The 68061-nt window shown below is 61.2% G+C and overlaps 1 protein-coding gene across 4 annotated transcripts; it reads left to right on the forward strand.

Annotated features, from left to right (window-relative positions):
• Nucleotides 1-8675: 8675 nt before the first annotated feature.
• KCNQ2 (potassium voltage-gated channel subfamily Q member 2) lies at nt 8676-57538 on the forward strand. 4 transcript variants are annotated; one of them, XM_081290827.1, is made up of 18 exons: nt 8676-9192; nt 23789-23879; nt 24791-24917; nt 27704-27879; nt 28848-28973; nt 30943-31053; nt 31645-31740; nt 34701-34795; nt 35833-35862; nt 38427-38495; nt 41701-41730; nt 46257-46310; nt 49898-50121; nt 50670-50778; nt 51090-51221; nt 52884-52991; nt 55886-56009; nt 56610-57538. In XM_081290827.1, the coding sequence occupies exons 1-18, from the start codon at nt 8897-8899 to the stop codon at nt 57321-57323; spliced, it is 2712 nt and encodes a 903-aa protein (XP_081146953.1). In that variant the 5' UTR covers nt 8676-8896; the 3' UTR covers nt 57324-57538. The 4 variants fall into 4 exon arrangements, with proteins under 4 accessions (XP_081146953.1, XP_081146951.1, XP_081146952.1 ...); XM_081290825.1 differs by lacking the exon at nt 52884-52991; XM_081290826.1 differs by lacking the exons at nt 46257-46310; nt 52884-52991 and having other exon boundaries at nt 49934-50121; nt 50673-50778.
• Nucleotides 57539-68061: the final 10523 nt, after the last annotated feature.

Genomic DNA, 68061 nt, shown 5'->3' on the forward strand with positions numbered 1-68061 from the left:
TCTAAGCCCTGGGCCCCCTTTTGGGGTGGGTGATGGAGGCAGACCCAGGAAGGGCCTAGAAGGCTCTGGGCCTTTCTGCAGTCCTGGTGCCAGGTCAGAAGGGATCTCCGAGGTGGGGGTGGGCAGAGCTGAAGGAAACAGAAGTCTGGGCTGAGCTCCTGGCATCTCTCAGGTGCCAAGCCCATTATCAACTCTGCGGAGGGCAGGGACTTGGCCTGCACTGGGCAGGAGCCCTGGCCTTCTGGGGAGTTGCTGGAACTGCCACGCTTCAGCAGAAGTGCTTCTGAGAGGGCAGGGGACACTGGCCACATATCAGGTCTGAGAGGCAAGATGGCTGAGATGTGCTTGCCGGTTACAGGGAAGGCATGGTGCTGGCATGAAGTGACCACACAGTGACCAGCACCCTTCTGATGCCTCTGCTGCTGCCTAAGCTGGGGCTGAGATGGAGGCAAATTGGGGTGGGACCTAGGAGGCAGGCACCTCATTGAGCCAGTGGGGGGGAGCAGGGAGAGGAGAGAGCCCACAGGGGCTCAGACGGCCCCCTGGACATCATTTTGGGGAGCCTAATGGGCAGCCAGGTAGGTGGTGGTGAGGTGAGGCAGAGCTCAGTGTCCTGGGTTGCAGTTTGGCTGAGGGACCCCCAAGCCAGAGGAGGCCCAGCTGGCAGCCACTGGGGTCCTGCCTCAAATCTAAGGCAGCTGACCTCAGAGTAGCACCTAAGGTCAGGGATTGGGGTGGAACAGAGGCCAGAGGGACTCCACCTTGTGCTAGGTTAGTGGAGACAAGGACTTACTCTGGCCACCTGCACTTTGGACACTTCTGAAAACCCTCACAGTGGTGGCCAGCAGTCCTGCAGGATCTGTCTCCTGGCCTGTCCCCTGGGGCCTTCCAGCTGCCTTCTGGAATCTGGGCAGGAGAGGCCTCCCTGTCTTCCCCAGGCTCCTGGGGTACCCCTGGCAGTGACAGTGCTGTGCCCAAACACAGCTTCTGGGCCCCCTCCAAGGGACTGAGCCTCATGGCCGCTGTGACCCCAGCCTTGGGACCTGGGTTTCTCATGTGCTGAGACTATGGGAATGACTGTCCTCCCGATGGTTGTGTCCCCTGGCCTTGTAGTGGCTCTCAGAGAGGGACTATAGGCATGTAGGATTAGCGCCTGACCCACGTGTGTTGTGTGGACCTGGGTGTCTGTGTGAGAGTGGCCAGGTGAAGAACAGTGCACACCTGTGAGGACTGGGGGGCTAGGGGAGTACTGGGGGGGGGGTTGTCTCAGAGCCCTTGGAAGCCAGGACAGGGCCTCTGTGCACATGTGTATATGCATGCGTGTGTGTCCCTGTGCACATGTGTCTCTGTGTGCTCTAGCTCTGCTGAAGTCAGACTGATTCGCTGGGTGGCTGGACCTGGGCAGCACTGGGCAGTTCCTATCCTGTAGCCATGCAGGGAGAACTAGCAGGGTAGTGGGTGGGACTGGTAGGCACACGAGCCTCAAAGCTGCTCCCAACTCTGGTGGTTGGGTGTCCTCTTGTGAGATGGTCAGTGAGGGACCAGGACTGGCTCCTGGGAGCTGTGAGGTGTTGCTCACTTCTGGCTTCATTTGCCAGTCCTGCCCTCTCACTCTGGGGGTCAGGTGGGGAGGAGAAAGGAGAGGGCCATGGTATCAGTGAGGCCAGATGTGGCATGTGACTGACAGCCACTGGTGTGGAGTCAGCCAGTGTGGCAGCTCAGCATCCCTGCTTGGGCCAGGGTTGGCCCATGGGGACCCTACGGCATGGAAACCAGAAGGAAATAGGAGGGGGTCACTTTCTCCTTGTCCCCTGTCCACTGCCCCCCAAGTCGAGCAGCAGGAGGAAGGAAAAAGAAGGAGCCCTTTGCTCCTGGCTGCAGTTATGGAGAAGGCCGACATGGTGCCAGGAGTCAGGCTCCTCTCCCCGCTCTGGGCCCTGGACTCAGCTCACTGGTACCGAGGACTGAGGAGGGCAGCAGCTCCCAAGGTCTGCATCTCCTACAGGGTATGGGCTGGAGCCAGAACTGGGGTGCAGTGGGGCAGAGCTCTGGGGATGGAGGTGGAGGGGCCGGTGGGTCAGGGAGCAGCCTTGGGCTGGGCTTGTGCCAATTTTGAGCTGATGGACAAGGATTCCTGTCCCAGATGCCCCCTGCCCCCGGCTCTGGTTGAGGTTCACCGCCACCTGCTTTTTGAAGTTGGGCCAAGCCAGTCAGCTGGGTTCAGGGTTCAGTGGTCTAGAAGGTGGGGGTGCTGCATGTAGCACAGGAGGGAGTCTAGAAGGTGGGGGTGGTGTGCATGGCACTGGGTGGGGCTGTGAAGTTTCTCTTCCATCTCCTGGTCCTGAGTACACCTTTTACTCTTGGGGCTGAGGAAAGGCCGAATGGGGTTCCACAGGCCTTCAGGGCTGGGCCCTGGGTTTGGTGGCTCTCTCCTGTGGCCCTGCCACTAGGGTGCCTCCACCTGACACCATGGCTGCCCTGGGACCTCTTGCCTCTCCTCTTTGCCCCGTGTGTCCCCCAAAGCCCAGGGTCTGCATTTCGAGGAGGAGGCAGGTGGAGCACGGTGGCAGCGGCAGTGGGTTCGTTTATTTTTACTTCCAGGCTTATGTAATGCCTCTTCCTGCAAGGCCCGCTCTAGTGCTGCATGAGCCCTACCCCACGCCTCCATCACAGTGATCCATTTCTCAGGTAAAGGAACTGAGGTACAGAGAAATCCGCCTCAGCCAAGGTCATGTGTGAATTAAACTCAACATTATGAAACAGAGGAACAGCTCCACTGCCCTGAGGTGGCCCGAGGCGCACCCCCATGAGGCCAACAACTCGGGAGCCACACTCTCTAGGCTGACCTCTCACTCGGCCCTCCTCACACTGGTGGCAGATGCCTGCCTGCCCTACGCCCCTCCTGGGCACCTTACCCGTCTGCCTCCAGCTTCTTTCCCATGAAGAGTCCTACCCCTTGGCTTGGGTGTTCTCAGGAGTTATGGGAGAAAATCTGTTTACTTATGCCATTTACTACTAAGCTGTGAATGCTACGACAGGTGTGTGCATCTTAAGAAAGGGCATGGTTAGCTTACACATCTTGACATCTCAGCTGGATAACTCTGTAGGGTGGGGAGGGCGTCCTGTCACGCAGGATGTTGAGCAGCACCCCTGTCCGCTACCCACTGGATGCCCACAGGACCTACCCCCCAAGTCTTGACAACCAGGTATATTTCTAGCCATTGCCAGATGTCCCCTGGAGTAGAACTGGCCTGGTATGGACGACTAGCCTACATGGACATCATCTCCAGGGGGTCGGCAGCAGGAGTGATTAGGTGGAGACTAGTAGGGGTCGAGGCAGGCCATCGGGCATAGGGATAGGCACAGTTCTCTCTTCAAGTGGGACCTTGGGAAGGCCTAAGAGGAGGAGGGTGTGTGGCCGCAGGGAGGGAGGTCTGCTGTGTCCTGCTTCCTGCTGCTGAGAGCTGGATGTGGCTGGGCTACTTCCCCAGCTGATCTGGGAGGCATGTGGTGAATCCGCTGCTCAGAGGGGTACCGTGAGGTTCCCTCAGAGGTGCCGAGGAGGAACCCTGGGATGTATCCCTCACAGTTCTGGAGGCACAAGTCTGAGGGCGAGGTCCCGAGGCTGGATGGGGTGAGGTTGGCCTCCAGGCTTGCCAACCCTTCTTGTGGCCTTGAGTGGCAGACAGCAGAGAGAGAGAGAGAGGGCGCAGACCCCTTCCTGGGGCCCTACCTCATGAGCCACTCCCCCACAGGGGCCCACCTCCTGCCATCACTTGGGTCAGGACTTCAACAGATGAGTTTTGGGGACCCAAACATGGAGTCCAGTGCAGGATCTGGACAGTGACCCAGACAAGCCCGTGGCATCTGCCCCCAGGCTGTACTTTGTGACCCGGAAGACAAGCTGCTGGAGGCTGGAACGGAATCCTGGAGTTGGCTGGCGAAGCTGCCCAGCAAGGCCCTGGGCTCCTGACATGTCCCTGTCTTGCTGGTCAGCCTATCTGAATTATTTGCTTGTTGTGGCATGTGGTGACCTTGTCCAGGGTGAGGGCCTGGGTGGGGCAGGAACTCTGACAGCCCCTGGGCCCTGCCTCAGGCTGGCTGGCTTTCTGCCCAAGGCCTGCAGGACGTTTGGCCAAGCAACGAGCTCCAGTGAACTGGGCGGGCAGGCAGGGCATAGGTGCCCACAGCCTGTGCGTGGGCAGGCAGCTGACCACTCTGCCAGCAGGAGACTGTCTCCACGGCCCTGAGTTCTAGCTGCCCACATCCTCCCAGGGTCTACCCAGCAGCCCCTGAGCCACACCAGTGCTGGGCCTCTCATCATCCATGGTGACAGAGGCTCTGGGTGACATCAGCCCAGGTCAAAGTGGCAGTTCATGTGAGTTGCCTGCTGAGCCCCTCTTGTGGGCTGGGCTGCACTTCAAGGGCTCCTCTGTGGCGGAGGCTAGCTCTACACAACCCCATACCCGGAAGATGGAGCTGGGTGGGGGGTGCCCACGCTGTCCACCCCAGACCAGGAGAGGCAGCAGCATTCTGGGCAGAGGGATGCGTCCATGAAAGCTTGCCCACTGGCGAGGGGGGCACCAGGTGAGTGGGAGCCAGGGGCAGAGGTCGGAAGGGTCCAGAGCCGTGCTGGTTGCATCTTGCAGGCAAGTGGGTGTGGTCTGGAAAGCGTTCAGGTAGTGTCAGAGTGCCAGGGAACTGCACAAGGGTCTGGGTCACGCCTGCAGAGCCACAGGCTCTATGCCCTCACATTTTATCTGCAGCAAAACGGGGACAGTTTTACAGCTGCTTCTGTCTGGAGGTGTGGTAAAGGCAGGCACATGGGTGCCAGGTGCGAAACTCTGGATCACCACCAACAAGATGGGTTTCAGGATGAGAGCCACTGTGGGGAGTGCCCTGTGGGAAGCTCCATCCCAGGACACTCCCAGGGCCATCCTAACCCTATGCCGTCTCCAGCTGCCACTGACAATAGGTCTCTGACAGTCAGGCATTGGCAGGTCCATTCCCTTGCTCTACCACATTAGCTGGTTTGCCGGGGGCTGCGGAGCTTGTTTAGAGCTCTAGTCCTTTTAAAAAAACTATAAATTAAATTTCTATTGATTTTAGTCAATAAGCATTAGTGTGAGATGTTTACCCCCCCTGCCCCGCCCGTCCCCAGACACACAACTCTTCCTCCTCCTTGGAGGAAAACTCTTGTCCGGGTGGGGAGCTGGCCCTCTCTGCCCAGGAGGGCACTTCCTGTGGTCCAAGCTGTAGGATTACAACAATAGCAGCCCTGGCAGGCTCAGCCGTGAGAACCTGTCCCTTCTCGTTCTTCAGAGTTGGTCTTGTTTCTGGGCTGGTGAGTCTGCTCCAGCTGCTCCTCTGACACCCAGGGCCGTGGCTCTCCTTGTCTTCTGGGAGGAGACAGAGTGGGGACTGAAGTGAAGTGGGAGACTACTTCTCACTGTTGAGTGTGCTGTTGTCTGTGCAGGTCACTGGCCCACAGGACTCAGGTGGGCGGACACCTGGTGTGGCTGCCATCCCTGTGACAGTGAGGGCTTCCTTGTGGGGTGGTGCTCAGGCACTTTCTCCTGCACACAGTCTACGGAAACTCCCTGGGTTCTCTCCCTTGCTGTGCTGCAGCTAGGCTACGGGGACAGCTGACCCACCGACTTCCTCTGTGCTCCGTGTCTGCCAGGCCAGAGTCCTGACTTCCAGGGTTGCATATCAGCCTGAGCAGCAGCAGAGCAGTGGGTTTAGGGGAGGTAGCAGGCCTGTCCCTACCTGCACCATGAGGAGAGGGAGGCTCACCACGCAGCCTCTCCAAGGAGGAATGATCCAGATGGGCTTCAATTTGACTTCCACCATAAGCAGCCACAATATCAACCCATCACAGGTCCCTGTCTGTGCCAGGCTGTGGGGGACACTGGGCAAGACAGGCACAAGCCAGGGATAGCTCGGCTGGGTGGCAGGTGGTCATAGCCTCTACTGGTACATTTTATGATGGGGAAAGAATGTACAGGAAGGATCTATGGCAGCAGCCATGTCCATGGTTCACCTTCTCTGGCTGCTGAGGGCAGTTCAGTGAGGTGAGGACAGGAGGAGTCCCACCGCTGCCTGCCCAGAGGAGAAGGCACGAGGCATGGGCTGGGCTTGGAAGGTTCTGGGAGACTGGGTAGCATCCGAGGTGCTGAAAGGACAGCGCCTGGCGTGGCTGCAGGGCCTTCCGCCTGCTGCTGGCAAGCGCTCTCTCCCAGCGGGAGTGGGGCGTCCTGAATTGGAATCTCTGAACTCTTCTGCTCTGGAATTCTGTCGATGCAGTCTTGGCAAAGATGGCTTGAGCCTGAAAGCTTTTCCCATCTTTTTTTTTTAAATTTAAGTTTCATCATAAGATAAAACACCTTATTATTATTTTTTAAAAAACCTGTGTTTTATTATTTTTATGTGGTGCTGAGGATAAAATCCAGTGCCTCACACGTGCCAGGCAGGCGCTCTACCTCTGAGCCATAACCCAGCCCTCCATCTATTCTTAAATGAAGTGGAATTCCTGTTGCATGCATGAAATTTTCCCTAACTGGGAGCTTCTGTGACCCTGTTCACTGGGTACAGGTTGGGGGGCATGGTGGTGGGCACTGCCAAGAATGTAAGGCACAGCATTGAAGACATAAATGATCAATGAGCCAGTGTGTTGAAGGACATCCTAAATTGAGGAGACAAAGGATTCCAAGTCTTGCTACAGGGTTCACTTTCTGGAACCTTCTGAGATGCAGCAAAGCTGTTGGAGCAGACACCATTGGTGGAGAAGACCACAGACGGCTGTGGAGGCAAAGATATGTTGCACGCTGAGAAGGTCCCTCCAGCCTCCCTGTGAGAGGAACCCCACTTTCAGCCCCCCATAAGACTGGGGGGCAGTTGATGTCTCCTTAACTTCAAGGTTGTGTTCTCCCTTTCTGCTAAAGCTGAGATGAGCAGGTGTCCCTTCCAATGTCCTGGGACCCCAGAGAGCCTTTAGGTTTGCTCTCATCTAAGGGCTATGCATCTGCTAAAATGACACCTGAGACGCCTCTCTCCTCTGTGAAGCAGTCCCACTTTGGTCTGACTTCAAGCCTGAGAGTTGCTCCCAGGAGAATCAAGCATGGGGCTTCCCCCAGAAGGAGGGGGCATCCCAGGCCTCCCTTGGTTTTCACATTTGTTTGGTCTTTTGCAGAGGGAGAATGAGGGTGACCCAAGGGCAAATGGCAAGGCCAGCTAGCATGTGCAGGGGGATGGGGTGGCACCTGCTTCATCTGGGACTCGAAGTCCCTTCCTTACCCTGAGCCAACTGGGCTGGGCCTCTTCCCTTAACCTTTCCTGAGTGGCTTTGTAGGCTTGGAGGGGGGCAAGCCACTTACTGATCATGGCTGATGCTTGGGCCTGGAGGCAGGGAGGCAGGGCTTGTGCCCTGGCTTGTCCTAGGCACGGTATGCACATCTGCCTGCAGAAGCTCCAGTCCAACATTCTAGATAATTGACAAGTTAGCGCTGTGCCCACCATGTATTTTCAACCTAATTGAAAACAAACAAACAACAACAACAACAACAATAACAACAACAACAACAACAACAACAAAAAAAAACCAGGCTCTATAGCCATGAGCTCTGGAAACTAAAGGACTGACTCAGTATGGGGTCTATTGCCATTTTATAAGCAAGGTACTTAAGTACTGCTACTCAAGAGGAGCTTTCTCTGGCCACAACACGTGGTGCTGGGGTGGGATGGAGATGGGAAGAGGCTTGGTGGAGCCAGACCCCCAGGTGCAGAGGAAAGCTCCAGTGGGCACTTGGTGAGGAGCTGGCACGATGCGCAGGAGCTTCAGGGTCTGAGAAATGGGTCCCTTGGCATCCCTGCTGCAGGTTCCAGAGGGCCCTCTCCTGGGACACCCCCTGACCTGTGGAAAGGGAAGCTACTTCTGCCCACTCCTCCCTGAAAGGGGGCATCCTCCTGCCTCTGACCAGAGCCTACCCTCTTTTGTCCTGCACTAGACACTAGTGTCCCCCACTGGCCTGTGTTGGCTTGGGCCTCAAGGCACCAGCTCCCTGCCCTGTGGCAGGACCCTCTGAGTCTGCAAAGTCCAGGTCCCCTGGGGATTTCCAGGCCCTCCAGGGGTGATTCTCTAAGGCCTGGATACTCTGACTGCTCCTCCCACTCCTTTTCCTAGAGGGCCTCCCTTCCAGGACCCTTCTCCAGGTCCCACCCAGGCGACCTCTCAGGAAGAGTCCCCCCATTCTCCTTGCACATCCCAGTGAGGAGTTGGCTTCCAAGTGCCCCATCCACCCTGAAGCCGGCTGAGACCGATTCAGCCCAGGGAGCAGATCAAATCAGAATTTGGCAAGAGCCAGTACCCTCCTCCACCGGAGGTGTCCACCCTGGAACCCAGCTGGCAGGAGTCCAACCAGGGTCAGGCGCTTGGCACCACTTTGGGATCCCAGGGAGAGCTCAGGCCTGGTCAGATGGCCAGCTTACATGGCCCCGTTTGCCTCAAGAGTGACCGCGGGGCTGGAATCCCTATCAATGCGCACATGGCGGGTTGATAGGGAGAGAAGAGTCCTTGAGACCCAGAGTGGCCCTTCCCTTCCTTTCTTCCCTTCCAGGGCGCTGCCGCGCGGTGTCGCAGGAGTTAACGGGGGGCGGGGCGAGGCAGCAGGCGGAGCCGGCGCGGCCGCGGGCCGGGCACCGAGGCGCGCGCGGAGCGAGGTGGCCGCAGCGTCCCCGCGCGCGGCCGGGACCGGCAGGAGCGCGAGCCGCTGCCGCCGCTTCTGCCGCCTGGGCCATGCGGCTCCAAGGCCGAGGGCCTGGCCTGGGGCCTGCGCCTCCCCCAGCACGTCGCCCCCGCTGAGCCCACGCCCGGCCGGCCGGGGCGCCACCCGGCACCATGGTGCAGAAGTCGCGCAACGGTGGCGTGTACCCCGGCCCTAGCGGGGAGAAAAAGCTCAAAGTGGGCTTCGTGGGGCTGGACCCCGGCGCGCCCGACTCCACTAGGGACGGCGCTCTGCTCATCGCCGGCTCCGAGGCCCCCAAGCGCGGCAGCATTCTTAGTAAGCCGCGCGCGGGCGGCGCAGGTGCCGGGAAGCCCCCCAAGCGCAACGCCTTCTACCGCAAGCTGCAGAATTTCCTCTACAACGTGCTGGAGCGGCCCCGTGGCTGGGCATTCATCTACCACGCCTACGTGTGAGTGTCCGGCGGGGCGCTGCGCACAGCAGGCTGGGGGCGACCCCGGCTCGGCCGCGGGCGGACTGCGGGCGTGGAGCTGCCGTGGATGGAGAGTCCCCTGTGTGTGTGTCCGCATGCCCACACGAGTCTCGCGTGTGCCAGGGGTCTGGGTCAGGGCACTGCGTCCCTTGGTTAAGCGAAGGGCAGAGATCAGAGAGTGATTTTGGAAAGCAGTCTGGAAGAAATTCGGGGTCAGGGCGGTTCAGGTGGGGCGGAGGCGCCCAGCTGAATTGCACCAGCCCCTCCCCCGCAGGACGAGCTGCGCTGGCGCCCCAGCCCCCCTTAGCGGGAGGCCCCTCCCCACAGCCCGGCTCGCTCACGGAACAAAGGGCCGGCGGGGAAGGAGGGCTGCGTGGTCCTGGGTCCAGAAGACTCTGGGGGGGCTCTGCAGCTGGGCCCCCACGCAACCAAGCGGTGCGGCGGGGCTGGCCTCTCCTTGGCCATCCTTCCAACTTCTCACTCTCCATGGGAGCTTCTGGGTTGTTGAAATGGGGAGGGGTCTAACTTCACCAGCCCAAGCCCTGGGCCAGTGCCCCACTGGTGCCAGCCCTCATCCCTGATCCTCACACTGAGCACAGTCTTTGCACAGCAGCCGGTGCCCCCCTGCACATTCAGAGCCTGGGAGGAGGCCCACCCAGGACCTGGCTATGCCCCTCTTGTGGGGCCTGGCGCAGGCTGGGGGGGGGCTGCCTGTTCTGAGTGTGGTATTGTGGGAGTTGCTGGGTGTGCAAGTGCGTGTGGGAGTGTGTGTAGGTAGTGAGCAGAGCCTCCAGTGTGAGGGTGCTTGCTCTCCCCTTCCAGCCAAGCCAGGGACAGGAAAGAGCCCGAGACTCGGCCATTTTGTGTGGAAGAAGCATTTTGGGTCTGGAGTGAGGAGCGGATTCTGGGAAGTCTTGGGCCAGCTGCCTGCTTGGGCTGCGAAGGGTGTGCTGCCTGTGTGGGTGCTAGAATGTGGTTCTGGGACAGGAGGAAGACCCCTAGAGGGAACCCCGCTGCCTTCAGGCCCCCAGCAGGCAGTGCTGGTGCTGCTCAGTGAGAGGGATCTGCTTCTTCAGTCTAGAGTCCAGGCAGGGTCCAGGCAGGGTCCAGCGCCTGTCCTTATGAGTCCAGCAGCACCCTGCTCCCTGCCTGTCTGGGGTTCAAAGGCTTCTGTGGGACCGGCTCTGGCCATCCAGGTCGTGGCCAGAGAAGACTTCTGGGGTGTGGACGGGACAGAGTCCCCCATGCAGTATCAGCATTTCCTCAGGGTCCCCTTTGGGTCAGGAGCCCTGTGTGGGTCCCATCCCTGGGTCCTTCCTTAGAGCTGCAGCATCCTGGGTGAGTGGCAGGCTGTGGGGTCTGTGGGTCGTCTCCTCTGGAAAGCCCCGAGTCAGGACCATCCCCTTCAGAGAGCAGCTTCTGCCATGCAGCTGGGGGCGCTGGGGGTGAGACCTTCCCCAGGCAGCCGCTCTAGCCTGCTTCAGGCCTCTGCTGGGCTCCCTCACTGAGGCATGGGGCTTCCGGGGCTCCCTGGCAGGGGAGGCTGATGGGAAGCGGTGCCTTTCTGGCAGGGAGATTTCCTCTGGCAGGGGGTAGGCAGGAGGGAGAGTGTCTAAGAACAGGGCCTCTGGGAGGTGCCAGGCCACACACTAGGGTCTGCTTTCAACCTCTGCAGGCTTCCATCTTCTTGTTGGTAAAGGGGGTGCCTCCTCTCCCTGTCTCTTGGGCCTTGTGAAGACCCACTGAGAGGGGTTGTCCACCCTCTGCAGGTGCCTTCAGACCCATTGTGCCAGGTGGGACATCTGGTATGGCTGTTGCCCAGGTCTCCAGGGTGGGACCCTCCATGCCCAGCATGCCCCTTCCCGACTCAGGAGGACTGGTGGTCTGAGCTTCCTGACCAGGTGGCCAGTCCTCATGTCCCCTGCTGGCCTCGCACGACTGGCCCGTGTTATGTATCAGACGCCATTCGGTTTGTCCATTAACTCATAATGAAGATCGAGTCCTTCCTTGGCCCTGGATGGCCCGTGGAGGACAGGGCTGTGGCTCACAGTGGAAGCTAGTCCCACATCTGGCAGTGTCGGGCCCCCTTGGGCCAACTTCCTTCTGCCTTCAGCCACCAAAGCCTGGTTTCTAAGGGGTGGAGCTCTGTCAGTCTCTTGGCCATCCTTGCTGGGCCCCTGAAGGACAGCTGCTGTCCAGGGTGGGAAGAGGCAGCTGCTCTCTGGCCCCAGGGCTTGGTGGGCAAGGTCAGTCAGGCTCATCAGCCATAGGACTCTGACAGGCCTCTGGCAGACGCATCGCACGCCACCTGTGTGTCTCCAGAGCCACTTCCAAGCTGGTGGACACCTGCCCCCAGCCCTTTCCCGAAGGGCTCCAGTCTGCGCAGCACTGTAGGGCCTCTTGGAGCCTGAGTGCAAAGGGTAGTCCTTCCTGGGCTGCCTGCCAGGCATGCTGCTCCTGAGGGGCAGTCACTGGTCCCCAGCCAGCCCCCCAGAGGGGTGTGTGGGAAACAGGCTGAGAGAGCCTGTCCTGCCCAAGGCCTCCACCTCAGAGACGAGGACACCTGTACCACGGGTGGCCTGGGAGAGTGGCACTCAGAACAGGCCAGATGGAGCATCTGGAGTTGGGAGGTACTGTGCCTGGGGGCTGGACCCAATGCACCAGCTCAGCGCTTGGGCTGGTCACGAATTCCTCCATCCCCCGTGTCCCGATTCCCTGTGGAGGCCTCTGGGGTCCCAGGCCTGTGGCTGTGGACGCCCCACCAGCTTCATCTCCCATTCACAACAGCAAGAGCAGATCCCAGGGTCAGGGCTTTGCTTGACGCTTCTTGGGCACCCAGCTGGGGCTCCTTCCTCTGCCTGGCCCAGGATAACAGTGGGGCTGAGTCCAGGCTGCCCTTGGGCCCCCTCCCTCAGCCCCGCTTGCCTTTAGCTCTGAGGCCTGTGGCGGTGGGCAAGCCCCGCACAGCAGGAGGTACAGCCTCAGCCCCACATGCAGGCCCTCATGTCTGCATGTCCTCTATCTGGCTGCCTGCGAGGGGCAACCGCAGGCCAGGCCGCACGCAGCACACGCAGGAGAGGTGGCCGCTTATAGGAGCAGGATCTCTGGTCTCTGCTGACCCAGCACCCGGTGTGCTGGGAAGAGACCAGAGTCACTGAATGGCGTGTTGTCAACTTCTCCAGGCCCCAGGCCTTGCTGCGGCTCTCCTGGGAGGAAGTGTCTATCGACTGAGGAGTTGAGAATCTTATGGAAATTTCCCCAAAGGCAAAAATGCCTCAGAGTTGTGGTTTCCAGGGAACCTGCATTTCTGGGGGGCCTGAGCTTGTCCGACTGCGTGGCCTCTGCACAGGATTTCCAATCCTCGCCAGTTCTTTCAAGTGGAATTACTCCGGAACGGTGGGATATGTTTAACCTCTCTGCTTACTTGTGGAGGGAACCTCTGAATGTTCTTGAGTTTGCACAGGATTGGAACACACAGTTGACTGCAGGTAGGAAGCTCTCTGGCAGGTTCATAAGTTAGAGTGGGGAGAACATGTGTGTGGGGGTCAGGGTGGGTCAGACTTTCCAGCCAGCTTCTAGAGACTCAGGAGGTCACACAGCACAGCCAGCACACCTGGAGGCCTTTGATGTGGACCCTGCATGGCCCCCGTGAGGCCCCCGTATGCCGGCCACGTGGACGGGGGGCCTGTCTCTACTTCTGAATGTTCTCGAACCCAGGATGGTCCTGAAGCGCCCATGATCCTGGGCAGAGTTCCACAGTGGACACAGCGTCTTCAGTGTTTTCCCGCCAAGAATGAAACAGTGGACCTCTGCTGGCCTGAGTGCTCCTGGCTGACCACTGTCTGGGATGAGAGTGTCCATTTGATGAGAGACCCCAAGCACCTGCTGGTGGGAGTGCTGGGCTGGCCCCCAGCAGAATGAGGACCTTGTCCTGGTTGGGATGTGGAGGGCCAGGAGGGATGATGGCTGGCCCTGTTCTGAGCAGCCTCCCACAGCCTTCCACCCCTCAGCCTGATCTTTGGAGAGTTCTGGTCCCACTGGGTGATGGTGAGCATTGAGGGGTTGGTTGGTTTGGGCTGCTGTTTGCTCAGAGACACATTTGGACCTGACCCAGCTGCTTGTTTGTCCAGCAGGGCTGGCCTCAGGTTCTGGCCATTTCCCTAGGATGGGTGTTGGGATACGTCTTCCTGCTGGGCTCCAAGTTCCTGCATCCTCTGGGTTGGGGCATGGAGAAGCATGTTTTGGCCTGAAAAGTGCCATTGTGGGTAGGTTTTGCCAGGGAGCCCCTCTGACCTCGCAGGACCAGCCTGTGGACTTTTGGTTCCTGTGCAGACTGTGTCCCCACAGCCCTGTAGCTGGCTGGCAGGGCTGAGCCACCACCTTAGGACGAGCCTGCCCCCAGGTGCAGGCGCCTGCCAAGCAGGGCTGCTTCCTGCGTGGCGGGAGCTCAGCTGTGGTGACAATGCTTTGCTGACAGCTCCGGGAGCTTCTTAAGACAGCGTTGGCTTGTGGTGACGTGTGGCACCGGGTGGAGGAGGAGGCCTGCCCGACGGCAGCTGAAGCAGTTGGCTGGACCTGGGGAAGGGGTGGAAGGCCAGGGCTGCAGGAGACTTATGCTCCGCGTGCTGCGGCCTGCCCTTTGCCAGCCAGGCCCTCCTGCTGTCCCTGTTGTGTCCATGAGCCCTGCTTCTCTGAGTACCGGGACATGTGCTCCTGTCAAGAGTAGGCAGGTGGGGGCTGGCGTGGTGACTCAGTGTAGAGCACTTGCCTTGCATTGTGAGGCCCTGGGTTTAATTCTCAGCACTGCATATAAGTAAAGTAATAAAATAAAGGTCCATCAACAACTAAAATATAAATAAAATAATCAAAATAAAAAAGAGTGGGCAGGTGTGAGCATCGCCAGTGGGGCCCGGGGCCAGGACATGCCAGCGTCCAAGGTTGTGGCCTTGTGGAGTATGTCCTCTGGGAGATTTGCATTCCCTTCATCATCCCATCCCCAGGTGCCTCTTGCTGCGAGGGAACCAGGGTGCCCAAGGCGAAGGAGTGGGCCCCCTGGGGCAGCAGGCCCTCCTCAGCCGGGGTGGAGAGACCTGCCCACTAGGGGGCGCTCTGAGCCTCCCCATCCTCCAGCAGAGCTGCAGCTTCTTGCAGAAGAGTGAGGCCTGAGGACAGCAGCTGCCAAACAGGAGGGGGATGTGCTGCTGGTTACCCCACTGGAACAAAACCAGGTCTTCCGTCTCTTGTAGGATGACTGGGAATTTTTGAATGTCCAAAAGAGCAGTTGTTCCAGAATATTCTAACAGGAGTTGCTTAGAAACAGCGTCTGCAGAGATGCTTCGACTGCCTCATGCGTGGTCTGCTGCATGAGCTCTGAGCTGCCCGGGATACAGGCAGGGTCCTTTCTGGGTGCCCTGCTGTCTGTGGAGGGGCTGTGTTCTCTCCTGGCCCACCCTGGCCCAGGGCCTGCTGGTTCGTCCCACCCCTGAGCCCTTACCCTGAATCTTCACAGCTGCTTTTCTATTTAGGAAGAAAATGTATGGGGTGAGTAGGAGGAAAAGACCCAGTTCCTCCTGGGGCCCCAGGTTTGGGGAGGAAAAGCCCAGGAGCAAGGTCAGGACTGAGAACTGCAGAGAACTACTCAAAGGGGCTGTGGAATGGAGGGCTTCCACTTGCAGCCCTGCTCCTGCTGGTGGCTCTGAGCCTGGCTGCAGACACCCCGAGCTGGGCGGTGAGAGGGACATGCTGGAGACTGGGCAGCCCATCCACCCACCGTGAGCAGCAGACCAGGGCGGGGGCAGGACTAAGCCTGCCTGTGCTTGTGTCCCTGGAGGAGACTGACCAGGGCAGTGGGGCTTTTGCCGCTGAGCCTCCAGGGTGGGGTGGGAGGCAGTCTGGGGTTCTCTTTGTAGACCAGGTGGGTTATTAGGGCCAGTAGTAGGGGGAGGCTATCCTCTTCTTGTCCCCTCCTTTCAGAGTACATCAAATTCTCATGAACCCCACACCACACACACACCACACAGGGAAAACTCTGGAGTACGTAAAACGATCTCCAGTGAGCCCAATACCCCTCCTGTCTTCTGCCCAGGTCCACTGTGGCTCCTGGTTTCTTCTTTCTTCCAGAGAAGTTCTTTGCCTCTGGTCTGCGGTGCATTGTGCTGGTCCTCATGCTGCACACAGCTCTGTGCTTGCCACAGCCTCTTGTCTGTCCTTCCCTGAGCTTGGGGAGCCACCTGCGCCCCTCCAAGGTCCCTGCACCCCTGTTCCAGGGTATATCCAGAGTCCCCTGTTGGCAGACAAAGAGGCTGTCTCTGGGATTCCGTCAGTGAAGAAAGTGCTGCCATGAGACCCCCACAGACCTCTTCACGCGTGTCCAGGCCTGGGGCCCGTTCCTAGGAGCTGCCAGCCTACTGCAGAATGTTCTTGTCCCAAAATGTTTTTCTGGGTCCAGATGTGGAGAGTTGCAGATGCCTATTGTGTGTTTGTGGAGAAGTGTCCGAGGGGAGACGGCTCTGGACCGTCCGAGGGCTCTGGACCCCGCCGCCTCTCCTCCTGCTCAGGTGGCTGGTATGGGCAGGCCTGCCAGGTAGGAGGTAGGGCTGGGCGTAGTGGAGGAGGGCGCCCTCCGTGGTCCTCGTCCCGAGCCCAGGTGGCCCTCCTTGTGGGTGGAAGGCCCCACTCCAACCCCAGTGTGTGTGGCTCACCTGCCTGGTGGAGGTCCTGGGGACCTTGGGGGCCATGACAGGGGCCTTGGTGGGGGCAGCCCTCTGACGAGTGCTGAGTGGGTCGGAGCTGCTGGTGGGCACCACTGGGGGCAGGCGGCACTGCGTTCCCCGGGGCCAGCCTTGCTTCGTTTCTCCCAGCAGCTCCTGGCTGTGGCTGTTTTTTCTGGTTACAGAAGTCACGCTGGCCCCTTGCAGGAGACAGGAAATGCTGGGGAGTCTGGAAGGAGCACTTGGGCCTCCCTGACGGGTTTCCTGGCCGCAGCCCTCTGCACATCTGGACAAGGAGGCGTCAGGCCCTTACTTTTTCCCGTGCTCAGGGCACATCATAGGCTTTCCTCCTGGACTGGCTGTGCCATGGCTTGGCCTGAGACACTGGGGTCAGGTGGGGTGTGAGTCAGGGTGCCGTGCCAGGACCCTGCGTGTGTGCCTGTCCTCGGGCGTCCTGTTCAGTTAGGGCGCCATTCCTACACCCCCCAGTGACACCTGTAGTGGGTGTTGCCTGGGCACAGAGCATCCAGAGCCGCTGGCACGCGGGCAGTGGCCCAGCTGTGGGTGGCGTTTATGGCCTTGACTGTTTTTAAAAATGGAGGAGAAAGTCTCCTGACAGCCTTTGGGAAGTGAATGGCTCCATAGCCTGGGGCCACCCGCTCATCCCTCAGGGAACTTTGTCATTGCCCCATCCAGACACCTGTCCCCACCGGTGATCACTGCGCAGCTCCTACCTGGCCCCAGCACTGTGCTCTCCTTCCTGCCTCCTGGATGGGCCTGGACTGGACGTTCCGACCAGTCGGTCCTGTGTGTCGTGCTCATCTCCCTCTGTGGGGCCCCTGCAGAGTGTCCCCACTGTGGTTGTGTTGGAGCCTGGCTCCCCTGTGCCCGGGGACATGGGTTGTCCCTGTCCTGGGCTGCGGTGGGCAGCGCTGCCGTGGGTGGTGTGCTGGTACTCTGGTTGTACGCTGCTTCTCTGGGGACGTGCCCTGTTTTCAGTGAGAAGCTTCTGCCCATTGCAGGCTTGGGCTGGCCAGGCTCCCGGGCCCTGTCCCACCTCCCTCCACTTCCTGTTCACGGGGCCTGGCTGCAGCTGGGCTTGGGCTGCACCTTGTAGTCACCTGGGCAGGGCAGGGTCTTGCTGCTCAGGTGCTCAGGTGGGGAGGCAGAGGGCTGAGGCCCTGCCCACGGTGAGTGAGCACATACCTGCACTGGGCAGTGCTGGGTGGGATCAGTCTGGAAGGAAGGCGGCAGCCAGGAGGAGGCCTTCCTGTGCCCACGTAGAGGGGCACTCCAGGCAGCAGCCAGAGGCAAGGAAAGGCCCTGGGCGGGGAGTCGGCTTGGTGAGGCTCAGAGCAGGAGGGGAGTGAGGGGCAGAGGTGGGCATGTGGGGAGGCCAGGCCAGGGCAAGGGTGTGAGCAGGGCTGCCTGCTTGTGCTTCTGGGATTGAAGTGTGGTCCAGTGGCGGATGCAGGTGGCCTGACGGGGCCGTGGAGCAGACACAGGAACAGCATGTTGAAGGCAAGAGCCCGAGAAACTCTGGGAGGGTCCAGACCACCTGTGTTGGGTGGAGAGGGTGGTGGACCTGGGGAGAGCATCCAGGCCAGCCCTGCCCTGTGCACCCTGGTCTTCATCCAGCACCTGTGGTGAATAAGGAGCAGGTTAAGTGCATGGAGCTGCTGTCTCCAGGGACCCAGGCGCCAAACCTGGAGGCCGTCCCTACCTGCTGAGCTGGTGCGTGTCCTGCTAGCCCCGGCCCCGCCTGCACCAGATACCCACCCTGTCTGGGGAGGGCACAGGTTGCTGTAGCAGCACAGTGGCCCCTGTGAGCCTTGAGTTTCTGCTAGGATGCGTAGTTAGGGAGCCGAGGCCCAGGGGAAGTACCTCTGAACCCCTCTCCTGGAGAGGCCACTGGGAGGAGGGCTGGATGGGGGGCTGGTGGGCCAGGGGTGTTTGTGGGGCCTGAGGGTTCCTGAGCTGCACCTGCGGGGCCCAGGCACTCACTGAGCACCTCTGTGTGAGGTGTGCCCCAGGCCTCAGGCCCACGCAGCCTGTGGGCAGGACAGCTGCATTGTGTGCTTGGGAAAGGCCACAGCGGAGTGTGGCTGCTGCCCCTCCCTGGCCACAGACCCAGCAGCCATTCTTCATGTCCGGTTTGTGCCCGGAGCGGCCGTCAGCACTCCGCCCTCCCCACTCCTGAGGCCAGAGAGGCAGAGGTCCTGCAAGCCGGGCAGTTTATTAGGGGAAATTAGATTCCAGGCGGCAGTGCCGGCTGCGACTTAGTGGACAAGGCGGGAGGATGTCCCTGGGGAGCCTCCCTGAGTGTGGGCCAGAGGAAGGGACTTTGGCTGCTCACCCCCACCTCGCCCGGCAGTGCTCCCAGCCCCCAGCCCAGGGGGTACAACTTTATTGGAATGAGCCCTGTTCTGAGGGGCAATTTCTGCAGGGGACCCCGTGAGAACACAGCATCTGTTGGAAGAGGGGTGCCAGAACAGGGCCATGCCATTGGCTCAGACCCTCCATTTCCTTCTGAAAAGTGGGGATGGAGCACCTTCCTCCTGTGAGCACACTGTGTGCCCTGCGGAGTGGACAGTGCTGAGGATCTTAGCCCTCCGGCCAGCCCCTCCCACCCATCCCACAGCAGCCTGAGGGCACTCCCTGGGCTGGGGAGTAGAGCAGGGTGCTGGATTGGGCCTGTCCTGCTGTTCCTGTGGTCAGTCTTACTACATTACATGTGTCAGATGGGAGTGGAGCCCCGCCATCTGGAGCTGGTCTTTGGGAAGGTGCCTGGCGGGAGCCCAGTTTTCACAGTGGGGGTCTGGGCCGTGTCTGCGGGCCACTGGAACAGCCTCGGGCTCTGTCCCCCAGCCAAGCCCTGCCAAGGAGAGGGGTCGGAATGAGGCGGCAGCGGTTTTGTTGGGTTTTCCAGAAACATCAGCTGCAGCAGACCAGTGGGGGGAGGTGAGGGGACAAAAGAGGGGCTGTCCCTCACCAGGTGGGGCCCACTTGCCCTCACGCCTGAGTCCTGCACTGTTGGTCCCTGCTGCAAGCTGCCCACATGGCTGTCATCTGGCTGGGGTGGGCGTCTCCTGCTCTGTGCTGGGGCCTCCTTGCACTCAGGCCATGTCAAGAGGGGACCCCCACCCTGAGCTCGGACTGTGTCCGGAGCCCTCCGTCTCCTCTGGGAACGATGGTCCATGTGCTCTGGAGCTCTGGATCCCAAAGGGCTGTGGCCAAGCCTCCCTCGTGGCCTCTTGTGCCTGGTTTTGGGGGTCCTGGGTGGCCTGATCCCCAGGGGTCAGTGGGGCTGCCCAGGGCCATCTGAGGCCCGGGAGGCTGGGGCCAGGGACCAGTTGCTTGTAGTGCTGGTCTCCTTGGGACTGCGACCAGGGAGGCATTGAGTTGGACCTATTGACCATAACGGGTTGGGAAGCCCCTGGTGCTTCCGGTCTGGGCTCGGGAACCCCACCATTCTCTGTTGGAGGCGGCTCCTTTCTGTCCCCTCAGGCTTGGCTGGACTGTGGGCCTTGCTGGCTCCTGTCCTGCTGCCTGGCCACACCTGGGTGAGCAGAGCACCAACTCCCAAGTCTGATGTCCCCTCAGAGGTGGCTACTGTGGGGTTCTGGAAGGCTCTGAGCACAGAGGCGCCCACGCTGGTCCCTGTACCTCCTGAGGTCTCTGTGCCCTCCCCGGGGAAGGGAAGGGTGCTGCACTGACAGCAGCCCTGCACGTGAGCCAGCACGGGCCTTGTCCCCTGGCTGTCCTTGTGCTGTGGGGCTGGGTCTCAGGGTGGTCACCCCACCCTGTCCTGCTGGGCCAGTCCTCCCCAACCGGGGGGCTCCAGGGATGGACCCTGTCAGGTCCCGTATCCCTGAGGCCTCTGTCCCAGGGACCTAGGGCCATAGGACACGGAGCCCATTCTTATCCTTCCCGGGGACAGAGGCAGGAGGTGGCAGAGTCCGGCACCTCAGAGCTTCAGCCTCCATCTCTGAAAAGCAGGGGAGTGTGGGGCGAGGCCTCTGCTGGCTGGCACTGGTCACCCAGGCACCTTTAGGTGGGAAGGGGCCAGGAGAGCTTCTCCCACGTTCAGCTGGACATGGGGCTGGATGTGGGGTGGGACGAGCCGGAGTCTAGGGAAGGGCCCTGGCTGCACCTGGGATGATCTCCCCACTATCTGGGCCTGGAGCCCCGGGCAGCCAGGGCCTCTCCTGGGGAGCCCCAAGCTGGGGAGGAGGCCCTGCAAGCACAGTGGATGTCCTTCCTCTTCCGGGCCTCCAGGAGTGCGTGGGAGCACTTCCCTGTGTGCCCGCCGCCAGCCACCCCTGCACCAGCTCCCCCGCGGAGCCATCTGTGCCGTCTGTTCAGAAAACGTAAAAACAAAGCGTGAAGCACGGTGAGAACTTCTGGGCAGGCTGCTCGAGGCTCCCAGCACCGCCTCCGTGGGGTGGCCAGGTGCTCCCTGCTCTCCTCCTGGGCGACTGGAACAGGGGCCTTCCAGGGGCTGAGCTGCTGCGCCCCGGCTCTGTGCTGGCTCCATGCTGGCTCCATGTGTCCCAGGCTGCTTGGAAGGGCTCTGATCCACAAGTCACGGCAGTGTCAAAGGTGTCCCATGTCTCTGGGGTCTCCTGAAGGTTCTGAGATGCCCAGCCAGAGCCCCCTAAGAGCAGGCCCGAGGCCTCCCCTGTGCTTTAACTTAGAGGAATCTTTCCGTGTGAGGAGCTGGACTCTGTGATGCAGTTCTGAGACACTGTGGACTCAGGATCCAGTCTGTGTGCTGTCCTGGGCCCTGTCCTGTTTCCAGGCCTGGCCAGATCCCCCTCTGCTGGATGCTGGACATACCTGTCCTCCCCATCCTCTGGGTATTGCTCTTCTCTCTGCCGGGACACCCTTCTTCCTCCTCCCCTGCTGCTTCTGGCCCAGGGCACATGTCTCCCTGGGTTCCCTGTGCTGTCTGCAGGGCTGAGATGGTCCCAGAGCCCTTTCTGTGATGGGGTGAGTGCCTTCAGGGCCCCAGCCTTGGGGACCTGGCTCAGGCCCAGGAGCCCCTGTCCTCCCTCAGGAGATCACACCATCAGGCGGGCACAGTGGCCAGAGAAGGCACACGAGATGTCTGCACTTTTTTTTTTCAGGGCTCAGTTAATTGAATCAATTGACTAATGAGCAGAGGAAATTAATTGCAGTTTTGAAATGTGCCATTTCTTTGCGTGTGTTGTCTGTGCCAGAGGGCCCCGCCTGTGCTTCTGCTGCCCACTGCCCGCTCCTCTGCCAGGAGCTGTCCTTGGGGCCACGCCCTGGGGGAGGGGACTGCTCCGGTGGCTGTGCTTCAGGGCCAGTGCATGTGACAGGGTTAGCCCAGGGGACAGGTGCTGGCAGGATGGTGCACCTTTCCTTGGGGCTTCAGGAGCAGGCTGGTCTCAGAGTGCTTGGTGATAGTGTGCTCCCCCTGCCCTGGAACCAGCGGGCAGGGCTGGACCCGGGCCGAAGCCCATGTCCCTGTGGCCAAGCTCAGGCCGGGCCATATGGGGGGTCCTCAGCGGCCCACTGGGAGACTAGTGGCTCCCACTCTGAGCGGGCAGTGGAGCTGGCAAGGGGCAGTTCCCCTGTGGCCCTCAGGGCCCCTCCAGCTTCTCCATGCGGCTCTGGAGCTTGGCGCGTCCTGTGCAGCCCTGGCCCCTCGGCCTGGGCTGCAGGGACTCTGCCTGAGTGCCCCATCCCCACTGTTCACCTTGGGTACACGCACTGCTGGCCTGGCAGAGGCTCCTGCCCCCCAGTCAGCTGTGCTGTTCCTCTGGGGAGCATGTGCCGGTGGGTGTTGGTGAAGGCCGGTGTGCCTGGAGACCTGGGCTGGACGCTCCTGGCAAGAGGCCTCCGTGCCCGCAACTGTCCTAGAGCATGACTGGGGTGTTCCCTCCTGAGCTGCTGAGTCAGCGGCAGGCCCAGGCCCTGGCTGCGGCCGTGTCCTCTCATGGTGGCTGGGGTGTCGTTCAACATGGCCTAGGAGTCGCTGTACTTTCCAGTGTGATTGACACTTCAGCTGTGACTGAGCAGAGCTGAGGACCCTCCGCATGGTGCAGGCCCTGGGGTGAGGGAACGGCGAGGGACCAGCATGGGCAACCAGCCTGGACACGGTGGGCTTGCACAGAGGGCAGTGGGCTTGTGAGAGCCAGTGGGCAGAGGGCCCCAGGGCTGCCTGCTGGGTTGCGGGCAGTCAGGTGGCACAGTGCAGGAGGGTGGGCTCGGACACCTACTGTGTGTAGCACTGTCCAGTGGCCTCCTTGAGTTGCCTTCCCTGTGGACCAGGCTGGGGGTGCAGAGGCTGGGCTGGGGGTGCAGAGGCTGGGCTGGGGGTGCAGAGGCTGGGCTGGGGGTGCAGAGGCTGGGCTGGGGGCCGGGCTGGGTGGCTGACACCCCTGGGTCTGTACTGCCTGTCCACCTCTGCTGCACCAGGCCTCAGCAGTCTCCTGGGCAGGGAGCCCAGCTTTGGGGTTTGGGCTGACACCAGGTCTCCCGAGATGCCCATGGGCAGCTCCCGTGGTGCTTCAAGGGCTTTCTTTTCTTTATTGGTGGTCCTGGGATGAAGCCAGGGCCCCTCGTGTGCTCGGTGAGCATGGCACTGGGCTGAGATCAGCCCCCAGGGCACCTTCTTCCCAGAGAAGGAAAAGAGCAGGTCAGGTCAGGTAACCAAACACTGGCCTTCAGCCTGTGTGCCCAAAGGCTCCACACACCCAGGACTTGTTCCCACTGACCCAAGGCTGCTGGGCCGCCTGCAGCGTGGCTTTCCTACAGGGATGAAGAGAGCTCAGCAGCACGGTGGCGTGGGATGAGGTCAGCAGGACCCTCCATGCCTCGGCCTTCACAGCCCGGAGAGCTCTGGTCTTCTGTCTGCAAGGGGCAGAAACCATGTCCAAGGGCATGAAGTTGCAGGCTTCCCTAGTCTGAAGTCCAGGCTTAGGCACAGCTGGATGCTGTCTAAAGGCAGGAGTGTTGAGGCCCTTCTCTGTCCTCCACTGCTACCTCCCTGTGGCTTCATCCTCCGGGAGGCCTGTGCCTGGGGCCTTGCACCAGGCCCCAGGCTGCAACCTAGGGTCATGGGGCCTCTTTTCATGTGGCTTGACTTGAGCAGAGGTCCTGGGGCTGATGATGCCAGTGCTGGCTGGCAGCCTTGGTACCAGGAGCACCCTGCACCCTGGCTGGAGAGGCTGGTTGAGGGGCTGGTGGTGGGTGCTGCACAGGGTGATGTCTAGTGGCATGTTCCGCCTCTCTGGCACCAGTGGCTTGAATGATGGGGTGTGTGGGGCTGGGAGAGACTCCCTGCAGCCCAGGGAGCTTATGGCCAGCTCCCGGATCCACAGGTGGAGGGTGCCAGAGGTTTCTTCTGTCCAGTGGGCAGAGGAGTGTGGCCAGAGCTTCAGGCAGGCCTGGGAAAGGGACGCTGTGTGGAGGGAATCCGACCCAGACACGCTGACATGCAGCTGTGAGTGCAGCTCTGTGCCCTGGGCTCTGGTCCCTCCACGTCACTGTTAGCAAGGGTCACTGTGGCCAAGGGGAGCCTGAAGAGCCTCTCTCTGCTGTGTGACCAGAGCACGTTCATGGTGAGGATATCCCCCTGGATGTGGACACGTCCCTTTCCGGTTGCGAGTGGCCACCTCAGCGGCCTCAGGGCAGCAGGAGCTGCCTCCTTGGGAGGAGCTTCTGACGGTGCCTCTGGTTAGCTGCCTGTGCCCCAGCGGAGCAGCCTGTGGCTCCCAGGAAGAGGAGCCGGTGTGGCGGCCTCCGGCAGGGGCCCAGGAGGCAGAGGGGGTCGTGGGTCACGTCCCTCACTCTTCCCGCTGCGGGCTCTGACTGCGGCTCTCCGTGTCCTCCAGGTTCTTGCTGGTCTTCTCCTGCCTGGTGCTGTCCGTCTTCTCCACCATCAAGGAGTATGAGAAGAGCTCGGAGGGCGCCCTCTACATCCTGGTGAGCCAGCACCTGGGGCCAAGGGGAACAGGGTGGGGCTGAGCCCAGAAGACAAGGCCCCCTGGGCTGGAGAACCTACCGGGCACTCTGGCCTCAGCCCTGCTGCCCGTGTGCGCCTGGCCTCCCTGGTCCAGGGGGCACCCAAATATGTGGCCTTGCTCCTTCCAGGTGGGTTCTATGAGGCAGCCCTGGAGGCCCTTCCCAGGCTCTCAGTCCCCAGCACTGGTGACGCCACCTTGGATGACAGCACCCCCTCCACCACCCACCTCTCCTCTCTACCCTCTTGGCTGTGCTGGAGGTGTGGGGTGCTCCACTGGAGGTGTGGGGTGCTCCACTGGAGGTGTGGGGTGCTCCACTGGAGGTGTGGGGTGCTCCACTGGAGGTGTGGGGTGCTCCCCAGCAGATGTGGCGTGATGCTCACAGCAGCCCTGTGCCAGGGCAGGGTGGGCACCAAGGCAACGGGAGTGTGATTCCTGTTGCCGTTGGTAACGGGGGTGGCTCTCAAGGAAAGGGGGCCCACCAGGAGGCCCCCTCCCACACCCACCCACTGTCCCAGGGCTGCCTGAGTTTCGCGGAAGCTGTTTCCTCACTGTCACCTGGGACCCTCCCTCAGCCCTGCCATCACCCCACATTGTCACCAGCTTTGACCAGGCAGAGCCTAGTCCAGCCCAGACAGGGAGGACCCCCGCAGCTCAGACAGGAGGATCCCCCAGCCCAGACAGGGCAGATGAAGACCTCTGTGGTTTTCAGGCCCCCACGTGCTCATGGCTATGGCCCCATGGGGCCCTGTGTCCTGTCCAGGGGTAGACCTTGCTGCTGGGCCCTGGGGGCCTCCTGCCTAGGCTCCTCCCTAGGCACAGCTGCCTGTGGGTGTCCATCAGGCTGGGGCCTCAACTGTGGGCTCCCTGCAGGAAATTGTGACCATCGTGGTGTTTGGAGTGGAGTACTTCGTGCGCATCTGGGCCGCAGGCTGCTGCTGCCGGTACCGCGGCTGGCGGGGGCGACTCAAGTTCGCCCGGAAGCCTTTCTGTGTGATCGGTGAGACTCATGGGGTGGGGTCGGTGGGGTGGGGCACAGGGGCTGGCCTGGAAGGAGCTGGTGTCTGTGCTGGCTGCAGCAGGCTGGCCAGATGCCAGGACCAGCCTCTTCTGGAAGTCTCTTCTCCCCATGGGTAGAGCCCATGATTGACGTGGGCAGGGTGTCAGGGGAGGGACGGAGCCAGGCAGCCTGCCCCAGACCCCACAGGCAGGGTGCACAGTGGTAACTGCCCATCCTAGGCCTGGCGCTTCCCAGATTCTTGCGAGGCTCAGCATGCACCTCCATGTCCACCTGTCCCTTCGGGGTAGGGGGCGGTGGCTCTGGGGGAGGGAGGCCGTGTCCACCTGTCCCTTCAGGGTGGGAGGCGGTGGCTCTGAGGGGGGGAGGCCATGTCCACCTGTCCCTTCAGGGTGGGAGGCGGTGGCTCTGGGGGACGGAGGCCATGTCCACCTGTCCCTTCAGGGTGGGGGGCGGTGGCTCTGGGGGAGGGAGGCCATGTCCACCTGTCCCTTCAGGGTAGGAGGCGGTGGCTCTGAGGGAGGGAGGCCATGTCCACCTGTCCCTTCAGGGTGGGGGGCGGTGGCTCTGAGGGAGGGGAGGGCCATGTCCACCTGTCCCTTCAGGGTGGGGGGCGGTGGCTCTGAGGGGGGGGGGCATGTCCACCTGTCCCTTCAGGGTGGGAGGCGGTGGCTCTGAGGGAGGGGAGGGCCATGTCCACCTGTCCCTTCAGGGTGGGAGGCGGTGGCTCTGAGGGAGGGGAGGGCCATGTCCACCTGTCCCTTCAGGGTGGGGGGCGGTGGCTCTGAGGGAGGGGAGGGCCATGTCCACCTGTCCCTTCAGGGTGGGAGGCGGTGGCTCTGAGGGGGGGGAGGGCCATGTCCACCTGTCCCTTCAGGGTGGGGGGCGGTGGCTCTGAGGGAGGGGAGGGCCATGTCCACCCGTCCCTTCAGGGTGGGGGGCGGTGGCTCTGAGGGAGGGGAGGGCCATGTCCACCCGTCCCTTCAGGGTGGGGGGCGGTGGCTCTGAGGGAGGGGAGGGCCATGTCCACCTGTCCCTTCAGGGTGGGGGGCGGTGGCTCTGAGGGAGGGGAGGGCCATGTCCACCTGTCCCTTCAGGGTGGGAGGCGGTGGCTCTGAGGGGGGGGAGGGCCATGTCCACCTGTCCCTTCAGGGTGGGGGGCGGTGGCTCTGAGGGAGGGAGGCCATGTCCACCTGTCCCTTCAGGGTGGGGGGCGGTGGCTCTGAGGGGGGGAGGCCATGTCCACCTGTCCCTTCACGGTGGGAGGCGGTGGCTCTGAGGGGGGGAGGCCATGTCCACCTGTCCCTTCAGGGTGGGGGGCGGTGGCTCTGAGGGAGGGGAGGGCCATGTCCACCTGTCCCTTCAGGGTGGGGGGCGGTGGCTCTGAGGGAGGGGAGGGCCATGTCCACCCGTCCCTTCAGGGTGGGGGGCGGTGGCTCTGAGGGAGGGGAGGGCCATGTCCACCCGTCCCTTCAGGGTGGGGGGCGGTGGCTCTGAGGGAGGGGAGGGCCATGTCCACCTGTCCCTTCAGGGTAGGGGGCGGTGGCTCTGAGGGAGGGGAGGGCCATGTCCACCTGTCCCTTCAGGGTAGGGGGTGGTGGCTCTGAGGGAGGAGGCCATGTCCACCTGTCCCTTCAGGGTGGGGGGCGGTGGCTCTGAGGGAGGGGAGGGCCATGTTCACCTGTCCCTTCAGGGTAGGGGGCGGTGGCTCTGAGGGAGGAGGCCATGTCCCCTGTCCCTTCAGGGTGGGGGGCGGTGGCTCTGAGGGAGGGGAGGGCCATGTCCACCTGTCCCTTCAGGGTGGGGGGCGGTGGCTCTGGGGGAGGGAGGCCATGTCCACCTGTCCCTTCATGGTGGGGGGCGGTGGCTCTGAGGGAGGAGGCCGTGTCCACCTGTCCCTTCAGGGTGGGGGGTGGTGGCTCTGAGGGAGGAGGCCGTGTCCACCTGTCCCTTCGGGGTGGGGGACGGTGGCTCTGAGGGAGGAGGCCATGTCCACCTGTCCCTTCATGGTGGGGGGCGGTGGCTCTGAGGGAGGAGGCCGTGTCCACCTGTCCCTTCAGGGTGGGAGGCCGTGGCTCTGAGGGAGGAGGCCATGTCCACCTGTCCCTTCATGGTGGGGCACGGTGGCTCTGAGGGAGGAGGCCGTGTCCACCTGTCCCTTCAGGGTGGGGGGCGGTGGCTCTGAGGGAGGAGGCCATGTCCACCTGTCCCTTCGGGGTGGGGGACGGTGGCTCTGAGGGAGGAGGCCATGTCCACCTGTCCCTTCATGGTGGGGGGCGGTGGCTCTGAGGGAGGAGGCCGTGTCCACCTGTCCCTTCAGGGTGGGAGGCCGTGGCTCTGAGGGAGGAGGCCATGTCCACCTGTCCCTTCATGGTGGGGCACGGTGGCTCTGAGGGAGGAGGCCGTGTCCACCTGTCCCTTCAGGGTGGGGGGCGGTGGCTCTGAGGGAGGAGGCCATGTCCACCTGTCCCTTCGGGGTGGGGGACGGTGGCTCTGAGGGAGGAGGCCATGTCCACCTGTCCCTTCATGGTGGGGGGCGGTGGCTCTGAGGGAGGAGGCCGTGTCCACCTGTCCCTTCAGGGTGGGGGGCGGTGGCTCTGAGGGAGGAGGCCGTGTCCACCTGTCCCTTCGGGGTGGGGGACGGTGGCTCTGGGGGAGGGAGGCCGTGTCCACCTGTCCCTTCAGGGTGGGGGCGGTGGCTCTAAGGGAGGCCGTGTCCACCTGCCCCTTCGGGGTCGGGCGAGGCCGTGACCCTGCCGTCTCTGCAGACATCATGGTGCTCATCGCCTCCATTGCCGTCCTGGCCGCGGGCTCGCAGGGCAATGTCTTCGCCACGTCTGCGCTCCGGAGCCTGCGCTTCCTGCAGATCCTGCGCATGATCCGCATGGACCGGAGGGGGGGCACCTGGAAACTGCTGGGCTCTGTGGTCTACGCCCACAGCAAGGTGAGTGACCCAGGCTGCAGGGCCCAGCCAGCCCCAAGGCCGCTGCCACCTGAGTCCTTCCTGGGTCCCTCTGCCCTGGGAGGAAGGGCCAAGGGCTGGGCCGCTCAGGTGTGGAGCAGCCCCCTCCCCTTCCGTCTTGGGGTTTCTCTCTGTGAATCGACCTAATTTTGTCATCTGCCCCCGGAATGCTGCTTTCCTGCATGGCCAGTCGGCTGGGCCCCTCCTGGAGCCGCTGGCTCTGTGGTTGGTGTCTCATTTCCTGGTTTTGAGCACCTGGATCGATACACGGCTGGAGTCACCTGCCAGCTGGCTGTTTAAGCTGTGGCTTGCGTGGCTGCTGTCTTGGGGACCTGTGGGGTGGCTGCAGCCACGTGCCTGTGTTTCTGGGGCCTGAGGCCCCTAGTGGCCAAGACCCCGTCCTGCCAGATTGTGCTGTAACATAAACTTGTGTGGCTGGGTTATCTGCCTAAGTGGTCCCTTCCTGTCTTCCTACCTGCCAGAGCCCTGCGTGGCTGGCAGCTTAGGGGCAGGAGTCAATCCCTGGGGGAGGTGGGCTCCCTATTGCCTGGCCCTGGTTCCTCCCTGAGTGTTGGGGTGGTGGGATGCAGCTGGGTGGGCCAGCCTCCCCTGTGGAGCTGTCCGGAGGGCTTTCTCCAGGTGGGCAGTGTCCCCCTGGCCCACCTGTGTTGGCAGACACCCCAAGACCTGGGTGAGTGCTAGCCCACTGGCCAGGGCTGCTGTTCTTCCAGGTCTCCATGTGCAGATGGAGGGCCCAGCTCAACAGCATGGCACAACCATGTCCCCTCCCATCTGGGTTGTAACCCTCCGGCCAACCCCTGCAGGGGCAGTGCCGGTCTGCCTTGGGGGTCAACCCCGATCTCTGGAGATGCAGAGACTAGTAGGCTCCTGGGCTGGACGCTGGCCAGTCTAGCTGAGCACTGCAGTGATGTGGCCCGTCTTCCCTGCAGGAGCTGGTCACTGCCTGGTACATTGGCTTTCTCTGCCTCATCCTGGCCTCATTCCTGGTATACCTGGCAGAGAAGGGTGAGAATGACCACTTCGACACCTACGCAGACGCACTCTGGTGGGGCCTGGTGAGTCCCAGCCTGTGGACCTTGGGTCAGTGTTGCTTCCCTGAGGGCTCACAACCACCTCCTCACATCCTCCTGCCCAGTCCAGAGGCTGCGCCTACCCTCAGGGTCTGCAGGGGAGACCCACCTGCCCTTGAAGAGTAGGTTGGCCACATCTCTTGGGGGCCACCTGCTGGCTGCCCATGGACAGCCTGTGGAGGTGGTGGCAGAGGTTGGGGGTGGCTGTGGATGTGCTGGCATGTGCGCTTACACACACGTATGTGTGCATATGTGCACATGTGTATGCACATGTGCATATGTGCACATGTGTATGCACATGTGCACATATGTGTGTGGTGTGTATGTATGTGTGTGTGTGCGGGTGCACGTGTCTATGTACATTCATATGTGAGCATGTGCATGTGTATAACATACATGCTTACACTGTGTGTGCACAGGTGTATAATGAGTGTGTAATGAGTGTGTTTGTATGTGTGCATGTGCAGTGTGTGTTGTGTGTGTGCAGATATACATGTGCACATATGTGTGCAGCATATGTGTGCAGCATATATGTAAGTGATGTGTATGTTTCCACGTATATGAGTGTAATGTGTGTCTGTGTGCAGTGTGTATGTGTTTGTGTGTGTGTATACATGTGCATGCGTTCACCTGTGTAATGTGTGTGCATGTGTGTGCTTGTGTATGCACATGTGCTTGTGTAATGTGTGTGTATGTATGTGCATGAGTCGTGTGTGTGTGTGTGTGTGTGCATGCACCAGCACTGGGAAGAGCTGGGCTCTCTGCCCACTGACAGCTCACCTGCTCTTTACCTGTGTGCCGGGGTGTGTGGGAGGAGAGAGGATGGGGGTTCTGAGAGCCCTGGACAGGTGGGGCTGTCTTGAGGCTCCCAGATCAGGGGCCAAACCCATGACCTTTCATCCATTTGGGGTAGGGCTGGAGGCTTGCCTCCCAGGGTCAGGTGCACTGTCCCAGGACACCCCTTTCTGGACTCCCAACCTGGCCCTGCCCCCCATGGTGAAAGGGACACTGCTCTCTGTGGCCTCCCTGGCTCAGCCTTCCAGGCTGCCCTGTGCAGGGTGGTGTGGACCCTGGGGATGGTGGTCCTGCTTGCATGGCCACCCCTCCCAGGGCCACCCTCCTGGTCCCACTGCTGCCCTGGTGCCCAGCTGCTGTTCTGCACTGTCCACAGCCCCCGGCCTCTCTCCGTCTGTCTCTCGTGCTTTTCTGCCACCTTTCACTGCCACGTAGCCACGTTTTTGGGGAGTGGCAATAAATTAGTGTTTTGTGTCTCCCAAAATAAGTCTTGGGATGTTAAAAAGCTGCACGCGAGGCCCAAGTCTGTGGCAAAGCCTCCACTGGGCGGGTTTGTGGTGGGCAGTGTCCCCCTGGCCCACCTGTTCCCTGCACCAGCTTCCCAGTGCCCTTGGTGTCCAGAACCTTCTCTGCAGGTCCTACAGCTGGCTGTGAGGTGTGCTTGCTCTCACTGCTCTGCACCCTCACCAGGGCCACAGCTTCCTTGGCCACCTGGGCTGCTGTCCCTGACCTCAGACTGCCCAGTTTGCTCTTTTGCCTGGGGCAGATGCCTGGAGCCTGGGCCCCTGGGCCCCGTGAAGGCGCCACCCTCTCAGGGTGGGAGGGGCCCACCCCTGGTTCCAGATAGGGATGTCCTCTGTTGGCCCCTGTGGTCCTGGTGGTGGGGTTGTCAGGTTACCTGCAAGCACCTCCTGCCTTGGCCCCCGGTCACCAGGCTTCCCTCAGGGTGCTGTCATGAGGGGCCACTCCCGCTGCCCGGGCCTTGCTGGGTGGGTGCCGAGGCAGCAAAGGCCCCTTGTTGGTCCAGCTGGTTCTGAGTAGTCCCCCAGGGGTGTAAAGGAGCCTTTGGGTGAGTCCCCAAGTGCTCAGTAGCCCAGGGTGGGGGGCCTCCATGGCAGCCACTGCCTGCCTGGCGAACTGACCCAGCCCCTGCCGACAGATCACCCTGACCACCATTGGCTACGGGGACAAGTACCCCCAGACCTGGAACGGGAGGCTCCTGGCAGCAACCTTTACCCTCATCGGTGTCTCCTTCTTCGCCCTTCCTGCGGTAAACCTCCCCGTCTTCCTGTGGGGAGGGGCCAGGCTCCCCAGGACCCTTGACAACAGGCCACCCTTGTGGGGACCTCACCCCGGGCTGCAGTGGAGGCTGCCCTGGCTAGGACCCCGTGACCCTGAGCTGGCAGCCTCCCTGTCGTGCGCTCCGGGGTCCCATGCTGTGACTTTGAGCAGCTCTTATGGTCACTGTGACTTCTGTCCAAACACCTGGATAGAGAGGTCCTTGGGACCCACAGCACTGCAGCATGGTGACAGCTCCCCTGTCAGGGCTCCCTGGGCTCCAGGCCCACCCCAGGCAGAGGGATGGGGGCTCTGCTGAGCCTTCACAGCACCAGGGTGGGCAGTGGCCAGTGGCATGGGCTGTCCTTTGGCTTTGGTGTGGGCATGCTGTGCCTCCTGTCGGCCAGCGTGTTCCTTGGCCCCAAATCAGAAGGCTAGCCCGGCCTGGTCTCCAGCTGGTTTGGGGTTGGGAGATGGAGGGTGGGACTCTGTGGGCAGGCGGGAGCAGCAGGGTTCCCCTGGGTGGCGGCCGTGGGTTGGGGGTGTAGGCCCACAGGCCTGTTCTGACCCTGGTGACTTGCAGGGCATTCTGGGGTCTGGCTTTGCCCTGAAAGTGCAAGAACAGCATCGGCAGAAGCACTTTGAGAAGAGGCGGAACCCGGCCGCGGGCCTGATCCAGGTGGGTCTCGGCCTCCCACCTTGGGGACTAGGGACAGCCCCTGTTCTGGCCCTACTGGTGCCGAGTGGAGCCTGCTCAGGGCGAGCCTGGGGGTGGCTGTCCCCAGGACAGGACCACAGTCCCTGTCTCTGCAGGAACATGTGGGGCAACAAGGTTGCCTGGGCCAGTGTGAAACGGGTCAGTGCCTGAGGCTGCGCAGCCCAAGGCCCTTGTCCTGGGGGTGCTCTGCCAGGCCAGGCTGTCCCAGGCACTGTTCTGCAGCTGTGGGGCCCATGCTTGGTGGGTCGTCACTCAGGTGGCAGGTGGTGTCCCGGCGGTGTCTGTGCACCTCTGAGCCTGAGCTGTGCGCGGCGTGTCCTGAGTGCGGCCAGCCCGTCCCACCACGCAGGGGCAGGTGGGTGTGGCGGCCACCTGGATGTGTGGGCAGAAGGGCAGAGGTTCCTGCTGGACCCTTGGGGTGACGGGAGCTTATGGCCGGCCAGGCGTGGCCTGCCTCTGCTGCTTCCTTCTGTTGATGTGGCTCTCTCGGTCCAGCCTGCTTTTACGTGTGTGTGTGTGTGTGCGCGCGCGCGCGTGCCCAACTTTTACCTTGAAAACTCCTCAAGGCCATTTTGTTTGTAATTGCAAAAGAAGAACAGACACCCGGAGTCAGCCGCTGCCTGTGACACTTGGCACAGCGGATGTGCACAGGGGCTCAGAGGTCACTCAGGGCAGAGTAAGCAGCCCCCACCTGCTGCTCCTGGAGGTCACTTTAGCAGCCAGAGAACCCTGTGCCAGCAGAGGGCAGCGCCACGCACTGTGCCCCCTGGGTGTGAGAGGTGAGAGGTCACTCACCTCTCAGGCTTGGCTATCAGGGCTCCCCACGACGCCGGGCTGTTCCCAGGGTCTGATGAGTGGGCACAGGATGGAGGCCCTGGCAGAGCAGCGGGTCAGAGGGTTCTTCTCTGGGGGAGGCTGACCAGTTGTGGGGACAGGGAGCACAGCCCTCTGAGAGGTGCGTGACCTGGTGACTCCAGCTCCCAGGGAGGAGACGCCCTGGGGAAGCTCTGGAGAAGACCAGGCACTTTGTGCCCGAGGCACAGGGGCTGCTCCTCTGGAAGCCAGCCCGCCGGGCCGCCGTCCCACTGTCTTCACCCACGGTGCTGGTTTGCTGGGCAGTGTCAAGTGCTAAGTGAAGGGCGCGCCACGTCTGTGGCTGGAGACAGTCCCAGGGGTTGGTCTTGGTGAGACTGGTCACGGACTCGGTGGCATCCCTGCCCCGAGCCCAGGGCCCTGTCTGGAGCTGGAGAGGCTGGTCGTGAGGCTCAGGTGGAATTGCTGTGGACGCCAGCCCCATCAGGCTGGAAGCAGGACAGCCAGACTCGCTGCTGTGGCTGGAAGCACTCTGCCCTGGTGGGGACGCACGGGTCAGCGGAGCAGACCGTCGCCGACCCTCTGTCTGAGGGGCTGATCTCCAGCCAGAGCCCCATGTCCACCTGGGCAGGAAGAGTCCTGGCACATGCTACCAGGACAGCTGGTGTTCTGGGGCTGGGCCTTGCTTTTGCAGTGCTGGGCTTGAGCCTGGGCCTTGCATGTGCTGGCCGAGTGCTCCGCCACTCAGCTGTATCCCCTGCTGATTTTTCAAAAATCCATTTTAAAAGAATGGAACTTGTCACTTGCCTCACACCATGTACAAAGATCAGTGGAACGGTCATCAGAAACCTGAACGCAGGAGCCAAGGCCACCGCAAGTCTGTGGGACAGTCACGCCCCCTGGCCTGTGCTTCCTGCGACACAGCGGCAAAGCAGGGAAGGGCCAGAGGCCCCTGGAAGCTGTGTGCTGGGTGGGGAGGGCGGGAGACCGCAGCCCAGGGCCCAGCATCCACTGGACACAGCAGGTTCGAAGCCCAAAGGGTCACGAGCAGAGGATTTCCAAGAGGATGAGTGGACTGCCAGCAAGCCAGGTGGCTGGTGGCCAGGAAGGTGCAGGCCTTGCCCGTACGGGGCCACTCCCCGCCCACAGGGGAGGCTGAGTGTGGGTGGGAGGAGGTGGCCCTTGCCCTCTGCTGGTGGGATGCACAGAGCCACTCCAGGGCTGCCTGGAAGCTTGGCAGAAAGCTGTGGCTCACCCTGCAAGCTACTTCTAGCCACTGGCCAGGAGAACTGAGTCAGCAGGTGGCGTGCCCAAAGCAAGTGCACAGATGTGCACAGAAGCAGTTTACAGTAGCCCCGTGGGGCAGACAAACCTGTCAGTGGACAAGCGGGTGGTCAGGAAGTGGTGCTTCCACACAGTAGAATACTGTTCAACCATCAAAAAGGAACAGTACCCAGGGGCTGGGGCTGGGGCTCAGCGGTAGAGCACTCGCCTGGCACGTGTGAGGCCCTGGGTTCGAACCTCAGCACCACATAAAAATAAATAAATAAAATAAAGGTATTGTGTCCAACTACAACTAAAAAATAAATATTAAAGAATAAAGAAAGAAAGAAAAGGAGCAGAGCCTGGGCCTCAACAGGGGCCACCTGAGGACGTTTCGCTCAGCAACCAAAACCATACGGGGAAGGCCAGAGTGTGGTTCTCACACTAGGCAATGTCCAGAAGGAGTGGGAATCGGTGGCTGTGGGTCCTGGGGAGGGGACACGAGCAGGCATGTACTGTGGCCCCTGGAAGGTGAAGCAGCTGCGGGGACCTGCAGGTCACACTTGGGTGCCACCATAGGAGGAAGTGCAGGGAGCACACCCCTAGGCAGAGGTCAACCTGGAGGACAGGCCCACAGCCTAGCGCTCAGTGCGCCTTACTGGTCCCTGTGGTGGCCTGTTATCGCTGGGGTGGGCCGTGAGACACTGTAGGTCACGCCCATCGGCTCAGGAGGGCAGGACAGCCTGGGCCCGCACCGTCCCCCTGTCTAGGAGGGCGAACGGAGGCGGGTGGGGCGGGCGGCCTGGGCGGAGCGGAGCCGCTGAGCTGGCCTTTCCCCCCCGCAGTCGGCTTGGAGGTTCTACGCCACCAACCTGTCCCGCACGGACCTGCACTCCACCTGGCAGTACTACGAGCGCACCGTCACTGTGCCCATGTACAGGTAACCGCGCCAGCCCCGCCCCGCGTGCCAGGCGTGGTTTTGATTTCTGTCTGTTCTTAAGCCCCATTTTCTGTTGTTCATTATTTTGACGGATTTTTATTTCTCTTTTTCTTTAAAATGTATGCATTTTTCAAAAAAGAACCGTGTGTGGTTTATTTCAAAGCATTTATTTGGTTCCTTGTTTCCGTGTCTCGACTTTTGTTTTGCACCTCACCTGCCCCTTTGCTTTCTGTCCTCTGCTATGTGTCCTCAGTACCACCAGCTGAGTGTTGACCACAGTGCTGGGTGCAGAGTCTTCCATGGCCTGTGGGCCCCAGCTGCAAGATCTGGAGGGTGATGGTGACCCCCAGCAAGGAGCAGGGGTCCTGTGTGGGGGAGGGGAGAGACCCCCAGACCACAGGAGGGCACTTGGGCTAGGAGACCACACTCTCCAGGGGTCCCAGGTGTCCCCAACAGGACAGAGAACAGGACACCCAGGCCTGGGAAGGAGGCAGATGGGCCCGTTGGCCTGCTGGTCAGCTGTCAGGGTAGGATCTGTCTGTGCTGGGCTCTTGCTTGGGTTGAGGTCTGGGTGAGAGGTTCTGGGAGCGTAGAGCGTCTGTGCCTCTGGGTGCTGTTGGCTAAGTCGCTCTGCCCCGAGGGCCATCCGGCGGGATGGGGTCCTTCCAGCTTTCTCACCTGCTCCGGGGTGTTTCTGCCCACCCTGCCCACCGGGGTGGGTGCCTGGTGGGGATCTGAGGCGGGGCTCACCTGAGGGCCCTGCTGCCATGGGTGGCCCGGCCCGGCCCTGCCCTCACATCCACCCGCTGGTGCTTCTGGAGCTGAGCCCGGGAGCCTGCGCCCTGGACCACACGCATGCAGCGACCGTGCGCCGTGCCCGGGCCGGGCAGCGGCGGGGCTGGGCCTTGTGCTAATTCTCTCTGTTCTGTTGTCCCCCCTCTTCCCCGACTATTTTTTTTTGTTTTCGTTTTCTTTTTCTTACCCCGTTCTCTCCCATGTTTCGGTTCCTTTCCCCTGTGTGTGTGGAAACTTGAAAGCTCACAAACTCAAACCTACGGGGCCTCCAGGTAGGAACTGCATGGCGGAGCTGTGTGTGTGACGCCTCCCTCCATTCTGCCGGGCCAGCCCCGGGCGGGGTCCTCACGCAGACACCCTCAGGTCTTGCTCCCTGTGGCCCTCCCTGCCTGGAGCCCAGCCCACCCTTCACCCCTCGCCCTGCCCCCTTGGAGCTGCTTCCTGTTGCTGGCCCCTGTGTCCCTGGCCATCTTTCGTTCTTGTTCTGCTTTGTGCCTTGTCTCAGAGCTGTGGTCCCCCGTCCCTGCCCCCACCTGCACCCCACGGCCCTGCTTGTGAACAGAGTTGTGGATGTGGGGCCACCGTGTGGCTTGGGGACTGTGTCAGGGCCCAGAGCGTATCCCAGACAGAACCCCAGGCAGGGGAGGCCACGCGCACCAGGGCACCTGCCCTGGCAGCCTGCCTCTGGGCTCTCCCCGCCTCCTGGAGCCTCTCAGTTGCAGGGTGGAGTCCAAGGCCTGGGAGCCTCCCTACTGGATCGGTGTGCCCACACCTGATGACCCTGGCTGAGTCTTGGCCCCTGTGGGGTGCTGTGGAGTGACCACAGGAAGCTCCTCCTCACATACGGTGCCAGTGCAAGGGCCCTCCCCTGACGAGTGTGTGGGCCTGGGCTGGATGAAACCACGTCCCTGTCCAGCCCCTCTCCAGAGGGCAGCAGGGGCCTGGTCAGTGGGCCCAGATCCCCTCTGTGGAAAGAGGCCTGCCCAGGCGTGGGGTTGGGTGAGGAGGTCAAGCTTAAAGAGTGGGGCTGCTGTGCCGGGCAGAGGTGGGTCAGGCCCCATGGGCATTACCCCCAGTGTCCTCTTCCTGGACCCCTGGGCTCCTTGCTCCCTGGAGTGACGATGTCATGTCTCCCTTGGCCCTTGTCTAGCCAGAACTGCACCCAGAAGTAAAATGCACCAGTGTCTGCAGAGCCCTGGCCTGGCTGGATGGGGTGTCCCCTAAGGCTGGCAGGCCCTTGGCCAGCCCATGTTCTCTCCGGGGCACCCCCACCCCTCCCTAGCACGCAGTGCCCTCATCCTTCATGACTGCTCCCAGCCGCCCTGGGCTCTGCCTGGCTCTACCTGCCTACCTGGTGCCCTGCCCCTGGTGTCCCAGGCAAGACACCTTCTCTGGCTCCAAGGATGGTGTCTCCTTTCTTATCTGAGCCTGCATGTGTGGGGGCCCAGGGCACAGTGGTCCCCGGCTCCCTGCTCCAGGCATCAGTGGGGTAGTCAGGGAGGGGTGGGGAGGCCAGATGGGTCCCTGTGGACAGACTCTGCACCCTGCTGCCTCACCTGGTTGGTGGCCCCAGCTTTGGGCTGAGCCACTGGACATTGGTAGCCTGGGGGGGGGCAGGCAGGGGGAGAGCTCGCAGGACCACCCCTCCAGGGCCTGGCTCTGTTGGGGGTACAGGGGCAGCCAGGCCAGGAGCCGAGGGGTTGTAGGGATGGCAGTGTCTGTTGAAGGTTGAGCGGGGGAGGATCTCTGCGTGGAGGAGCCGGGCAGATGTGAAATGAGGGGGTGACTGGTTGGGCCAGTAGGATCAATTGTCCTTTGGCTTTGGGGCCAGGGGAGTCACTTAGTGAGAGAGGCAAGGATGTGGGCCCATCTGGAGGACACACTCGGGTGGGGCTGGGCAGAGCAGGTGGCAGTGGTGGGAGGGTCTGGGTGGGGGTTGGCAGAGCCACCAGGAGGTACTAGAAGGGTGTCCCCAGCAGACACTGAGGCCAGGTGGGTGTCAGAGTGGGTGAGGGCTGGGCAGGGAGGTTAGTCCTGCTCTGCCACTGAGGACCGGGAGGACAGAGGTGAGAAGGGGGTGAGGGTTCGGGGCCGGGGTCTCGGAGCTTTGTCAGGGCTCCACGGAGCTGGGGGCTGAGGGGGCAGCGAAGGCTCTGCAGAGTGAGGGTGTCAAGATCAGGGTGGAGCTGAGTCAGGCCAGGAGTGAGGGGTGTCAGAGGCCAAGAGCCAGGCAGCTGAGGTGGGTGCAGAGGGAGAGGGTCACCCAGATGCGGGGAGGAGCCTCGCCTCCCAGGCCTGAGTGCATTTTCCCCGGTCAGTCTGCAGGACCTGTCCCTGGTTGTTCCAGGGCTCAGGAGTGGCTGGATGTAGGGCTGGCGCGAGGCTGTTGGGCTGTGTGTGGCCAGATCTGGGGAGAAGGGAGCAGAACTGGGTCACTTGCAAAAGTTCCCAGGGCTTGTCCCCTGGGAACGTGGCTCTGCGACAGGACTTGAGGGCCTGAATGTGCTGGGGTGCAGACGTGCAGCCGGCTGCCCCTTGCATGAGGGCGAGGAGGAGGACCCTCACCTGGGCCTGTTCTCTTGACCCCTCCACGCTGCAGTGCTGGATTCTCACAGACAGCCTGGCACCTTCCCCTCTGCTGTTCATGTTGGGCACTGCCCATCTCCAGGTCACGAGGCCCCAGGGACAGCTACAGAGTGAAGGTAGTCCTGGGGCCTAGAGAGGTGGAGACACAGAGCCCTTGGAGATCTGGCCACACCCCACATCTCTGGCATTTGCACCTGTTCGGGAGGCCAGTGTGGACAGGAAACTCACCCCCATCTCCTTTCCTGCTCAGACTCATCCCACCTCTCAACCAGCTGGAGCTGCTGAGGAACCTCAAAAGCAAATCGGGACTCACCTTCAGGTTAGCTGCAGGTCTCCCAGGCAGGGGCTGGGGCTGTGGGGCAGGACGGGCAGCTTAGGCCTCCTGAGGGTCCCAGCTGCCCTGGCGAGTGGCAGGAAGCCTCCTGGGATGTGCTTGGCCATGGGTCTTGTGATATTGGTGCTTTCTGCTTCTGCTGACCTACTCAGCTCCTGTCCCGGAGAAGATGGGTGGGCATAATGGGAGGGATAGAGGGTGAAGTGTGGAGCGTGCATGACTCTGTTCATGGCTCTGCTTGGCACCCAGGTGGTGGCACCTTTAATCACAAGTTCTACTGATCACTTCTTGCAGTGCTCTGGCACATCACTGATGTGCCGAGGGCCTGTGTGCAGGCAAGCGCCGTCTGTCCTCAGCAGGGCAGTGGGGTGGTGGTGTGTCTTGTGGCAGCCTCTGCTGTGCAGAGGTGGGTTCATGCTTTTGGTCCTGTAAATATGGTCCTTAGCATCTGCATCACACCTGGGTTGGCCAAGGGGGCCCAGATTCCAGTGGCATGTCCTGATCACAAGGGGGATATTTGAGGACACAGAGAGGGGCAGACGTGGGCAGAGGCTGAGGTGATGCTGCCATAAGACAAGAATACCCAGAGCCACCGGAGCTGGAGAGGCAGCAGGGACCCCCATAGAGCCTTCCTTGGAGAGTACAGCTGCCAACCTCAGTGTCAGGCTTCTAACCTCGCAGGCGTGAGAGGGTGGCTTCCAATATTCAGCCACCGTTGTGCATGCTGTTATGGCAGCTCCACAAACCTGGGGGGCTCTGCTGTGCACCAGAGCAGGCAGGTGAGGGGCAGGGGGCTCTGAGGTACAGTGCAGGGGACAGGTGAGGGGCAGGGGGCTCTGAGGTGCAGCAGAGCGTGTAGGTGACGGGGAAGAGGTCCTAGGTGCAGTAGAGCAGGCCCTGCTCCCTGAAGGTGGTGGGTGGAAGCTGTGCTGAAGGTGGTTCTGGTGAGCAACGTAGGAGAAACTTTGTGTCATTGAGCAATTACTTGTATATTGTTACATACAAATGGATGTTGCCAGAATTCTGACTGCCTGCAGTGCTTCTGGTGCTGCTCAGAAGGAAGGGAGCAAAGGATGAGTTCCTGCAAACCAAGGAAAGCTGGTTCTCACTGCAGGGTGGCAGAGGCGTGGCTGGGTCTTCTTTTCTGTGGAAGCAGAATCAGTGATGAACTTGGGGACTTGGCCAAAGAGGGTTCCTAGCCAAATGTGGAAGTGCTGCCTGGCTGCTCTGTACTAACAACAGTGAGGCTGGAGAAGAGACGTCCAGGGGGTGCTGCTAAGAGAAGCCAGAACCTGAAGATTTGGGAGTTCCCAGCTATCCAGGGAGCAAGCCTCATAAATCAGGAGGCACTCTGGGCAAGCTTTCCCAGAGCAAAGCCCGCAGGTGAGGCTGGACAACCTGTAAGGAGAGTGGGCGTGTGGCTCGTGGACCCACAGGAAGCCAGGAAGGAGCCCTGTCTTACAGCCCTGAGAGGAGCCAGAGGAGCACTGCCAGCACCCATGAAAGGAACAGAGGCTGCCGGCTTCTGGATTGTCCGGCAGGAGTGCGGCTGCTGCAGTTGCCCAGCTGCAAACCCCAGCTGCCCTTCAGAACTGGGACCTCCCAGAGCTGGGGGAGCTGATGCTTGTTCAGAGCTCGAAGCCCGGACATGACCAGTCACACTTTCACCTTGGTTGCAGGGCCCTCCGTCACTTCTCCTTCTGGAACCGAGATGTCTGCTCTTGCTGTCTCTCCACTGTAGCTTCTAAGGAGGAGCCTCATTCGGCCATCAGATGGCTCACAGGAGCCTTGCCTACGTGGCTTAAGTGGTTTTAGTTGAGACTTGGGACTTCCTATGCTAGTGGCATTTAGATGACATTTTAGATGGGGAGTTGGCACTGCACTGAGCAGAGACCTCAGGGTGGGGATGGGGCGAGTGCACTGAGGACCTAGGTGGATGGGGACTTCTGGGAGCACCCCCAGTAGGATCCTGGCCCAGAGCCTGTGAGTGTGACTCCTCTTGGAGGAGGGTCTTTGTGGAGGTCATCAGTTAAGGGTCCTGAGGTGAGGTTGTCCAGCGAGCCTCAGCTCAAGCATAGCTATCCTTCAGAAAGACGGGAGACACAGGGCACAGAAGAGAGCTCTGGGGGAGCCAGAGGCAGGGACGGAGAGATAAGCCAGGAGCCGAGGGACAAAGGGCCCAGAGCTGGAAGAGGCAGCAAGGGTTCTCGCCTGCACACAGGGAAGGTGCCCTGCCCCTGGCACCTTGGCCTTGGGTCTGTGGCCTCCAGGACCAAGAGAAGAAATGTCTATTGTTTAAAGTCAGGTTTGAGGCAATTTGTTGCAGTATCCTCAGGAAGTGCAGGGGTGACTGGAGCTCCTGGCCGGGGGCTGGGGCCTGCCTGTGGAGCCCAGCACCCTCAGCCTGCTCCAGGTACCTGAGCTTTAGCGTTCCCCAGGACTGGGCCTCCTGTGAGGCATGTTGTTCCTGGGGTACAAAGGCCCGCCAAGGTGCTCTGGGCTCCTCCTTGAGGACCCCTGGCCGGGCAGGAGCCTGGCCACACCCTCTTCCTTTGCAGCTGCTCGCTAGGCCCAGGTTGTGGCATCTGTACCAGCTGTGCAGGGTGCTTGGAAGTGCACAGAGGAGCCCCAATACTGCAGGAGTCTGGCCTGAGTGCTCTGAGGGGTCACCCCCGAGCCTCTGAGCTCAGTGGGGGGACACCAGAGCCACCGGTCTAACGTTCTGTTTACAACTAACATTACCAGCAGACACATCCACCCCAAATAGAGCCACCATGAGCAAGAGGGCCTTGGGATCAGGACCTGGGGTCAACTGGCCACATCTCTGGCCAGTTCAACCCACCACTAGAAAACTACATGAAAGAAAAATGGCATTAGGAGCTTTCTTCCGCAAACATTTTCTTTTGGAGATCTGTGAATGCCCAATGGAAGTGTACTCTGGGTGGGAAGGTGGCGGGCCCCTTGGGGTCCCTGCTCCCTCTGACCCTCCCCTGGTCCCCAGGCACTGCTCTCTCGCAGGGCAGGTACTCTCAGGAGGGCAGCATCTCTGTGCCTCCAACCTGTGGGAGGATGGGGCCTGGGCCATGGGGGAGGCCCTTGGGTGGGTGCAGGTCCCCACTCTGGGCCACAGGTGCTCTGTGGGGGCCAGTCCGCGTGGGCAACTGCTAACTCTCTTGTTCTCTGTTTGAAGGAAGGAGCCCCAGCCTGAGCCCTCTCCAAGGTCAGTGCCTTCCTGCCTCCAGCTGCCTGGCGTGTCTGCTGCGCGCACCGTCTGGCCTTGCTCCCTCTGTGTGCACCGCGTGTCCTGGGGCAAGGGCTGCTGGGCGGACCCTGTGTGTGCTTTTGTGTGCGACCACGTGACTGCGTGTCCTGGCCCACCCTGAGTCACCCCTTGTTCACAGCCCTCTCCCAGGATTTCAGATGTACTCTGCAGCACTGTGGGCCTGAAGGGCTTCTCTGGTGGGCCTCCAGCCTACCAGTCCTCCTGGGGACCCTGAGGCAGGGTTTTCTAATAGATTATTCCTTCCAAGCACTCGGCCCAGATTTGCAGCTGGTCTGAGCTGAGCCCCAGGTGAAAACTCAGAGTGGGTGGCCCCTCCTGCCACTCCAGACCAGGCATGGAGGAGAAGCCAGGCCAGAAGCTGGTGGAGGGCCTTCAAGTCCAGCCTTGCGGAGGACCTTTCTCCGTGGACAGTCTGGAGCAAGTGGGAGTCAGTTCCTCCTGTCCTGCAGAGGCTGGGCTGGGCTGCTCTCTCCCCATCTCTCACCTCCTCGCTGGAGACCCTGACCTCACTGGGTTTTCTTTGCTGAGGTCAAGGTAGCCAAGGGGCATCCAGGTGCTCAGCCTGGCTCCCTCCCTTTGGACTTCTGCTGGCCACTATGGGGTATTTGGCCAGGAAGTTAGGGCTCATGGGGCCAGTGCTGCAGAGGTAGAGAGAGGCCAGAACTGGCTGCTGTTTCCTAGTACTTCACAGAACACCACGGGAGCCACCATGTCTCCCTGTGACGTCCCCAGCTCCTCTGAGCCGGGTTGTATCCCCACCCACTGCCCTGTCCACCCGTTCCTGAGCTCCTCTGAGCTGGAGTGTGTCCCCACCCAGTGCCTCATCCCCACCCAGTGTCCCATCCACACTCAGTGTCCTGTCCACACATTGTAGAATAAACCCGACACCCAGCCCCCGTGACTAGGATGGATACCTGCCTGGCCCCCTCATGCCCTCCTGGACCACAGGGTGATCCAGCTGGCCAGATGTCCAGGAGCTGATCTGGTGGGGGAAAGGCAGGACTGGGCCAAACCCCTCCTCTCTGTCCCCTGGAAAAGGAGCTGACCCTTCACCCTCTAAGCCCCACAAGAGGGAGGAATCAGTGGCGCCCTGAATTGGAAAGACGGGCAACACTGTTGCCTGATATCAGCTGACAACAACCCCTAACAGCCCCCAAAGAGGCCGAGAAAGCTGCCCTTGGAGCCAGAGGGGAGGAGGGTCGGCCCCCGGCGGTGCTGGCTGGTATGTGGCTGGCGCTGTTGACAGAACAGGGACGAGAAGGGGGTGAAACAGGAAGGGGCACCCCGTTCACGTTGGGCTGCCGTCCAGAGGGCACCGTTCTCACTGTGGCTGTGGCTGGCCTCTCCCACACTGCCCTCCACTGGCCCTGGGGCTGGGCATTGGCTGGAGGGGGAGCCCTGCGCAGCCATGGAGGCTGAGGCTGACCCTTGCGGGGAGCGACTGGCCTGGGGCCTCCTGGGCACCCCACCTCCCGCTTGTTGCCGTGGCTTGGGCTCTCCCCGTCTCAGCCTGTCTCTCTTTCTCTCCCTCTCCCGCCCCATCTGGAAAATCTTGCTGTCCCCAAGTGCTTTTAATCACTGTCACTGCCCTTCTGGGCCCCTTTCTCGTCTGCTCTGTCTTTTGGGATGAGGTGCTGGCCCTGAAAGCAGGACTCCAGGTGAGGACCCACGGAGCCCCTGGCTCTCTGGTATGTTCCGTGGCTCCCTGCTCCCTGTCCCGCCACTCCTCTGTCTCCCCGCCTGTCGGTGGTCCCTGCCTGCCTGTGCCTCCCCACGCCCTTCCCCGAGGGCAGCGCCTGCTGAACAGCCCTCCTGGGACGCCCCTGGTAAGTGCTCAGTTGGGGCCGTGGACTTGGGGCTCCTCTGTGGGGAAGCACTCCCAGGGTCTCAGCCGCTACACCTGGCTCCCTGGGGTGGAGGCACCAGGAAGGCCCCTGGGCGCTGTGGGGATGAGGAACAGACTATGCACCCCTCCCTGGGACGCCCTCCTGCTGGACAGGTAATGGTGGGTGGTGTCCGTCCCCCTGCCTGGGGCAGCCACAGTCCCCTCTAGCGGCCACAGTAGGTGTTCAGGAAGCCTGTTACTTGAGTAACAAGCAGGGGGCGCCTGTCCCACAAGATGTTCAGGGAGCTTGGCTCCCAACATCTCTGCTGCCCCAGGCTCAGCCCTGCCATGGGAGTCCGAGCCCCTCTGCTCCTGCCTGCCAGGACCTGGGCTGGCATCAGCCATGCTCTCCAGTCCTGGTCCAGGTAGCCCAGGGTGCTTAGCCTGGCGATGGTGGCACACCCCTGATCTCTTGGGGTCCTCGGCTCCTGAGGAGACCCACGAGACTAGGCTGGTCGTTGGGGGTGGGGGTCGGGAGCCAGGGCAGGCGGGGGCTCTGGCCTGTGCTGCTCTGCCCCATTCTCTGTGGCCCTGTCCCCTTCCTTCCTGCCTCCTGCCCCCATGCCTGTGGAGCCCTGTTCCCTAGCATTGCCCCTTGCCATGGGGGCCTCCCTTCTTCCCAGGTGGAGGCATCTGTGTGTGGTGTATGTCTGTCCTGTCTGGTCCTGGCCGGTGTCTGTGGGCATCTCTGCCCCCAGGGTGCCCCAGAACTCCCGTGGTCTTGCTTGCTGCTCCTGCCTATGGACTGGAGGTCTGATGGGCAAAGCCCCACTTGACTGATGGGGGCAGGGAAGGGCCAGTGCCATCCTCAGGCCCAGGGGAGTGCACAGCATCATTCTGGCCTGAGTCGGGATCCTCAGCACCCCACCGAGCAGGGGTATGACTCAGGACGGCTGAGGCCCTGAGGAGGGGACCTCTCCTCTCTTGTTGGGCCCTCAGACCATGCTGTCTATACAGGACTTGTGTATAAGACACTGGGCACAATTCCTGAGTCCCCAGTGTTCAGTGGCCACAACATCAGAGTGTGCAGCTGCTGAGCATACTCTCCACTCCCCAGCACTGGGCCTCAGGGCCTGGAGGTGCATCGTGGGCAAAGTGCCCAAGGGCTCAGAACTGGGGACTTACAAGGGTGCTGGGAACCAGGAACCTCCTTCGCCGTCCTTCCCCATGGGGTGGGAAAGGCCTCCTGAGGATCCTGGGCAGCAGCCTTGTGTTATGGCCTGAAGACCACAGTGGGCAGAGGGGGTCAGGGTTTTGTTTGCTTGGCAGGCTTGGGTGCAACTGGGAATGAAGGCTGGCAGGGTTTCTGAGAGCGGTGGGGTACTGTGGGTACCACCTGGGGCCAGATAACTGGGTGCTCTGCTGACAATCCTCCTATAGCAGGTGGCCAGCACATGGAGTCCAGCCATGGCCCTCCATCCTCAGAGTGACTGGGGAGCCTAAGCCACCTCTCTACTTAGAAGCTAACCCATGTGAGGGCTTGGGTAGAAGACCCTCCTGCTCAGAGTCTTGCTGGGAGATGGTCCGGGGCTCCTGGCCTGTCTGGGCAGCAGGTGCCCTTTGAGCAAGCCCCCAGCCAATCACCTACGAGTTAGTGAATTGCATCCTTCATGCCTAAGTGGAGAGAGTTGTGTATGGGCAACACAGAGGGCCACCATCAGTGTTAAATAAATGTGCAAAGGGGAACAAGCCCGAGGGCTTTCCCCCTGGGGCTTGTGCGCTTCTGACTTGAGGCCGTCGTTAACACTGGGGTCCCCAGGTGCAAAGGTGCTGTCTCAGAGGGACCTGGATGTGAAGGGGAAGCAGTGGCCTGGAAGAAAGGGAAGGATTTCTGTAATCGTGGATAGTTTCCGTTTTTATTTAAACACCTGAACGTTTGTTGGTAGAAATCAATCCAAGGGCATGGGGGAGGCTGTTGGGAAAGTTGAACTGAGGACCCTCCGCAGGCTGGAAGAGCTCTGCCTGCAAAGGGCCTCAGCACAGAGGCGACTTGTGAGGTCCCAGATGAACTGACTCGGTGAGGAAAGTCCTTTTAAATCTAGGTGTCCCTGAGTCCCCTTTTCCTTGTCTTCCCTTCAGCTAGGGGCAGCCACTGCCTCCTGGGTAAACTGAGGCCACTTCCAACTGGGCGACAGACTGGCCTGTGGGAACCTCACGTTTTTCCTCCCTAGACTGCATGTTTCACTGGGGTCACTTCCAGGGTCGTGTCCATCCAGAACCAGCTCTTTGCAAAGTCTGAGCACGTGTATTATTTTTTATTGGCATGAATATAGCAAAAAATAATACATCTCTTAAGACATGAGCTCAAACTCTGGCTTTGGAAGGAAAAGGTATTTTTGGAGGAAAAAAAAACCCCACGAATTATTTTTCTCCAAAAATAGGGGACGATTCTCTTTTCCAGGCTGCGGGAGACTTTCGCCAGCAAATCCCTTTCGCTCTCCTTGCTCAGACGCAAACTCCCCCTGCAGCTGGGGGTCTGCGAGCCCAGAACCGCCCCGGGTGCTCGGGGTGCCTCAGGGTACCTGCTCGCGGGTCCTGTTGCCGCCCCCGGGACTAACTCTGCTCTCCTCATTTCCAGTAAAGGCAGACCGTGCAGAGGGTGCCTGTGTGGATGCTGCCCCGGACACTCTAGGTACCGCGCAATGCTGCACGGACTGGTGCCCCGCTGCACGCTCCTGCCCTCCCTGCTTATTAGAGGTTCGGACCAGCAGGCCGGCGCCCGCCCAATTCTGCCCGCTCCCTGGGGCCACAGACCCAGAGCGAGCGCAGGCGCCTCCTTCCGCCTTACTGACTGCGCCCTGCCCGAGGGCTGTTGCCTTGGAAACAGTTCCTGCCCTGGGCGAGTTTCCTCTGGCTGGTCAGTCTAGCACCTCTACTAGGCACTGAGGCCCATCCTTAGCGCCCTGCTGGGGGAGGCAGCTACTGTGTGACACCCCACCCCAGAGACAGAGGCCCTGGCTCCCCCTTCTGACTTACAGGTCTGGGTTAGGGCAGACTGGAAACAGGACGGTGAAAGGCCCCTCCCTGCACCTTGACCACACCTTTCCTGTCCCTGTCTGCTGTTGGGTGTGTGAAGGCATCTGTCCTGCTTGCTCTGGGGGCCCCTTGCCCCTGGTCTTCCTCTCCTACCCGTCCCCTTCCTGGCTGGTGCAGCCCAGCTACCAGCAGGCAGCTGTGAGGTGCCCACCGGTGGGAGCGCACCTTGTCCTGTGCATGAGGTCGGTTGGTGCCGGGCAGCATGCTTGTGCATCTGCATCCGTGCATGCTCCAGATCCTTCTCCACCGGGAGAGGCTGCAGGGTCGCCCCACCCTGCCCCACAGGGCCCCTCTGCTGCCTGTGTGTTCTGGAGGTGGGCGCTTGTGGGGGAGGCTGCAGCAGCCCCAGAAAGGGCTGCTGAGGGAGGCGGCCTGCTCCGCCCTGGCTGAAGCTCTCCTGCTGGCCCAGAGTGTCTGTGTCCAGAGCGCTTCTGGCCACAGGTGGACCCTGGGGGCAGGGGCTGAAGTCAGGCTGCTTGGGAACCAGGAGGGTTTGGAAGTGTGGGCAGCAGGAGCCCCGCCAAGCTCTGCCCTGCTGTGTGTGTTCTCACAGAATGCCACCTGCCCTCCCTGGGCATCTTCTGTCCAGATGCAGGCTGGGTAGTTCTCTGTGGATACCCGCTAACTGCATTGCTGAGCTGGACCCCTGTGTGCTGACCAGACAAGGGCCATCTTGCCACTGGTTCCCACTTGAATCTCACCTAGAAGAGGGTGACAGGCAGGGACAGGCTGGCCTTGTTCTCTCTCCCAGGTTCTTCCTGCCCTGTAAATGCCAAAGCACCAAGCCTGGACACACGAGGGGGCCCTGTCCGTGGGCAGTCTTGCAGGGCAGGTGGAGGGAGCTCCTCCTTTGTCCTGGCTTGGGAGGGGAGGCAGAGTCTCAAGATTCTTGGCTACCCTCCTGCCCAAGTTGAGGGAAGCTGGGTGGGTACCAAGTGTCCCCCAAGTGTCAAACCCACTGTCCCTTCCTCCAGCACCTTGCCCACAGGCCTCAGGTGGAAGCAAGGCTGAGAGCTGGGGAGGGAGACTCCTTCCTGCCCTGAGCTCTGCCTTCGTGGGTCTGGAGAGCCTGCTGGCTCTGACTTGGCGGGGAGGAAGAGACTGTGGGAAGGAGGTCGCGCTGGGGTTCTGACCTAGAGAGGCCTGCAGCAGTCCCCCCAGCCCCGCTTCCCGCAGCTCCGCAGCCCCTCTCTGGGCAAGCCGTGGTCTGGGTGGCGGAGGGATCTGTGCGTTGCGTCGCGGAGGAAGCAGGAAGCTGATGCGCACCTTGACACATTCCTGACTCTTCCAGACCCGGGAACCAGGAGGGTGTGGGGCACCGCGCTTCACTGGTGACTGGAGAGGAAGGGCCGGTTCCTTCCCCTCCCCTCACAGCTGGAGTGGGAGGAGGAGAAGGGAGACCTTGGCTTCCCACGTGCCCTGGAGCCTGCCCAGAGGGGGCCTGGGGGGCCTGTTTTCCTGAGCTTGAAGTGGCTTGTTGAATGTGGAGGACGAGCCCATAGGAGGCAGAAGAACATTCCAGAAGCCAGAATCCTCCTGAGGACAAGTCTGGGTGCCCAGTGGGCTTTGGTGCTTCTGTGGCCCCTCAGCCTGGGGTGGTCATTTATAAATGGCTCCAGCATCTGGCTCTCCCTGGACCAGTGGGGGTCTCTCTTGGGCTGGAGACCAGAGGTCATCTGGGTCCTGGGCCCTACCCTTCTGTGTTGGCCTCAGTGGAAACAGAGGCAGACTCAGGGCCAGTGTCTGAGCACCCAGATGCCAGTGGTTCCTGATACCGGACACAGGATGCCTCAAGACCACCCGGCCCTCTGCCCTTAGTGGGCTCTCTGTCCAGGGCACAGGCCCAGGGATTTCTTTCTCTGCCTCTTACTTAGAGACTCTTGAGCAGGCACAGGTGTTCTCTGAGGTTGTCTGCTGTCCAGGGGTGGGTTGGGGCGGGGACATGGGCTCTATCTGCGGTGTCCCTGCTGGGTGGACTGAGCTCTGGGACTGCCTTTTCTCCAAGGTGGTCGCCTCTGCTGCCTGCTTCATGTGTCTCTCTGGCCATGTGTAGCAGTTGGGGCCGCTGTGGTGGGGGTGGAGTCAGAGACACTGGCAAGTGATACTGGGTATTAGGGCTTCCTCTTGGAGGCCTCTGAATTTCGTCAGGCCTCCTTGATTGCTGTGCTCAGCAAGGGCCCTGCTGTAAGCCATCCTGGGAACCTGTGGCTCCCCGTAGCTGGCACGAGCAGGTCCTATTCACCAAGACCTGCTCTCCCCTGGGGCGATGCGGAGTCACAGCAGAAGGAGGGAGGGCCTGTCCTGGACCCAGGGCCCGATGGTTCCCAGAAGGAAGAGTGGAGGCCATGTCTGCCTGGAGCAGCCCTATCATGGACATCCATGTCTCCTGCTGCCTGGGGGACGTGGGAGCCCGTGAACACGGGTGTCTGCCATGTGTCCATGGTTACCAAGAAATGCAAAGTCTAGGGAGACAGCATCCTGACTGGAAGGACTTTCTGGGAGTGGCCACTTCCTCATATCCTTGCAGCTGCCTCTGCCCGCCCTGGGGCTGGGGCTTGGGGGAGCAGGCCTGGGAATACCAAGGCCAACTGGGGCACCTGGTCCCAGCTATCTTCCCAGAGCTGATGTGTAGATGTCCAGGTGTGAGCTGGGGAAGATAGGGCAGGCACTCAGAGGAGGCCAGGTGTGCCAGGGTCCATCAGGAAGGCTGGTGACTGGACAAGCATCTGCAGGAGCCTGGCCCCTGGCCCCAGCAAGCTGTATAGAGAGGGAGGGCTGCTCCTGGGAGCGTTGGGAGGGCCTGCGGGAAAGCTGCAGGCAGGGCTGGTGCAGACTGAAGGTCCCAGGGACGAGCCCCTCCCTGGGCGCCTGGCCACTCTCTGGGTTTCACCTTGAGGGGATGGCAGGACAGTGTGCAGAAGGCTCTGGCACTTGGTGGTTGCTGAGTGATGTGAGCCCGGGGGGACACCTCCCCCCTCCCTGGCATGGCGCTCTGGCCATAGCTGGGCGGCCCCTCCCTGCGCGCCCTGGCTTCACCACGGTGTGGTTGGTTGTTCTTTGGACTTGAGTCTTCTCTGGTCTTGTGGGACAGCACTGGTCGCGAGCACACATGGCCTGTGTTCTTTCCGGAGTGACTTCTCTTGCTGTTTTTCTGTGTCTGTCTGTCGGTTCTCATGGGAGCAGCCAGAAGGTCAGTTTGAAAGACCGTGTCTTCTCCAGCCCCCGAGGCGTGGCCGCCAAGGGGAAAGGGTCTCCCCAGGCCCAGACGGTCCGACGGTCACCCAGCGCTGACCAGAGCCTCGAGGACAGTCCAAGCAAGGTGCCCAAGAGCTGGAGCTTCGGCGATCGCAGCAGGGCACGCCAGGCTTTCCGCATCAGGGGCGCTGCGTCCCGGCAGAACTCGGAAGGTGGGTCTGCAGGCTGGGAGCCTGCTAGGAGTGCCTTGAGCACGGCCGGCCGTAGGGCACCGATGCAGCTCTGCTGCAGGGAGGTTCCCATCCCACCCCAGGGGAAGTTCACGTAAAATGAGCTGTTTTAACCACACTGCTCAGTGGCATTTCAAACCCTGGGGTTCGCCACCATCATCCCTGCAAAGGGCCCCATGCCCACCCGCAGTCTCCTTCCACTTCCCCAGCCCTGGCCACCACTGCCTGCTGTGTTTGGTTTCTCTCCTGTGGGATCGTGCAGCTCCTGACCCACGGTGGCTGCTGCTCCCCTGAGCGAGGTTCCCAGGTGCAGCCCTGCTGTCTCGTGTCAGAGCCATGTTCCCCTAGTGGCTAGGCAACGTGCTGCATGTGGAAGGGCCACTGTGGTCAACTGCTCTGTACCAGGGAGGCCCTCTTAAGCCCTCACACCTGTGGGAGAGGAAGGGCTGCAGAGAGGCGTGATGGGCAGGTCTGCAGTGTGAGGGGCCTGGTGGCCATGACCACTCACATCTGCACATCCTTCCACCTAGAAGCAAGTCTCCCTGGGGAGGACGCAGTGGAGGACAACAAGAGCTGTACCTGTGAGTTCGTGACCGAGGACTTGACCCCTGGCCTCAAAGTCAGCATCCGAGCTGTGTGGTGAGGGACCTGCATGACCCCCCTTGGTGCCCATGCAAAGCCCCTCTGCTGGGCCTCCCCTTTGGTGCTGGGCCCTGGGTGTTGCAGACACGGCCTAGGTGCAGTGGGGACTGAGGCAAGGAGGTCGGGAGCTGCTCGGCTGGCAGGTCCAGGTAGACGAAGGTTGTCTGTGATGCCGGGCACTAAAGTGGCTGGTGAGCGGCCCTCCAGCACCCACAGTTGCACAGGTGCTGGGAGGGTGACAGGCTGGTGGACACTGGGGCCAGCGTGTTCTCTGGCTCAGAGCTCATGGCTCTGCCTGGCCATTGCAGTGTCATGCGATTCCTGGTGTCCAAGCGGAAGTTCAAGGAGAGTCTGCGGCCCTACGATGTGATGGATGTCATTGAGCAGTACTCCGCTGGACACCTGGATATGCTGTCCCGCATCAAAAGCCTGCAGTCCAGGCAAGAGCCCCCACCTGCCTCCCAGCCCAGAACCTTCGAGGGCCTTCTGGGCCAAAGCCCAGGGCTGGCTAGAGGGCCCCTGGGGGCCAGCCTGGGAGGGTGCAGGGCAGGAGCAGTGCTAAGGTGGGCCTCCCACCGCCGGCGTCTGCCAGCTTTCTGCCCTGTCTTCGCAGTCTGTCTCTAATATTTTTCTGTCTCCCCTCTCTCCCCCGACTTCCCTGCACTGTGGTGGGCAAGTTTTGTGTGTGTGTGTGTGTGTGTGTGTGTGCGCGCACGTGCACATGCACACTCACATGCATATCTGTGCACATGCATGTGTGTGTGAATGTGCACATGTGAGGGTCTCTGGATGAGGGTGCACACGTGTATGTGTAGGTGCATGTGTGTGTGCATGTGTGTGCCCATGCATGTGTGTGTGATGTGCGGGTGTGTGCACGTGTGCCTGTGTGCTGTGCCGTGTATGCACACGGATGAATTGGTGCATACACGTGTGTACACATGTGCACGCGTTGGGAATGGAGTTTCCCTCGGAGAGATGACTCTGCCAGGCAGCACACACTGCCATCCCTCTTCTTCAGAACGTGATTGTCCACCCATTGTAAAGGAGTTGCCCCACTTCCTGAGTGCATCTAGGCTTGGTGGTAGCTGGGCACCCACTGGTGTCCGTGTGGGGAAGAGGCTAGCTAATTCCTGGAATTCCATGTCCATGCATCACAGCATGAATGGGGGCCTGAGCACACACATGCACAGGTCTCTGCACATGGGCACACAGGGCCAAGTTCTGGCCTGGGCTCTAGTCTACACCCCCCAGGGTGCTCACAGCCAGTACATGCACACGTGTGTGGCCACACATGTGGTGGCACCTGTAGGGAGCCACATGCTGCAGGAGTTTCTCCGGAAGGAGGTCCCAGACTCTACTGGTGGGGTCCTCCCCATCCAAGGCTTCCCACAAAGGCTGTGGCTGCTTCCAGCCCGGAGGTGCAATTGGGTCCAGCTCACATGGAGAGGGTCTGGACAGTGAAGGGCAGCCTGGAGGCCATGGCAGCTCTGATGGGGAGGTTTGGCCTCTCCTGCTTCAGGTGACAGTGGGGCCTCCCAGGCTCTAAGCTCCTCCCCAGATGGGGTTCAGGGAGGCATCTCCTCCTCTGCTGGGCTTAGGCTGGGCCTCTCCTGGCCTTCCCAGAGCAGACTGACTAGCAGCTGGGACTCTGGGCCTCTCCTGCCCATGCTGGTCAACTGCCTGGTCAGCTGCCTGCTCAGCAGGTCCTTCCATCCACCTTTCCCCCACTGCTTCCCTGTCTGTCTGAAAAACAGACCAGTCGGCCTGGGGAAGCCGGACGGCCCTCGTCCGTGATGCCCCCTTCATGCTGTGCAGCCTCGCACCTTCTCTGGGATTTGGCTCCCAGCACAGGCACCCATTTCCCTACCTACCTGAGCTCCCTGGTGAGGCTGGGCTGCCCACAGACCAGCTCCTGGAGCGAGCCCTGTTCAGCATGCCCAAGGGCCAGGCGTGCGGCCAGCCCCTTTCTGCTGGGCACACAGGTTCCTAGGAAAACCGCTGCGGTCTGAGTGGGCTGTCCCATTGCTGAGCTTCCAGTGACCCCTCTTGAGCTGCGTGACGATGCGTTTTGCTGGTGTCTCTTTTCTTGTTTACGCTGCCAGGATAGATATGATTGTGGGCCCCCCACCCCCTTCAACTCCCCGGCACAAGAAGTACCCCACCAAAGGACCCACGGCCCCTCCGAGAGAGTCACCCCAGTACTCACCTAGGTTAGGACGCCTCATCTCTTCCCAACCTGTCTTGTGAACGGCCAGTGCCTTCGCTCCAGGCCACATGACGGCGGCACCGCAGACTGTCCTTTCCTCTGGACAGAGGGCATGTCCAGGCTTTCTGTTCCTGCAAGTGCCCTGCACAGGGGAAGGCTCTCTCACAAGGGCCCCAAGGGGCAGTGAAGGGAGTCAGGACTACCCAGTGCCCTGCAGTCCTCTTGGGGCAGCCAGGGCTCCTCTCTGTGGGTGTCCTTGTGAGGTCCACCTGGGGCTGGGGGACTCCTGGGCAGAAGCAGAGGACATCAGTGGCCACACAGGTGTTTCCTTGCCTGGCTGCAGACCTGCCCTCTAGCCTGAGGCCCTCCCTGGTCTCCCTGGGCACTAACTGAGTCAAGCCCCCCAAACCTGCCTATGGCTGGGCCGACCCCGGACACACCTGGCTCACTCTTGGGCTGTGTGCTCTGAGCAGCTGGGGCTGCTTCCCAGGCACAGCAGCAGACTCTGCTGCCTGCCTCTCACAGTTAGGAGGAGAAAATGAGGAAGCCTCTGCCAGGCACCACGGCGGGTGCTCCACGTGAGCTCTGGAGTTACTTCAAGTTGTGGTCATGGTCATTAATAGTGATAAGGAAGATGGCAGGACTTCCCCCCCCCCCCCGACAGGCAGAATGGAGGTCAGGGAACAGTCAGATGGCGCACTCAGGTCTTCAGGGGTCCAGTGAGACCTTCATGGCCTCTGGCTTCCTCTGACTCCAACAAGTCAGGCCAGCGAGAGAGAAGCCCCTGGGGCAGGCCAAGAGGACAAACAGGGCATCTGGACAGAACTGACAGGCACAGCGTCTGTCTACCCCCTTGGCCAGGGTTGCTGCCCAGGAGGCTGAGGTTCATTGTGCTGGGCTTCTTCTCAGCTCAGCAGCTCTGATCATGAGAGAGTGAGTCCCAGGGAGCAGGCAAGGTTGTGTCTGCTGCACCCTGACTCGGGGTGGCCCCTGACAGTACCTGCTGAGTCCACTGCTTGGCTGCTCTCTAAGACTTAAGCCTTGTCCCTTGGGCATTGCTGCAGGAGATGGTGCCTGGGAGTCCAACCAGTGAGCCAGGAAGGCCCTGCTGGCCCTCAGACCTCTCAGACCATTGCAGCCAGGGACCTTCAGGTTCACCCCAGGGGCATTGAGCATGTGGGGCTGAGTCCAACTCCCCAGCTGAGCCCCAGAGGAGGAGGAGGCAAGGTGGTTCAGGGTCCTTGGAAGACCCTCTCCCAGATGCCGCTGCAGCAGTTCTAGGCTGAGCCCTGGGCGGAGGCTCCCGTTGGGACCCACCAGGCAGGCAGCCCGTCATGTGGCCGGGGTGAAAGTGCTGTGCATCTGTGCCTGGACTATGTGACACGGGAACACCAGGACCTGCCCCCCTCCATTGCCATGGCGTCTGCTTGGAGCCAGAGGCCCCCTCCCCTCGTGCATGAGTCTAGCATGAAGCCCGTGGAGCATGAGGAGGCTGCATCTGGCTGCCGCAAGTCTGGCCCTGTTCTGTTTCATGTGACAGAAGGAATATGCCCGGCTCCAGCGAGGCAGGCAGGGCATTCCTGCCTGCAGAAAGCAGCTGGGCGTTCTTTGTGCACAGGCTGCTGTCCAGAGCTAGGTGGGCTGATGGCCTTGGCCTGGGTTGGTCCTGCTCAGTCACCCTGTCCTGAGCTGCCGTTAGCCCAGTGGGGTTTGTAGGCTCAGCCAGCATAGCATCTTGGTTTCTGAGTGGGTGTCCCACAGCTGCAGTTCTCGGCCCACACCTACTCCCCAGCCCCTGCCAGCCCTGCAGGACTCACTGTGGATCTGTTCAACAGGAGCTGGTCTCCAAGGGTGAAGGAGCCTCCTTCCCTTCTTACGGCATCAGTGACCTAGGGCCTCATTCAAAACCAGCTCGGCTGAATTCCATATCCTGCATATGAACACACATGCAACGCACTCTCACTTGCATACATGTCCATGTGCACACCCACTCACACACATGTGGACACATGTATGATACATTCACATGCATACACACCCACATGCATAGCCTCTACACACATGCTTGTGAACACATGCCCAGGCACATAGTCATGAGCAGATAGATGTATGAGCACGTGTACAATGCACTCATACCCATGCACACCCATGAATGTGCACACATGTACAATGCACTCACATGCATGAGCACACCCATTCTCACACATACACACACTGGTTGGTGGCGGCTTGTCCCAGCCCTCCTCTGGTTGTGTGGCTCTCTTCCCTTTATCCTTGTCCTGGTGCATGGAGCTGCAGCCCTCACCGCCTCCTGCTTTTGTTGTCCCTGCTGCAGACATCTAACTGTCCCTGTCAGACCCTGTTGGGGTCAAGGGCCTCCGTGGCACATTATGTAGGAGTAAAGCTCAGGGGTGGGATGGCTGTGGCTTCTGGAGCAAGGGCACATCACGCCATGCTCCCAACCTCTGGCTGGATGCCCACCAGCTTCCCTGACTTCTGGGCCTCAGTGTGCTGGGAGGCCAAAAAGCCACAGGCCAGGGAGGAGAGGGAGCTGGGTGGGCAGGTGGGATGGGGGCCCAAGGGAGGACGGGGACTCTGCTGCAGAGGAGCTGGGGGTGGACTGGCCCCAGGGGAAGCTCCTTTACTTTACTCCTCTTAATGTGCCAGACCCCACTGGAACGGAATGGATAGGAACAGGGCCCTGACAGTGTCAGAAGGCAGGCAGGGACGTGAGGCACCAGTGTCCGTCTGTCCTGGCACCTACTGCCCCCTGGTCAGCTCTGGGTTGGGCCTGGAGCCCAGATCTGGGGGCTGTGGGCTGACCTGGGTGGAAGGGGCAGGGGCCAAGCCACATCCTCCTGAACTCATGCTTGGGGGCCGGGTCTCTGTTCCCGGTAGAGTGGACCAGATCGTGGGGCGTGGCCCGGCGATAACGGACAAGGACCGCACCAAGGGCCCTTCCGAGGCGGAGCTGCCAGAGGACCCCAGCATGATGGGACGCCTGGGCAAGGTGGAGAAGCAGGTGGGAGGGGCTGGACAAGGCCTCTGCTGTCTGGGACCCTGGCTAGCTGGGGCGGGGAGGGGAGGATGGGGCGGGGAGGGGAGGAGTGGGTGTGGCCCCTGCTGTCCGATCCTCCGTGTTGGCCGGGAGGGGACTCGGCTCTTCAAATCCACCGCGACCTGGTGTAGGGTATATCTGGAGTCAGCACTTAAGTCAGAAGTACCCAGAGTTTATGTTCTTCCCTCCATGTCCTGGGTGGGGTAGCTGGGAGGCAAGATTTGCATTTGAGGATCCCGTGGGGGAAGGGATTAATCTGCTGTAGAACTTGTCAGAAGTCACACCTCTCTGGCTTTCCCCACTGGCCTTGCGACCCTACCCCCACAGCCCTCTTCCTAGGAGTGGTTCATCAGAAACCATCACACCAGACCCTTGGGTCTGCTGGGAGGTGGGCCTCAGCACAGGCCTCAAACTGACTGGTGGGGTCGGAGCACCCGGAGCTGCTGAGTCCGGGTTGAAGGAGGGGCAGCTCCCGCCCCCTCTCGCCCCTCCCGGCTCTCCCTCCATGTCCCGGAGCCGCCCTGGTCCCCGGAAGCCTGGTCCAGCGGCAGCACCCTCTTGCAGGTCTTGTCCATGGAGAAGAAGCTGGACTTCCTGGTGAGCATCTACACGCAGCGCATGGGCATCCCGCCCACAGAGACCGAGGCCTATTTCGGGGCGAAAGAGCCGGAGCCAGCGCCGCCATACCACAGCCCCGAGGACAGCCGGGAGCTCGTGGAGAAGCAGGGCTGCATCGTCAAAGTCGTCCGCTCCAGCAGCTCCACTGGCCAGAGGAACTTCTGCGCGCCCCCCGCCCCATGCCCGCCGTCCACCTCGTGGCAGCAGCAGAGCCACCAGCGCCATGGCACCTCCCCCGTGGGGGACCACAGCTCGCTGGTGCGCATCCCGCCGCCGCCTGCCCACGAGCGGTCGCTGTCCGCCTACAGCGGGGGCAACCGGGCCAGCACCGAGTTCCTGAGGCTGGAGGACGCTGCGGTCTGCAGGCCCCACGAGGCCGCCCTGCGGGACAGCGACACGTCCATCTCCATCCCGTCCGTGGACCACGAGGAGCTGGAACGTTCTTTCAGTGGCTTCAGCATCTCCCAGTCCAGGGAGAACCTGGACGCCCTCAGTGGCGGTTACGCGGCTGCGGCGCCCTGCGCCAAGGTCAGGCCCTACATCGCAGAGGGCGAGTCCGACACAGACTCGGACCTCTGCACACCCTGCGGACCTCCGCCGCGCTCTGCCACGGGGGAGGGCCCCTTTGGCGAGGTGGGCTGGGCCGGGCCCAGGAAGTGAGGGCGCAGGACCCGCCCACGCCGCTCTGCCTGTCCCTTTTGGGGGCGTGAGCTCTGCGGGGTCTCTTCTGGAGTGACGTGTGCTGTGGGGCACCTGTGGGGCTGTCAGGCCCACTTGCCGGTGCAGGCAGCAGGGCTCCTTGGCTGGTGCAGTGACATTTTGCAAAAGTTCTTTTCCAACCAGGGGCTGAAGGAGCACCCTGCAGCAACAAGCTGCTCAGCTATTGGGGGGGGGGGACAAGTGACCAAGGGGGCATGGCTATGGGGGTGTGGGCTGGGAGCAGGGCCCAGGAGGGTGTGGCTGGGGCAGACTTCCCCCTGACAGTGTGGCCTTGAGTTCTGGTGGGTGCCTAGCGAGGGCTTCAGTTCAGGAGGGTGTGACAGGCCACTGGGCATGGCCTGTCCTGGCACCTGACCACTTGTCCCTGGGTTCCTCTGTGTGTGAAGAGCTGGGCAAGACCCCCACCCCTGGGTGCCTGGCTGGAGAGCTGCCGGCCAGCATCCCCGACCCCTGCCAGCTCCGTGGGTCTTGCCAAGGGAGCGGGTTGGAGTTCAGGACCCCTTGCCTGAAGCTGAGAAAGGAGTGAGGCCTTGGGGACAAAAACCAAGCCCACAGTCACTCTGGACCCTCCTGAAAGGCCCACCCTGCAGCCTCCCCGGATAGGGAATTTCAAAGTTCCATCTGCCCTGACCCGGGATCTCCTAAGCCCACAGGAGCCACGGGCGTTCTGGGTGAGTCCCCATGATGTGTCCTTTCTCCTCACTGCCCTGGCTGGGTGCTGGTCACCAGGCTGTGGCTAGCCCTTTGAGCAACCCACACTGTCCTTAGCCAGGATTCACCCTGCTGGTCCCGCACCTGTGCTCCAGCAGACCAAGGCAGGGCTGGCTGGGGCCATCGCTGGGCAGGAAAGCCCTTTGGTCAGCTGGCTCACCTACTACAGAGGGCTGCTGTGTGTTCTTCCCACTACAGCTGGCCACCCCAGTCATACTCTCCACTGGTGGGTCCCTGGCTATGGCCTCCCAGTGTTTCGGGAGTTGAGACATCCCTTCCCTGGGCCCTAGTGAGCAGGGACCTTGCTCCCTCCTGTCTGGGTGCCTTGGCCACTGGGTATTCAGCTTTAGGGGCCTGTGCCCAGCCATCAGGAAGCAGAGGGAGATGTTCTGGTCCTGTGGCCTGGGGCCTAGCAGCCTCTGGCATTCTGGCGATGGCACCCCCAGCTCTTGTCTGGAAGGAGCCCTCTTGCCGGCTGGAAGAACTTTGAAGCAGGGTTAGGGGGTAACATGCCCCTGGCCATTGGAGGTCCTGGGCACTTGGGGACCTTGGGAAACTGTCATCAGCAGTGGGTTAGTGGCTGTTGCAGCCTCAGTGCCCCTCCCAGGGCACCCAGGAGCTACCTAGGGCACACGGATGGGCTGCCTGTCAGGAGCCACAGACACATTCTCCTGACAGATCCACTGTGGTTTTCAAGGACGGTATCATGTGGCAGAGAGCCCTCCAGTGGGGAGAAATGTCCCTTCCAGTGTGGGTGACCACCCAACACCAATTCCTCTGGCTACGTCAGGCCTCGGATCTGAGTCCTCCTTGGTGTGGCACAGGGAGGTTCCAGCTGGGCCCACTGGCAGGAGGTCAGCCAGCTCCAACACACCGCCAGCCCTAGCCCACTCCTTGCTGGGGCCCAAGGTCCCAGGATGCTCTCAGCCTGTGCTGGCCCCAGGACCTAGGGGAGGGACTCTTTCCCTGAGGGAGGTTTGTTCCTGCCTTACCTGTGGCAGCATGCTATGTGCCTCAGACACAGTGGGCACCCGAGGTACCAGGGCTGGGGCTCTGCAGGGTGAGTATGGCAGACAGTGGCCTCTCTAGGAGCCCCAGCCACTCTGCAGACAGCAGGATGACACTCCTTAGGTTGCAAGAGGAGGGGTAAAGGCTACGCTGTTGGCCACTCTGCATCAGGAAGGAGGGTTGGTGTCCTGGCCATGCAGTCTGGCCCCTGGGGGAGGGAAGGTGTTGGACTCTGTGGGATGGTCTGGGGGCACATTCTAGGCAATGAAAGGTAGAAGCTCCTTCTTGGGCCTGCAGACCCAGGCCTAAGCAGCACAGCTGTCCACTGCCCCTGGGCAGCTGTCTTAGCCTTAGAGAAGGAAGCTGGAGGTTTGTGTGAGAAATGTGTGCACTTTCTTGGGGCCAGTGGCCACCCTGTGGCACACGTTTCCTGAGACAAGACATTGTTAGAGCATGCATACCCATGTGCCCACGTGCCCACTGACACATACAGGTCTGCATAAGACTCTCCTGCATGCTCACAGACCACGCACGCCAGATGCACACTTTCACACACACAGGAGATGTGCACTCACATGGACACACAAAACTCACATGTGCACACAAGTGCAAGCTCACAACAGGTGCACTGTCACACATACTCACATATAAAGCACATTCACAGGCAGCACATGTACATATACAACCACATGTGGCCAGTACACAATCATGCCCACACATGCTCACACACATGCACATGTAAGCGCACAGTCCACGTGTGCAGACACATGCACACACCCACCACGACTCCGACTTGGGCTGCCCTTTGTCTCTGGCCTTTTTCTCTTTGACTTTTCCTGATTTAGGCTGCCCAGGGAGGGAGCCACAGGAATTAATGACTTTACACAGAAGGTTCTAGAATGCTGAACACTAGGTGGGGGTTCCCACTGTCCAAGGCTCCTGGACCAGTGCCAGAGGGGCCACCTTGAGCCCATTAAGGGGCCCATGCTGCCTTCTCCCTGGGCTGGCTGGGCAGCTGTCCAGCACTTGTGGCCTGCTGAAGGCCTAGGGAAGCCAGGTGGGGACCGGGGGTTCCAGCACCCTCTGGTGTCCAGACCTGTTCCAGCTTAGCTGTGCTGGCCACCTGTGCCATTCTTAGACATGGCTTGGCCTCGTCACCCCAGGTCCTGTCTCAAACAGGTATTGCATGTCCACCATGACATTTCTGTCCCCCTGGTCACAGACTTCGAAGTCCACCCCATCTGCAGTGGCTGGGACACCTGGAGGGTAGGCCACCTTCTCCCACCTCCTGCTCTAGGCTGGGAAGGTGGCAGGGTCACGCCAGGTTCTCAGGAAACCTATTTAGGTGGGGAGGTGGGGATCATCCCCGGTGCTTCCTGAAGGCAAAATGGGCCGAGGGCTGGGAAGCCTTTTGGAAACACTGGGGTGTGTTTGGGCCACCCCGGCTGTAAGTGGTGTGCAGAGTGGAGGCTGTGGATTTGTGATGGATCTGGGCCTGCACAGCCAGCAGATAACACTTCAGCTGCCCTCCATGGTCACAGCCCTGTAAAACAAACATGGTGGGGGTGGACAGCACAGCCCATTCAGAGTGGACTTAGAGGGTCTGGGTCATCTTGTGTCCCAGCAGGGCGGGTTGGCTTCTGAGTGAGAGGCTCTGCCCATGGCCCCTGTGGGGCCCCAGTGCACATGGCTGGGGCAGACCTGGCACGGCCCTCAGCACCCTCAGCCATGGTGCAGACTGCCTGTCCTGTGCCAACCTCCTGGGCTACCTGCTTATGTATGGGATGTGAGCTGTGAGGTACAGAGGGCTGGGCATGGCCTCAGGGTCCACAGGCCAGAACTGCTGCCCAGGGACCCTGGGCGGCTGTCCCAGGCCAGCTGCTCTGGTTCTGCCTGGGCCCCAGCTGAGGCCCAGAACCACCAAGGAGGGGAGGTTGTGGGGGGGCTTCCCTACTCAAGGGCAAGACCCCACTTTCTCTCCCCTCTCATTCTGTGTGCCCAGAGCCAGAATGAAGGGGGACGTGGTTTGCTGTCTAGTGAGGTGGGGCTAAGAACCAGCTCAGGAAGAGGAGGGTGAGGGAGAGGGCAGCGGAGGGAGGGTGCTCCATGGGAGGCGAAGCCCTTGCAGTTCTGCAACCTTCGTGCCCACAGCAGGGTTGAGTGAGCACTTGATGCTGGCCTTACACCCTGGCAGACCCAGGGTGCTGAGTCTCAGTGGCCCTGCCCCAGAGTTCTGCAGTGTCAGACCCTCTGTCTGGGAATGGTTCCTGGGTCTCCTGGGCAGGAGGGCCCATGGCTGAAAGCCGCACATCTAACTTGGACTGGGTTATACAAAGTCGTTGCCTTAAAAGCATGGTTGACAGAAACTCACTGAGGTCAGCCCAGACCCCTGGCCTCTGTCAGGCTTGGACACCTGGGCCCCGCCTCTGGGTCAGGCAGCATGGGGCAGTCGCGAGCAGCAGAGGTCTCTGGGTTGCCTCATGCAGAGGCGCTCGCGTTGGCTGTCCCTTTTGCTGCTGCCATCCGCCCAGGCCAGCCTGGTGCACCCCATGCCCGCACCCATGCACTGCAGTCTGTCTGGCCAGGGTGGCTGCAGCTCCCCACGCACCCTCCCGCCATCGGCCGCCTTTGCACTTTTGTTCATGCTCCAAAGAATTCTTCATGATGCCTTTGTGCTGACGCGCACCTCTGCCCACTGCGTGCACCTACGGACCGCAGCCTCCACCCTGCTCGTTTGTGAATGTGCTGCCGCTGCACACTCAGAACTAGAGCTTGTGCCCCATCTCCTAGGACAGACACCAGGGGACAAGCACTGGTCTTCTAACGGATTAGCCGAGACGCCAACTCAGCACGGACAGGTTGATGCTTGTGTTACATGAATGGGCCAGCTCAGGCTTGCCCAGGGGACTCTGGGTGCAGAATCCCACGCCAGGGATGCACATAGACAGTTCTGGAAAGTTCTGCTGCCATGGGGCCAAGTCCAGATGCCCAGTGGGCCTGTGCACTTAATAAATGCAGTGATTCAACCTGGATTGAGCGGCCTCTTTGTTCTCCTGCCTGGTGCTGCTGGTTGGAGAGCTGGGGACATTGCTGGGAGGAAGGCCCTCTCCCCAGCCCTCGGCCCTAAGCCCCGGGGCTGCCTTCCAACGCCACAAACCAGGTTGCTGTTATTCCCTGGCATTCTGGAGGCCAGAGGTCTGAGTCACCATGACGTTCCCTGTTCCTGGGCTGCTTCTAAAAATCTTCCTGCCTGTGACCTGGACCCCACAGGGCCCTGGAGGAGCACAGGTGAATAAACTGGACCCCAGTGGCACTGCCTGTCTCCACCCAGTCCCACATGCAGTGGGAGGACAGTCTCGTCCACTCCCCTCTGCAGTTCTTGAGCTGTTTGCCTCACTTCTCTGTGTCCAGAAGTTTCTGTAGGTCATGATTCTGCAGTGAGACCTCCCACTTTTACTTACATCCCACCGGCTGGAACTTGTCACATATTGTAAGACCAGGAAACATTCTTTACAACAGGCACCGTGTGCCTGCAAAGCTGTAGTCTGTTACTAAGAGGCTAAGGAGCGTGGTGGGGCTTCCAGCAGCCTGTGACTCAGTGGTCCCCCAGCCAGGGTTCTGCACATAGCAGGGCTCACATGGCCTGGGGGTGGACGCTAGCCAGCCAGCTGGCAGCTCTCAGCAGAGCAGAATTGAAGGATTTCTTCCTCCAGTTGGGGCCACATCTGCCCCCTGCTTGAGGTATGACCTCTGCTGACCTTGGTCTCCTGAGGTGCCCAGGCCTCCTGCTGCCCCAGGTCTGCACTTGGCCGCAAAGCCATGTGTCAGGCTGTAGGGTGCCTGCACAGAGTTCCCTGCTCCAAGCCACCATCGTCAGGTAGGACCATAGCAGCCACCCCTGCCACTGAGCAGAACACAGAGGGCATAGGTGGTCAGTAGGGAAGGGCAGGAGCTGCATCCTGCAAGCCCCCTGGGGCTGACCATGCTTTGGCCCCCCTGTGGGTCTCTAGAGCTGTCCCTGGTCCCCACCAGGCAGTCACACTTTGCTGTCCCCTGTCTCTTTTAGGCAGCCATAGGGAACAAAGGACAGAGCTTGTTGTGTCAGAGCTGGACAACTGGGAACAAACAGGTGGCTCGCAGAGCCCAGGGCAGGGGTGATGTTGGGGGATCAAGGCCCAGAGACCCTCTTCTCAGGGCAGCAATGAGCCTGGACCACTGGGTGAGGCAACCATGCTCTGCTCAGGCACCTCCCGCCCCTCAGCCTGTCTGCCCGCCCTGTGTCCACACGGACACCTCCTGCCTGTTGGCCAGTCTTCCTGTGCTCTTGTCTGCCATGCCCCTCCCTCCTATGTGGCCCCTGTCAAGCCCTCTGGGTTTTGGTGGACCTAAGATGTGAGCTCCGTGGTAACATGGATGCTCCTGGGTGCCCGAGGGTATCTGTCTGCACAAACATGCTGCCCCTTCTTGCTGTGACCCCATTTGCAGATGCCTCCAAAGTGCTTGAGGCTGAAGAGGACATGGGGTCCACGGGCACCTGTGAGCATCTGGGAGAGCAGGGGTGGGCAGGAGGGACAGAGGAGTCACCTGCTCATTGAACTTCTTCAGGGATGAAGGGCCCCTGGAGCTCAGTCCATGCCCAGGATTCCCACCAGGGGGCAGTGCTTGCCTACAGAGGGGCTCCCCCAAGAGCAGACCTCAGGACCTGCCCTGAAAAAAGGCAGTGCTTTGGCCTTCCCACGGCCTTCTGCTTCTTGGTATTCAACCTGGCTCAGCAAGGTGGGCATGGTGTGGACATCCACACAGATCAGTCTCAGGGCCCCGTCTCCTGACCACTGATGAACCTGGAGCAGGGCCAGGGGCCAGAGGAGGAGCCCAGGGCCTGGCGGGCTCACAGACTCACAATGTGGGGTTCCTGTGGCCCGAACCTGCCAGGGTCAGCCTGTCTGGCTTCAGGACAGTCTTGAACCTGGACCCTCAGAATCCCAAATGGACCTAGGCCCATAAATGTGCAACGCAGGGAGCCTGCCTCATCAAGAGCCAGGTCCAGGAGGGCACCGTGTGAGGCCAGCCTGATTCCAGACGGTAGCAGCAGCATCTCTGGGGCAGCCCTGTCCTCAGCCGTACCTTGACTTCAGCCTGGAGAAGGACGGGGACCAACTTGGGGGAGGGATCGAGTGTCCTGTGCCCTTGGAGGCCCTGCTGCCCAGGGGAATGGTGATGGTTTCTTCCAGAAGCTCAGGAGCCTGTGTCCCTTACTTCCTCCTGGCCCAGCTCAGATCCCTGGAGAAGGCCAGCGGGCAGCTGAGCTGACCTGGTCTGCTGTCCTTTCAGCACTGAAGGCCTCGTTCCTGCTCTGGAGGAGCCTGGGGGTGACCCAGCTCCTACTCCCAGAGTCCTCTTTTGTAGGACCAGTTTGGGGTGCGGTTGGATGGGAGTGGAGGTGGGCAGGGGTGCTGAGAGATTCTATATGGGGTCAGCACCCTATTCTCTCCATGGGCCACTCCTTCCCACTCCATGCCCTGGGAGACTCTATCCACCTCGACCCTGTCCTCTTTGTGGACCCTCTGCCCTGCTCCACCACGTGCCCAGCTCTGGGATGTTCCTACTGGCACCCCCCCACACCACCAAGTGACTAGTGCTATAGACCTCTGGACCATGTGGATTCGCGCAGGCCATCGGGGCTGGGAACGGAGGAAGGTCTAGGTCCAGGCCTCCCTCACCCTCACAGCTGAGCAGTCTTGGGATCATGTCCTGTGCTTGCTGGGCTCACGCCTGCGCACTCAGCCCTGCAGTCGGCTTCTGTGCCCACCGGGCCTGCTGCCACTCTGCACCTGCCTCCTGCCGCTGCCATGATGCAGTACAACTGAGTCGTAGAAAAGGCCACAGCACCCATCTGCTCAGTTAAGGAACTGGAAACTGAGGTCTGAGAAGCTTAGTGACTGGGCCCAGGCCGAGTGTGGGCAGAAGCCAAGAGCCAGGGTGGCGTCTTGGCTCTCTGTTCCTGGGCAGACACGGAGTACCACCAGGTCCTTGGAACCCTGGGGGTCAGGCACCATGGAGCAGGTGTGTGCCCTCCATGAGACACGGGGACTTTGAGGAGAGGAGGCCTCCAGGGGAGCCTTGCCAGAGTCAACCCAGGGATGAGCAGAAGGCCCCAGGCTGTGACCTGCAGGCTGGCCCCTCCTCGCTGGCTTGGATGCAGCTGAGTTTCTTCTGTGATACAGGAGCTGACCTTCTGCACCACATCTCGTGCTGTCTCCGTCCAGGCTCTTCTGGGTCCTCCTCCACCTGGTCAGCTCCCCTCCTCCAGTCCCCAGTGGTCCCCTTCAGTGACTCCTGGGACTCTGGCACTCTCCCTCTCTGAAGCCTTCGGTGGCTCTTTCTTGCCCACAGGGAAAAGTCCCAATCTTCGACCCATATCCAGATGTGCCCTCCCTTGCCACGCCTCCCCTCCTCCCTACCTTCTTCTAGAATCTTCACCTCAAACCCTGTGTCCCCCTCTGCAGCTCTCCTTGACCCCTCCCTCCTCTCTGAGGGTTTTTTTGCGTGTGACCCCATCCTTCTAGCTGGGGTCAGGTCCTGGGCTCCCAGGTTCAGGAACTCGCTGAGTGGGGAAGACCAGGGAAATTCTAGAATCCAGGCATTGGGTCCTTGAGAATCTCCACTCAGTGGCAGCCATATCTGTTTTAATAAAATGTGAAAATATATGAAAATGAAATGAAACCTTGGGTTCAGTCCTCAGCGCTGTAAAAGGGAAACTGGCTGGAGCCACCCTGGGCGGGGACCTGCCAGGCCTACAGTCAGCATGGAGAAGAGCACCCAGGCCTCCATCATGGCTGAGCACATACAGGAGCACCTGCTGCATGCATTTCCTGGCGTGGGGAGGGGGTGAGGAAGGGAGGAGGCCAGGCTCCGCCTGGCAGGCATTGTGTTGTGTGGCTGCTGGATCCCTTCCTCGGCCACCTTCAGCCCTGGGAGGAGGGCTCAGCCCACCTTCTGCACATCCCAAAGCCCTGCAGAAGGCCCTGCTGAGGGCCCTCCCCATACCCCTGAGCGGCCCCAGCGCACCCCATGCAGTGGCTGTGGTCCAGCCCAGGAGCTGGAGAACACAGCTCGGCCCCCGCTCCACCGGCGGCAGCGGCTCCCCTTGACATTCAGAGCTGCGGAGGCTTCTTGTGCACACTCACTAGTCTGGCATTTGCTTTCAGATGGATTTGTGCCACTTCCTCCCTGTTGCTGGCAGGGAGCCCAGGTCCTCACTGCTCAGGTAGCGGGTGCAGGACGGCCCATGTCACTGCCCGCCTGCTGAAGGAGGCTGGGGGCTCAGGTAGGGTGCAGAGCCCTCACCCCACCCCAACCTCTGCCCTCACCCTGACTTGGGGCTGCTGTGCCCAGAAGGGCTCAGCTCCCTCTCCTGCTCAAAACCTTGCTTGGGTGGCACTTCCCCCTTGAAGTGTCCCTGGCTCACCCTTGTCACTGGGCCCCCCTCCTGATGAACTCCAGCCAGGCTCTGCTCCTGGCTGTCTCACAGAAGTAACCTGTGTGGGCTCCCTTAGGGCAGGACTGCCTGGATCCCTTCTGGGCACCAGCACCAGTGCCGCAGTCTTGGCTGGGCACAGAATCACGAGCCACCACACAGCTTTGTAGATTCAAACAGCAATTCTTTATTCCCGAACTCACACCGGCCTCCACACACGTTCTGGGGCAATCCCAGTTCTGCTGCCACCCAATTCACCTACTCCACGAGGCTTATTTCCCAAAATGCTCTCTGAATCTCACGAGAGTTCAACAGGAGCTTAGGCAGCAGGAACGCCCTAATTCCAGCAGCAATAATCCTCAACATCGAACTTCCCTAAAATCCAAGGTCTTAAACTGGGAACGCCTTAAACCCAAGGATTGGGATACTTCCTCAAACTGCAGGATACACCCTAATCCTGGATCCACCCTCGTCCTTGGGCAGGGTCACCTAACATGCAATGTCAACAGCGAAATTAACATGGGGTACGCTGGCAAGGAAATTTCCTACTTGGTAATGGCCCTCAGCACACCAGTACAGGTTGGCACCCACCAGCCCTCATGGCCCAGCCCCTGGAGCATCGTGAGCCACCATGTGACCCAGGCACAGCCACTCTGCCTGTCAGGCCCCAGGGCCAGGCGAAGTGTGCCCTGGTCCCTGCATGAGGCAGTGAGTGCCCAACGGCTGCTTGCAGCTCCTGGGGGTTTGCCAGGAGCCTCCGGTCCAGGGCCTGCCCATCCTACCCATCCCCCAAGGCCTGCCCTCCCCTGGTTCCTCCCCCACATCAGGCTGCTCTTCATGTTACCCTGAGAAAACTGGTTCTTTCCTTGTCCCAGGAGAGGACTTGCAGCCGGAGGTTAAGAAACCCCCACCGTGCCAAGGAAGCAGAGCCAGCTGCAGCCTGTCTACTTGGCTCACCATGAGTCTCAGACGGCACCTTGAAGGTTGGGTGCTCTTCGTGGAAGAGCAGACTGGCAGGGTCCTGGGGTCCATAGGTCAGTGTGGCTGGGGGCAGGGAATCTTCTGGCCATCTCTGCCTGCCTCCTTCTGGCCACCCATGCCTGCAGGTGTGGCCTTGGGTCAGCTAGGCAACCCACAGGGATGCAGGTTGAGATGAGGAACTCAGTGTGGTTTAGGTTTCAGGGTCCCTGTGCTAGACCCCCAGAAATAGTCCAGGGGGCCGTGTGGGGCAGATGCCATACTCCTCCTCTGCAATGCAATGCAGAGGCCAGCTCTCTGTAAGGCTCTGTCCCACAGCAAGGCCCCCAACCTCTGTGCAAGGCCCGACCCTCCACAGCAGGGCCGCTCCCTCCACTTTAAGGCACCATCTGCAGTGCAGGGCACGCCCTCCATAGAACAGGCCACGCCCTCCACACAATGCACCCTCTGCAGCACAGGCCACGCCCTCCATAGCACAGGCCACGCCCTCCACACCAATGCACC

The sequence above is a fragment of the Spermophilus citellus genome, assembly GCF_964194105.1.
Source record: "Spermophilus citellus genome assembly, chromosome: 4".
Classification (NCBI taxonomy): domain Eukaryota; kingdom Metazoa; phylum Chordata; class Mammalia; order Rodentia; family Sciuridae; genus Spermophilus; species Spermophilus citellus.

What these genes read in the sequence shown, in the direction of transcription:
- KCNQ2 (XM_081290827.1), top strand. Translation starts at nt 8,897, where the DNA reads ATGGTGCAGAAGTCGCGCAACGGTGGCGTGTACCCCGGCCCTAGCGGG. An exon ending in AGGGCGCCCTCTACATCCTG is followed by an intron (nt 23,880 to 24,790) that starts GTGAGCCAGCAC and finishes GGCTCCCTGCAG; the next exon opens with GAAATTGTGACCATCGTGGT. An exon ending in CCTTCTTCGCCCTTCCTGCG is followed by an intron (nt 31,054 to 31,644) that starts GTAAACCTCCCC and finishes GGTGACTTGCAG; the next exon opens with GGCATTCTGGGGTCTGGCTT.